The sequence below is a fragment of the Eutrema salsugineum genome, unplaced genomic scaffold (genome assembly GCF_000478725.1).
Source record: "Eutrema salsugineum unplaced genomic scaffold, Eutsalg1_0 scaffold_3, whole genome shotgun sequence".
Classification (NCBI taxonomy): Eukaryota; Viridiplantae; Streptophyta; class Magnoliopsida; order Brassicales; family Brassicaceae; genus Eutrema; species Eutrema salsugineum.
Genome location: NW_006256756.1, coordinates 12,378,938 through 12,451,026, shown reverse-complemented (window position 1 = coordinate 12,451,026; position 72,089 = coordinate 12,378,938). Strand labels below are relative to the sequence as shown.

At 40.1% G+C, this 72,089-nt stretch overlaps 1 protein-coding gene and 4 non-coding genes across 5 annotated transcripts; 2 read left to right on the top strand and 3 right to left on the bottom strand.

The window, feature by feature from the left end:
• Nucleotides 1-18,287: 18,287 nt before the first annotated feature.
• LOC112085768 lies at nt 18,288-18,394 on the bottom strand. Its single transcript, XR_002899066.1, has one exon. It is a non-coding gene; the product is annotated as a small nucleolar RNA R71 (small nucleolar RNA).
• A 24,434-nt stretch (nt 18,395-42,828) lies between these two features.
• LOC112085764 lies at nt 42,829-42,934 on the top strand. The gene has a single exon (XR_002899063.1). It is a non-coding gene; the product is annotated as a small nucleolar RNA R71 (small nucleolar RNA).
• Nucleotides 42,935-50,713: 7,779 nt separating this feature from the next.
• Nucleotides 50,714-50,820, bottom strand: LOC112085815. The gene has a single exon (XR_002899105.1). It is a non-coding gene; the product is annotated as a small nucleolar RNA R71 (small nucleolar RNA).
• An 11,743-nt stretch (nt 50,821-62,563) lies between these two features.
• On the bottom strand, nt 62,564-64,817 carry LOC112085427. The gene is made up of 3 exons (XM_024154640.1): nt 64,372-64,817; nt 63,686-63,822; nt 62,564-63,547 (listed from the first exon to the last, which is right to left on the bottom strand). Exons 1-3 carry the CDS (start codon nt 64,772-64,774, stop codon nt 62,564-62,566), a joined length of 1,524 nt encoding a protein of 507 aa, XP_024010408.1. The 5' UTR covers nt 64,775-64,817.
• Nucleotides 64,818-67,533: 2,716 nt separating this feature from the next.
• Nucleotides 67,534-67,640, top strand: LOC112085840. The gene has a single exon (XR_002899128.1). It is a non-coding gene; the product is annotated as a small nucleolar RNA R71 (small nucleolar RNA).
• The last annotated feature ends 4,449 nt before the right edge of the window (nt 67,641-72,089 follow it).

Genomic DNA, 72,089 nt, shown 5'->3' with positions numbered 1-72,089 from the left:
TCATGAACGAAAACAACTAGGTTTTTTTATTAAGGATTTGTTTTTTATATGATTCTCTCATTCATCCCAATCATAATGCATGTAAGCAGGATTGATCACCTAGCATCTGATCTAAGGTTTAATCAGAGCCATGACAGTAATGTATCAGATTTTCTGATCTAGATCTTATAGACGTAAATGTCTAAGGAGACGAAAGCTACCTACTGAAGCGGTGTGAGCCGAGATGAATTATGGTTAGTTAATGCATAATCTCTTACGCGACTAGAGAAGAAAACTACTAGTCAAATTTCAGTGATTAAATGGTTAGAGTGATGACAGTTAATCGGCTAATCATACCTTGTCTATACTAGTTCTAGAATCACAGAAAATTTTAATCTAAATTTCTAATGTTCTAGATCATGACCGTAAAGAAATGCAAACACTTTTTTAATTCCTTGCTTAAATTTATTTAATTTTTGTGACACACAAAACCCCTTTGAATATGATTAGGTTTAGAATTGTTTAAGTATCAGTTAGAAATCCTCAACACACAAATCCATGTGGTTTTAATGCATAATTACTACTGTGTTTGTTGTGCACTTGCAGCTTATTTCGGGTAAAAGTTGTAGTTTCCTACTGCACCCTCACACACACATATATATATATATATATATATATATATATATATATATATATATATAGCAGATTAGGAGACAACAAGAAACAATAAAAAAATCAATTAGCTTGCTTTGAGGAAGGCCATGGTTTAAAAAAAAAAAGCCAATAAAAAATAGTTAAAAGACGCTTACAAAAGAGAGTGAGGGGCAACAAGACTTCACCTTGGCACAGAGGAAGCAGCAACACATGATGAGGAGGAGAGCAGGAGGAGAAGGAATGAAATATCATCATCAGATTCCATGCACGGAGGAGCTCGTCGAAAGAGGAGGCAGCTGAGACATCACCGCAGTGGCTTTCAGGTGGAGACAGAGTCACGGCAAGGAGAGAGAGCGGCCGGAATGAGAGAAAGAGAGGAGAGAAAAATGTTTAAAATTTCTGGAAAAAGAATGACTGAGAGAATACACATGTACTAAGTGGGGATCCGCGCCAAGCGCGGACTTGTGAGATATTCAAAGTTAATTACAAAATTTATAGAGACGATTATTGATAAGTAAGAGATTTGTAAATTATATATACTCTCGATATGTTTTAATATTCTATTGTTTTAACAATACTAACTATCATGAATCATTTATTTAAGTATTTTTTATAATGGTGAAAAATTTCGATATTTGGATAATGGTATTGTGATAAGTATCGTTAATAAACTTATAAATTTCGATAGTTGGATAATGTACTTTTGGAAAAACTCATCACTTTATCAACCATGATCATTATCGTTATGTGCATTAATATTTGTTGGACAATTCTTGGATTCACCCCTAGAGGTGAATTAATTCATTCACCCCTCTCATTTTAGCCAATGAGAACCTGCCATATAATAAAATCAATTAAGGTAATTTACCAAAATAACATATTTTAAATATTGTTTTTTTGATGGCAAAAACTAAACCCTAATTTAGAAATAATGAACTGAAACATAATATTAAATTTTATATATAATTATTTTAATAAAAATATATTTTTACATAATTATTTGTTTTATTTTCAGAATTTTGAATAAAGAAAAACTAAACCATAAATTGGAAATAGTAAACCCAAACATACTATTAATTTTTTTTAAAGGAAAAAAATTAAAACCTAATTTGGAAATAGTGAACCCAAACATAATATTAAAGTTTATTTAGAATTATTTTTAATAAAAATATATTTTTACATAATTATTTAATTTTATTTTTGGAATTTTAAATGAAGAAAAACTAAACTAAAAATTGGAAATAGTGAACCCAAACATAAAATTAAAATTTATTTATATTTATTTTTAATATATATATATAATTTCACATAATTATTTTTTTTATTTTCAGAATTTTAAACCCTAATCCCTAAATTCTAATCTTTAAATCCTAAATTCTAATCTTTATACTCTAAATCATAATCTATAAACCTTTAAAAGAAATTAAAATTAAAACTAAACCCTAAATTATAATCTTTATATATATATATTATTTATTTATTGAATCAAAACATTTTTCATATAATAAAATCAATTAAAGTAATTTACTAAAATATTACATGGCAGATTCTCATTGGCTAAATTGAGAAGGGGTCCATAGTGGTGAACCCAAGAATTTTCCATATTTGTTGATGTACAACATTCCAATACTGCAGATTTTTAAGTTGCAGTTTGTTTTAGTGTGTATTTTTTAAACATCATTATGGTTTTGTATTCTATTTCCTTTATGTTGAATAAAAATATCGATTCTCGACAATCAAGAAAACCATTAGTAGAAAAAGAGAAAAAAATATTAATTCTGAAGCTTAAGTAAACCAAATTGTCATTAAAATAGACAATTTAATTAGTAAAAAACTAAACCAAAACAAATAAAATAAACTATCGTTTCCTTACATTTTGAAAGACGACCTTGTATACAACGTTCAAAGTATTGGTTTGTAGCTTACCTATAGTACCTGTTATCAGAATTTTCAAACCAGATCTCAAAGTAACATGTGATATAGCCACATAAAGTTGTCCATAGAAAAATACGGGTTTCGGTAAATACAGTCCAACCTTTTGGAAAGTATGTCATTGGCTTTTATAATAGTCATTGCAAAAGCGATGGCTACAGGGAATTGTATATGCCTCATTCTAAAAGGGAACCTTATCTCGGTGGGGAGAAACAAACATTCGTGGGATCAAGACTTTTTGACCAATATACTCACCAGCTATGTGGCTAGCTTGAATAACATGTTTGGCCAATTGTGTTACCAAAAGTCTTGTTCCATTGCGTAAACCACCTTTAGGGTCAATATTCCGAAGCAACATAAAAGGTGTTCTTATTTTTAATTTCAGTTTATGGTTTGACAATTCTGAGATCTTAATACTATTAAAATATTCTTGGGAGTAGACTTTTTCATCAGTATTGTCCTAAACCCTAAACCCCTTGCACGGGCATAGGGGTTTCAAAAACGTACAACAGAACTTGATGTTATAAACTTACGATTGAAGAGAATTAAAACAATCATTTAAAAAATAGATGATAAGATAAAACAAACCCAAAAGTAAACACCATCCAAAATTAAAAACCAAAATCACTAAATATGTGTATGAAACTCACAAACCAATTGAACTAAGACAAAAGCGAATTTTTTCGTCTTCACATAATTGTTTTTCATCTTCTTATTTTTCCCTCTTATTTATATGTTGGTTTTTCTTCTGTATCGTCTTTCTCTTTTCTTTCTTTATCGTTTTCCATCTTTATCTCTTTTTTTTTCCTCATGTCTACTTCTTAGTTTTCTTTTATTTTCTTTTATTTCTTCTTCCTTCTCCTCTTCATTCTATATGTATTTTCTTACTTCTTATTCTTTAGGATTTTTTTTGTCACGTCTTCTTCTTCTTCTTCGTGTTTTCCACATCTTTTTGTTATCTTCTTCCTCTTCTACTTCTTCTTCTTCATCATCGCCTTCGTCTTCTTTGTTTTCTCTGACTTTATATTCTTCTTGTTTTCATTTCTCTTTTATATTAAGCAAATACATGTACCTCAAACTTTAACTCTCTCTCTCTCTCTCTATCCCCCTCCATGCGTCCCTCCCTATCATTCTTTCTTTCTCCATCTCCCTTTTTCAATATTTCTATCTCACCTTTTCCATTCCTCTCTCGTCCTAGTTTGTATATATCATATGGTTTAGAAAACTACATTTAAATTAAAAGTGTTTCGTATATAAAAAAGGAACATAAAAAGACGAAGTAACATATATTTAATATCACGTACCTGAAAGGTTTAATTCTCTCCCGTTTCTCTTTCTCTCTATTTCTCTCACACACTCTCTCTCTCCATCTATATGCCCCTGAAAGCATCAACATGTCTCTGAAAACATTAACTCAATTTCTCTCTCCCCTTATTTCTTCAAATTCAACAGCCTCTTCCCCTTCTTATTCTTCAACATTTTTGTCTTGTCATAATTTTCTTAGTATGATTTTTTTTTGGTCTTCTTCTTCGTATTTTCCGTATTCTATATCATTGACTTCAATTGTTATTATTCATTATCTTTTCTTTTCTCTTCTTCATCGTCTTCAACATTTATTTAATTTCCCTCTTCGGATTTGTCTTTTTTTCCTTCTTCCTCTTCTGTTTTGTTCTACTCTTCTTCTTACTCTTAACCTTATGGTTTAGTTCTTCCTTGTATTTTCCTTATTCTCTAGCTTTTTCCGGTTTTTAGTCGTCTTCTTGTTCATTATCCAGTTTTAAGTCCTTTGTCTTCTTTTTCTGCCCCAAATTCTTCATCTTCTTCTTCCTCATATTTTACTTCTACTTCATTGTCTTTGACTTGTACTTTTTTTTTTCTTCTTCCTCTTATATATCTTTCGATTTTATTATTCCTCACCATTTTCTTTCATCTTCATCATTGTCTTTGATTTCTTTTTCCTCATCTTTGTATTATCTCAGTTCTTCTTCTTCTTCTTTTTCGGTTTGTGTTAACCTTCTTTATTCTCTACTTCTTGCCAAAGTTCATTATCATTTATATGTCGTAGGTTATTTTCTCTCTCATAAGCGTGGGCACGATGGTATCAGTGCATTGGTAGCTTTTATCTCTCCTTCTAGCCAGTTCTTACCTATACTTACATGTACCTAAAGACTTCAAATTTTTGTCAACCAAATTAATCAGATATCAAAAACACAGAAGGGACAAACTAACAATGATAAAATACTGATCAATTACATGTTCTTGAAGGCTTTAAATCTCTCTCAAATGGTGAGCTGATCAATTTACATCAAAGACAATACCATTCTTCTCTCTCTCTCTTCTATTTTGGATCTGTCTTGACCTTTGCTTCTGGTCTCGCTAGTACCAGCCTCAAACACAACAGGTTCATAGGCCAAACTGTAATGATTTCATCAAGAATTATAGCTCAAACTGTAAATTGACCTTTGATAACACTAATCAAACTATGTAGATAAAGAGATTGCACTCTGTTTTATCTTCTTATCTCAGACTTGAAAGCTTTTGTTTTTGTCCATTTGGATTCTATCAAATGTCTAAGATCATGGTGACACCAACGATTACCCGTGCAGAGTTTGTTCTCTTCAAAAAGAACCCATTTTTTTCCACAAAGGTCTTGCTAGTTTATTGTGATATTTCACCTGGTCAATTAAGAACTCTCATGACATGTTTTTTCGTTCTAACCCTGTTTTAGAGTTTGTTCTTTCACAGGTTGTGGCATTAGCAATAGTATCCCTAGGTGTGGCCATTGCAAGAGTAACCGATCTCGAACTCAATTTTTTTGGTGCATTGGTTGTTCTTGCTTGGATTATACAAGTGCCATCAATCAACTTCTCTGGTATAATCTTCAGCAATAATCTAATTGGACAGTCATAGCGTAAGAATCTCTCTCTTTTTCCTCTACCTGAGGCTTTAGCAATATAAGACTCTTAAGATAATACACTTTTTACTAAATGAAGATTAATGTGGAACATGAAATTTTGTGTAAAGAAGTGTTGGCTCCATGCCATGGCTTGACCCACAAAACCTTTCACCTGCAACACGATAATTAAACCCGCAAAAAAACATGGCAGATTAGACAAACTCCACGAACCTAACTAATTACCTTTCTTTTTACTCACTTAATCAACTCAACGACCCACACCAATAAAAAAAATAAAACATGTTAGTTCGAATTAGTTTCGAGCGAAAGAAAAAATACAAGAAAATTTGTTAATACAAATAAGTGAAACGAATCATTATAAAATATACAAGTCATAAACAAAAGATACAAACTGAGTACATAACAAAAGGAATTTATGTAGTAATTACGTTTCGACATAAAAAAAAAATAAACAAACGAACCACAACATGTCCAAATACACATTATATCGTTTGTTTATGAGCCACACACCTAGCGAGGTACAAAACATCCACATGATGAAGTGGTGTATCAATCAAACATTGAATGAAACAATAAACGAAGCGGACAAAACAAAATATACGAATTGTGACCAAAAAAACTTTAGAAACTAATCATATGCTGTTCAAAAAAAAAACAAAAGAGCATGACTTTTTTAGACGCTATAGATCGTCCAAACGACGTGATACAAAAGCGTCCACACGACGAAATAATGTATCAAATAAAGACAAAACAAAACGTACGAAAACAATCATATGCAAATTATTAATAGAATAATTAATTGATGAACAAAAAAAAAGAGAAAAAGCGCTAGACCTAAAAAAAACATCAGTGTTATATCTAACAAAATAAAGATCTATCTATCTATATATATATAAAGTAGATTGTTTCAAAGTTAGTAATTCGCGAGATCGTGACACATGTCAAGATAAACGATTAGATTTCGACACGTGTTTAATAAATTTTCAATTATATTCAGATATTCAATATTAACAATAAATGAAAAAAATTGTAATCGGTTCTTAATCCTAAAATCCAAAGTTATCAAATATATAAAGAAAATAGAAAATACACTTACAATAAAAGCCAAAGTTAATAAGGAAAAACTATAACATATTTATAATTTTAATCATACAAGATAATGTTACTAATTAAAAATAAAAAATAAAAAAACTTAAATTTTATTCTAAAATGTAAAATTAATAAGAAAATGAAAATAATTTTTATTTTAGTTTTCACATTTAGAAGAATAAAATTAAACAATGAATTACTAATTTAAAAAAAAGAAAGAAAAAGTGTTTTTTAGTTATTGTTTTTTCACCGGCTATAAAATAATGAACTATAAACCTCTATATATGTGAATCTTTATCTAGTATGTATATAGTCGGATGGATACATTAGGTTTTTAAATTAACACCGATTTAGGAAGGTTTTCGAAATTGCTGGCCCATAACAGATTATTCGGGCTTATGAGGCCCATTTAGAGCAAATAAATCCATGTCACAGATTTCAACATGTAGGATTAATGATTGACCAATGAAAACTAATTAAAACGACACATATTAATGACACGTAGGACGATCGCTCTGGAGACGACACCTAAGATTTTGGATTTCGCAAATAATAGTATAGATTTATAGAGAAACACAGTTTTGAAGAAAAAGAAAAAATTTAAAAAAATAAAATTTAAAATTATTGAAAATGAATAACAATTAAAAAAATATTTTTTCTCTAGATTATTCTGAGAGATAATTAAATCAAATTAAACAAAATATTTAGAAATGAAAATTTACCAATTCTGACCGCAAAAGTAGTAAAAGCTTACAAATAAAACCTTTCCGTAGATATTTTGTTTTTGATTCCATCTTTTTAGTACATCTATCGAGATTTTAACTATTTCAAAAAGATTTGGCAACCCATACAAACTTAAATTAAACGAGTTCCTTGTCTTATCTTTTTTTTTTCTGCTCCTCACCCATGAATCTTAGCTATCGATTTTCAAATCAGTACAACAACTCAAGACTTTCGGACAAGTTTGATGAGGGTGGATGATTTGGTCCGAAAACAAACATTGAAAACTATAAGGAAAACTGAATGAAAGTCAAGTATTTATTGCACAATCAGACAAATGGAGAATCCGAGTCTCGAGACATTGCGTCAATGTTTTTGGTTTTAAAATTTTCGCAAGAGATTGGATTTGGGAGAGAGAGAGAGAGAGAGAGAGAGAGAGAGAGAGAGAGAGAAAGAGAGAGAGAGAGAGAGAGAGAGAGAGAGAGAGAGTTGGGACAGTGAACGTTAAATCAGAAGCACATGGGAACAAAAGATGTCTGAATTTTGGGATCGAAGATGAGGTTTGGTGGGGACTCTGCTCATTTTCAGCCTTACATATGGATCTCGTCTTTCCTTAATCATGTCCTAATGCTCCAACAACATGCCGGGCCATGTGCCCCCCTTCGTTTCCCTACTGCCTTCACATTATGTACTCAAACCAATCTGTTTTCAAACTCCTCATTTCAGTGTCTCGTAACGCTTAATTTTGCGATTCCAAGGAAAAAGTTGGTCTCCTTAATTGTATATATGTGTTTCACGGTGTTTCATGGTGTCTATAATATATATTTGTGTGTGTAAATATATTTATGGAAGTTAGAAACAGAAAAATAGAAGGTGGAAAAGGACACGTCAGCATAGGGGCGATTCTGAAGGCGATCTAGGGTATCCTTTCTTTCTGGCCACGTTTCGGCCGGAATCTCTGACGGCGCCGGGACAGGAGGTCCCTCCCGTCGCGAAACCATGGCGGAGTTGATCAGGGGATCATCGCAGGTTATGTCGGTATCGAAGGGGGAAGGTGATGTGGAGTTGATGGGAGTTGATGATGAAGTTAGGGTTTTAACAGATGGAGTTTCGAGTCCTCAGGAGAGGAAGCACGTCGGTGCGTCAAGCGCTGATAAGGTGGAATTTCAAGCTTCTCAGAGGGTGAGCACTGAGAAGGAAAGGGCATCATCGGATCAAACTAAGGTTTTGTCTGAAGTTGCAAAAGCGGATGACAAAGGAAAGTCTTGGTCGTCGGTGGTTAAAGCTTCGCAAAGTCTGCAGAAGTTTGATGTTGAGGTGGAATCAGTGGATGGAGTTGACACAATCTCTGTTCCCGATTCGGTATTTGAAAATCCGCCACTCTGGACAGATTGTATCGTTGGCAAATTCATGTCAAAGGCACCACATGTGGGCTCGATTCACATGATCGTCAATAAGATCTGGAGTCTTGGAGATAAATCAGTGAATGTTGAGGTCTTTGTTGTGGATGACACAACAGTTAAATTTCGAATAAATGATGCTAGTACCAGAGCAAGGGTCCTAAACAGACGTATGTGGAATATAAAGAATGTTGCTATGATAGTCTCCAAATGGAGTCCAGTTGCAGAGGAGGCCCAACCTGAGCTTAGGACGATGCCACTTTGGGTTACCCTGAAGCATGTGCCACGGTCTCTCTACTCCTGGGTGGGGCTTAGCTTTTTAACAAGTCCGATTGGAGTCCCCAAGAAACTCCATCCGGATACGTTATGGGCGAAGAACTTCGAAGAGGCGAAGGTGTTTGTCGAAGTTGACTTGACAAAGAAGCTTCCTGACTCTTTTAGATTTAAGCTTAAGAATGGGAAAGAGGCTTGTGTGGAGTTTGAGTTTCCTTGGCTCCCACCAAGATGCACTTTATGTGAACGTGGGGACACCCAAACAAAGACTGCTTGTCAGAACCTGGCTCGCGAGAAATTCTAAGGCGTGAGTCTCCTCAGAAAGTGATAGTGAGCAAGGCTTCTGATTCAATTAGGAAGTTCCCTGTTTCGACGGACAGCAAGACCCCTGTTTCGAAGGAGAACAGTGATAAGGATGGGAAAATCTCGGAAGGATTGAGTGGAAAGGTAGAGAACGTGGCTTTGCAGCTTTCTGATGCAGAGGGTAGTAACAACAAAGAGAATCCGGTGGAATGGCAAAGTGTTTCACCAAGCAAAATCGGACGTCAGAAGAGTAAAGTCTCTGAAAACATTCAGATTGTGGCAAATTCTCGCTATTTATCTCTTTCGGACGAGGAAGAGGTGGAGTCTGCAAACTCTCAACTGGAGGAGAGTGAGTCAGGAGAGATAAAGGAGGATATTGCTTCTAAACAGCAAGAGGAGGATGATGAGGTGGATAAATCGCAGAGTTTAGACACCTGTACAGTTCCACCTCGAATTTCAAAAACTGCAACTAAGACATCTCAAGCAACTTATCTTTCTTCTTCTCCGCCGTCAGCCAAAAAGACGTCGGCGAAAAGGAGGACCCGTCGAACTCGTAATCATCATTAATGTCGATATTCTTCTGGAATATTAGGGGACTCAACAAAGTACAGAAGCATAATGTAGTTCGAAGTTGGTGTTTACAAAATAATTTCGAGTTTGGTGCTCTATTAGAAACTCGGGTGAAGGAATCAAGGTCTGCGCTGGTTCTATCGTTGATGTTTCGTTGATGGTCTTTCATGAACAACTATGAGCATCACCGATTAGGACGAATTGGGATAGTTTGGAAGGATTGGGTTAGAGTTACTCCGGTTTACAAAACTTCACAGCTGATATCTGTTCTAGTGAAGCTTCCGACTGAGGAGAATGAGTTCCTGTGTACATTTGTCTATGCTTCTAACTTTGAAGATGAGAGGAAAGTGCTCTGGGATGATCTGAGGAGTCATTCAAGTTCTCCAATCCTGCGAAAGTTGAAATGGGTTGTCATGGGAGATTTTAATGAGATTATGGAAACAGAGGAGCGATCAAACTCGGATACTTATACGGCTTCTGATTCTGGTATGTATGATTTTCAAAATATGGTACGGGACTGTAGCCTTACTGACATGGGTTATCATGGACCCTTGTATACTTGGGGCAACAAGAGGTTGAATGGTCTTATCTGCAAGAAGCTGGACAGGGTATTGGTAAATGATATTTGGTTGATGAATTCTCCCTCTTCGTATAGTGTTTTTGAACCAGGTGGTTGCTCTGATCATCTCCGTTGTCGAGTACATCTAACTCCAGGTATTATCACTGCAAGAAAGAAACCTTTCAAGTTTGCAAATGTGGTCACTTCTCTTCCGAGTTTCAAGACCAAGGTTGCGGAATACTGGGGTACTACCACACCTTTATATATCTCGACATCAGCTTTATATCTTTTCTCCAAGAAGTTAAAAGAACTTAAAGGGGCTATCCGTATTATATCGCGTGAAAACTTGAATAATCTGTCGATGAAGGTGAAAGACAGTTTTGAAACACTGTGTGATGCGCAAGAGTTGACCATGGTACTGCCGACTACTGCTAATCAGGAGAGCGAAAAAGCAGCTCTTAAGCATTGGGAACACATTTCGAAACTAGAGGAAGGCTACCTGAAACAGAAGTCTAAATTACACTGGCTTAATGTGGGAGATAGATGTACAAAGGCTTATCATTGTGCTATAAGAGTAAGGGCGGCCAAGAATGGAATCAGAGAGATCAGAACTCTGTCGGGGGTAATTGTTACAGGCCAAGAGGAGATAAAAGGAGAAGCAGTGAGATTTTTTGAAGGCTTTCTGAATACAGTTCCGCAGAATTTTCAACAAGTGGAAGAGGATTTCCTATCCGAGCTGCTGAATTTTAAGTGCTCGCCGATGGACAAAGATGTGTTAATCAGGGATGTGACAGAGAAGGAAGTTTATGATGTTTTATTTGCTATGCCTTGTGGTAAATCACCTGGACCAGATGGTTATACTGTTGAGTTCTATAAATCAGCTTGGCCGATTATTGGTAAGGACTTTGTGGTTAGCATTCAATCTTTCTTTGCTAAGGGTTTCCTGCCCAAGGGAGTGAACTCCACCATCCTTGCTCTCATACCGAAAAAAGAAGAAGCAACAGAAATGAAGGACTACAGACCCATCTCCTGCTGCAATGTCTTATAGAAGGTCATATCTAAGATTATAGCAAATCGATTAAAGCTAATCCTACCCCTGTTTATAGCTCCAAATCAATCTGCCTTTGTAAAAGATAGACTTCTTATTGAAAATCTTCTACTAGCATCTGAGCTTGTGAAGGTTTATCATAAGGAATCCATCTCTCCTCGCTGTACTATGAAGATAGATATCTTCAAAGCGTTTGATTCTGTACAATGGGATTTTCTGCTCACCATTCTCAGAGCTCTTGACTTCCCCCCACAGTTTATTCACTGGATCAGGCTGTGCATATCATCAGCGTCTTTCTCTGTTCAAGTTAATGGGGAACTAGCTGGTTACTTTGGGAGCAAGAGAGGCCTTAGGCAAGGATGCTCTTTGTCCCCATACATTTTTGTTCTGTGTATGAATGTTCTATCTAAGCTGATTGACAAGGCTGCAGTTGAACAAAGAATAGGTTACCACCCCAAATGCAAGGAGTTAGCTCTCACACATCTTTGTTTTGCTGATGATTTGATGGTCTTTTCAGATGGAAGTTTGGCTTCTATGGGAAATATCATCACGGTTTTTGAGGATTTTGCGAAGCTATCAGGGCTCCAAGTTAGCTTAGAAAAGTCGACTGTGTTTCTGGCAGGTGTTGCTGGGGATCTCCGTATAACAACACTTGCGAATGTGCCCTTTGTTGCTGGAACTCTCCCAGTCCGCTACTTAGGACTACCTCTCCTCACCAAAAAGATGACCAAAGTGGATTATGCTCCCCTCATAGATGGAATCAGACGAAGAATTCATTCTTGGACAGCTCGTTTTCTCTCTTTTGCAGGCCGTTTACAGTTATTAACCTCTGTAATTTGTGGACTAACAAATTTCTGGATCTCTGCTTATCGGTTACCTAAGGGTTGCATTGATGAAATCGAAAGTATCTGTTCAGCTTTCTTATGGTCTGGACCAGACTTGAACACCAAAAAGGCCAAAGTCGCTTGGCGTGATGTCTGTTCTCCGAAGAAAGAAGGAGGACTTGGTTTAAAAAACATAAGAGAAGCAAATGACCTCTGCGTTTTGAAGTTATTCTGGAGGATTCTTACTGTCAAAGACTCCTACTGGGCATGTTGGGTTCACTCTCGGTATATTCAGGGATCGTCAATTTGGGCCATTAAAGATCCTAAAAGCTCTTCACCAGGATCGTGGATGTGGAAACAGATACTGAAAATCAGAGACAAAGCGACGGAGTTTGTGCGAATGGAGATTCGAAATGGGAAGAATACTTATCTCTGGTTTGATCACTGGACCTCGATGGGGCGACTAGTGGAGTTAACTGGAGAAAGAGGGTTCATAGACCTTGGTCTGAGCTCAAAAGCAACAGTCGCCTCTGCCCTCTGTTCTCACCGGAGAAGGCGTCATCGATACCCCATTTTTAACAAAATAGAGGATGAAATCTCTGCAATCCGAACTCGCTACAAGCCAGATGAGGAGGATGTTATTCTCTGGAGATGGAAGCTTGATGAGTATAAGCTTCGATTCAGTACGAAACAAACTCGGGACCTATTACGACAATCACGCCCTCTAGTACCATGGAGAAGAGTGGTGTGGTTTACTCATAATACTCCCAAATTTGCTTTCAACACCTGGATCACTATTCTTAACAGACTCCCGACTGGAGACCGAATGTTGACATGGAATGCGCAGCTATACACTTCTTGCGTTTTTTGCCTTCATCCAATTCAATGCAGAGACCATTTATTCTTCGACTGTCCATACACTTCCCAGATTTGGAATGCTTTAGCAAGAGGAATACTTAAGGAAAACTTCACCTGCTCCTGGGAAGAATTACTGAGTTTCCTTACTCACCAGAACCATGGTCGCCTGAAACTTCATGACCAGGTATCTTTTCCAAATGACCATCTACCTTATTTGGGGAGAAAGAAATGGTCGCAGGCATGGAGAACACTACTCTGAACCACGGCATCTTATACAAAGAATAGACAAAGGAATGAAAAACAGATTCAACTCCATTCGCCTGCTTGGAGATCGGAAGTACGAAGAGGGATATCAGCTCTGGCTAACTTCATATCCACACTGAAGTCTAGATTCAAATTTTCATAGATAATGCTTTCTAAACTTGCAAACATCTGATGTAAAAACGTTTTTTTGGTTCGAATAAATTTAACATTCATTCAAAAAAAAAAAAAAGAAAATAAGTCTATTCACATGATATTAGGAGACACAAACGCAAATTAGAATTCCTTCATATTTACTAACATTTCAGAGATTTAAATTGCAAAACAATACCAATAATGAATACTATTGTGAAGTGTGAATAGAAATTACTAACTACTTAATATAAAGTATTGTCATTGTTAACCATCTGGTGATAGCGGAGTGGTTCCCTTATGGTGAGAGTCGTCACGTTGGTTATCGGGAGGCTTTCATTTAGTTTTTTCAGACCCCAGGATTAGTCGGTGTTGGGGGATGATAGCTGATCTACAGTTAGAATTAACAATCTCAAGCTGCACCGCCGGCGGTCCTCTAGCTCAGTCGTATCACCTGAGTTATATAAAAAAAAAATTGTCATTATTTTCAATGGAGTCTAAAAAGTATTGAAATTACCCGATCTATTGTCTCACTAAAATTTTTTATATTTGTCTTTTTGACTAAAATTACCTTTATTAGATGTGAAAAATCAAAATAATTAATTAAAAAAAAAGAATCTCAATTTTTAGAAAAATAAATATTTAAATAATTTTTTTTCATGTTCCACAAAATCCAAAATTCACATTCTACATTCTACCATCTTATATTATTGCCTTTTGATAACACCATATTTGTATCAATTTTTACAATAGATTTCAAATGCTTTTTAAAATATTTTAATAAGTTTTAGGAGTTTTTATTACAGTTTTTCTATATTCGTAGTTTTAAGACTATTTTTAGGAAACTTAGAGAAAAACATGATAAAATGAAAAATAACTACATTTAGCTCAAAGTTAAATTGTTACAAGTTCAGTCTCAAATGAAGATTTTCTCACTATCTAATTCAGCTCAAATTAAGAGACATTCAAGAGAACCCAGCTGATTTTCTACAGCACTTTACCTCAAGACAATTCAACAATGCAATCAAAAGATATGATCAAGATGTCCTGTCATCCATTTCGAATTTCAGTGGACCTGCGGCAAACTGCCTTCTGGTCGTGGCCCACACTTCTCACCCGTGGTAGACTACCATTTCACTGATCCCGGAGGACTCTCACCCTAGTGCATCATATTGATGTGGGTGCAGTGGGCACCTACAAATTATACCCTAAACAAAGCTGCAAGTGCGCAGCAAACGCAGTAGTACTTAGGGATCGAAACCACATGGATTTAGGGTGTTGAGGACTCCTAACTGATGCTAAAATCAATTGTAGACCTAATCAGATTAAAAGGGGGTTTTGGTTGTCACTGAATCTTAATAACTAAGCAGAAAATTAAAAAGCTTGAAATAAAATCGAATAAATACTATATGAAAAACGCTGCGGGGCTTAGGGTTCATCTTTAGGGTTCATGATCTATGACACAGAAAATCTAGGTAAGGATTTTCTATGATTCTGAAACTATGATAGACACTTATAAGATTAGCTAACTCTCGTCATCCTAATCATCTAATCATTTAATCTCAGCAATTAACTATCGCTATCATGCCAAAATAACATCATGCATTTTAGATCGAAATCCATGTCGGCTTACGTAACCTCCGTAGGTAGCTTTCGTCTCCTACGATGGAGACTTCCATAAGATTCAGTTCAAGTAACTCAGATACAACAATCTCGTGGCTTGGATTCAACCTTGGATCGGACTCGGGGTGATCAATCCAGAGAACCGCTTTGAGATTAGGATGAATAGGAGAATCATTTTAAAACTGAAACCCTTTAACCTAAAACCCTAGATGTCATTCGAACTAGGGATCCCCTTGGATGATACCTTCACCTAACAAGGTAACTATTCAGACATGGCTGAATCATTGGTTTAAGAATGAAACAGCAATAAAGTAAAGAGACAAAGGATAAAGAAAAGCTTCTCTCATGGAAGAAAGTATTGGAGATGAAAAGCTTCTACAATTGCATAAAAGTAAAACCTAAGACTAAAATAAAGTTCTCTCTCTAAGAGATGAAAGAGGCTTGGTTACAAAAGACCAAAAAATGAGTATTTATAATGTTTCCTCTCTTCTGGATCTAGGGCTTATAAAATGATTGCAGAGAGTGTCTTGGGCCTTAGTTGGGCTTCTGAGTCTTGGACAGAGGTCCACCGCGAGTGAAGAGGGCTGAGCCGCTGTGGAAAGATGTTTGGCAACGGGTGAGAACTCATATCCCTTCCCGAACTGTGTTGACTAGCTGATAACACCGGATTTTGAGCATTTTCATTGATCACTTTAATGTCTTTTACAGGTGTTTTTACTCCATTTTCAAAGGTTTTCAAAGGATTTCTATGTTTTCGGATTTTAAAAGACTTTTCAGGCAATTGGGGATAAATAGGCACAAATTGGAACAAAAAGACCCTTTTGAATAAATGCAGAGCGTCAGAACCCTCATGGAGAGACGAAGACCTTCTCACCATCCGATCACCCCCAAAATTGGACAACTTATAGAAGAATCAACCAGCTTTCAAATGCACTTGGTTTGGAGACATTCCAACGGTTGGATCTCAAGATATTCCATTTGCCCCGGAGACACTTGAAGATGGCCAGCAAGTCACGCGACTGCGGCTACCAATCCATCCACCGCGGTCACGAGCTGCCCGACCGCGGCCAAGCCTCCACTTCCCGCGGCCACATTACTCCTGACCGCGGCTGGCCAACTCTAATTAAAAACCCATATTTCTGAAGCCCAAAGTCATTTCTCTGCCTCGATTCCGGAACCCTAGAGACCATGGAGTATTGAAGACTATAAATACTTGTCATTTAGGTCGTTTTTAGACATCAACTTCATACTTTTACAAAAACCCTTTTCCTTTAGCCGTTTATGCGATTTTTAGAGAAGATTGTTTAACTCTGAGTTCTTCAATAGAAAAGCTTTCTTTCATCTCTTTTCTTTACTGTTTTTGATTGCTTTTATTAAAACCAATGATGACGTCGACCTCAGCCTTGTCTGAGTAGATCCCAAATTGGGCTTAGGGTTCCCGAAAGGGGCTCTCATAATCGATTAAGAAATCTAGGTTTATAGATCTGGGATTTTAACACTATTCTCTGTTTATTCTCGTTCTTATTGCATGTATGCTTGATTGATCACCTCGTATCTGATCTAGATAGTTAATGTTGCGAAAGTTTTCATTAAGTATCCGACCTAGAATTAAACAGGCGACTTTTCCGTAGGAGTGGAAACCTACCTGCGGCGAAATCGTGAGTACTGACGAGTCCTGTGCAGCTCTTGCGTTCTCTCCCTTCCAGGGCTAGAGTGGAAACCTACTGGTAAGGGTTGCGGGAAACAGTTGGTTATGATCACGACATTGACGTAGTCATACCGCCGTACCCTAGCTCTAGAAACCTATATTTTGATATCCGTCAATCCCAATCTATAATCCCTAGTGTTAAAACTGATTATGATCCCTGTAGAGTTCCCAAAAGCTCAGTGTTTTTAGCCATAGTTTACAAACCAATCGATTTTTACTTGCTCTTTTAGATCTGCATTTTATTTGCTTTAGTTCGATATTCTGCTTGCTTCATTTGCCTTTCATTCGATAATCTACTTGCTCTTTAGGATAGATTTATTTGCTTTCCTAGTTTCATTTAATCCGTGAAAAACAATCAACCTCTAAAACTAATCTAGTGTAGACATAAAGTTAGAAACCATAGAAGAATACCAGGCACAAAAATCTCTGTGGATTTGATCCCTAAATACTACAATTGATTAGCTGTGCATTTGCAGCTTTTATTATTTTTTTTATTAAGAGTAAAACTTGTTCCCTCACGCAGTAGACACATCAAGTTTTTGGCGCCGTTGCCGGGGATTTGTTTCGCTGCCTTTGTTATTTTTCTTTTTCTAACTTCTGTTATAGACATCTGATCTCTAGTTCTTTCTTAAAGTTTGCTGAACTATCTTTCCGTTCTTTTGTTTTTCTCTGAATTGCATGAATACCAGGCGCAGATCTGTAGAAAACATTCCAATTCTAGACGAGATAGACAGACACGAAAGAGAACTTCGAAGACTTAGACAAACGCAAGGAATGGCCGACGACGACCAGCCTGGAGATCCTGTTAACGGAACTTTAAACATGGACCAAGATGGGTCCGAACATGGTGAAAATGAAGAAAACAATCACAGAGAAGGTGATCAAGTTCGACAAGGTGGAGAAGAGAATGAGGTTCCTCCAAGAAACCATCAAAGCCGAGAGAGAGAAGAACGTGAAGACCTTGATGCACCTATCAATGCAGCCGGTGGTGACGACCAGGAGATGCAGCCGAATAGACGCGTTAACTGCCCTGTTCAGCAAGCAAATCAACACCGAAGACAAGCCAGGAACCATCACATAGCTGATTTAGATGCACCTATTCAGAATTTTCAGAACCGATCCGCAATCCTAGTACCATTTCCGAATCGGAATGAGTTTGAAGTCAAGCCTCAAATCATTTCTTTGGTGAAACAAAACCAATTCCATAGAGTTTCTTCTGAACATCAAATGGACCATATAGAGATTTTTGAAGAAATCTGCAGCATGATGAGGACAAACCAAGTTCCAGCAGACTATTTAAAGTGTAAGTTGTTCCCTTTTTCATTAGCAGATAAAGCTCACTGTTGGTTGAAATCTTTGCCTGCAGGATCAATTAGTAATTGGGAAGAATGTAAAAATGCTTTTCTAAACCACTTTTATACTAAGTCAAGGTCGAACTTGCTGAGAACCAAGATCTCAAGCTTTCAGCAAAGGCCGACTGAACCTTTCTATGAAGCCTGGGAACGTTTTAAGGAGTATGAACGTGACTGCCCTCACCATGGATTTCCTAGATCAAGTCTGCTGAGCATATTTTACCGAGGTTTGCAACCAAAATACAAACTTTCGCTTGATACAGCTAACAATGGAGATTTTGCACAAAAGACGATATCACAAGGAAGAGCCCTCATCGAAAATTTGGCTCAAGCCAATAGCAATGATTGTCCTGAATACGATCGCTTGATAAAGCAAACCGTAACAGACATCAAGGAGATAACCGAGTTGAAGAACATGATGAGGCAGCTTTTGAAAAGCAACAATCGTTCAATCCATGGTTGTGAGACCAACAATGGCGAAGAAGACGAAGGACCTAGTGATATCGATCACATTAATCCAGCCTTTCAAGAAGAAGAAGTGAACTATGTAGGAGCACAAGCACCATATCCAAATCATTTCAACAATGGCTTCAACAACAACTTCCGGAGTGCAAATTACAATAATCTCTCTTACCGCAATCCAAATGTGGAGAATCCTAAAGATCAGCACTATCCACCGCAGCAGAGTTCCTTCCAAAACAAGTTCCAAGGTAGAAATTTTGGAGGGACAGGAGATTTTCAGCCACGACAGCCATATAACTATCTAGGTACAGGTTTTAACAATCAATTTGTACAACAGTAAGGAGTCACAACGAATCAGCTAGCTTCGCAAATCGGAAGACTTGAACAGTCCATCCAACAGCTTGTTATGACAAACAAGAAAGCATCTAAAGACATGAACGTGAAGGTTGACTGCATGTACAATGACCTGAACGGGAAGTTTGAAGCTTTATCTTCGCACGTCAAAAGCTAGACGTACAAGTTGCCCAAACAGCCGACTTTATGAAGAGAAAAAATGGAGCTCTTCCTGGAAGAGTTGAAGATAACCCCAAAAGATTTTGCAATGCCATAATCACGCTGCCCGAAGAAGGAGCCAAAACCGATGGAAAGGAGGAAGAAACCCCAATCTTTGTACTACTTTAGAAGGATGTCAATGCCAAGCAGCCACCATTCAAGGCTTACAAAAGCCGACGACCCGGGACGTTTTGTTTTCCAATGTTTCATTTCAGGAATCAAGTTCACAGACTGTCTATGCTATTCCGGAGCCAATGTTAACATCATGTCAAAGACATTTGCCAAAAAATTGGGCATAAAGACCTTAAGGACATCGACGGTCAAGGTTATCTTTGGAGATTCATCTCAATTATATACTGAAGGGGTGATTCATGATCTGCAAGTTCTAGTAGAGGACAAGATTGTTCCAGCAGATTTACAAGTTCTGGAAATGGATCAAGACAAGGAAAGACCACTAATATTCGAGAGACCATTTCTAGCTACTGTAGGAGCAGTAATCGATTACGCAAACCGGCATGCTGTTTTCCTCAATGTAGATCGCATGAAGTTTTATCCGACTGTCCTAGACGATTTTCCAAGTAAAGGAAATCGGCGAAAAGAGAAAGAAAAGGAGAAGCCGAGAGCTTTTGCAAAGATCAAGATCATCATTCCACCAGATGCAACGGAGACTAGTGAGGACCAAATCCAAGAGCTGATCGAGAACACAAAAGAGTTTTAAACAACGTTAAAGTTTGAAAGAAGAGTAAAGGAAAGAAGATGGCTCCTCAAGGAGAAGAAGTTAAACCTCCAGCATTCGGAAATGATAAAGGCACATCAAGTGGAGTGCCATTTAAATCAGCCTGAGCTTTCATGCCTACATCGAGCAAAACGACTTAAAACAGAAGAGCTTAATGGGAGGCAACCCATTTAGGTACACTTTCTTTTAGTTTTCTTTTCCTTTTTACAATTTATGTTTCCTTTTACTTCTAAGTTTCAGGTACTTTTATAAAACATCACAAAAAAATAAGAAAATTTGAAAAACCAAAAAAGAAGGAGAGGTTTTTAGCTGCTCGGCCCGGCAGAAACCTGAAAGTTGGACGATGGCCGCAGGAAAATGGGCCGCGGTCGCGACCAACCGACCCACGGCCAAAGCACCTTCGACCGCGGCACCGTGAATGTGATCGGGCCGACGCTATCTTCACCGCGGTCGCGCGTCTCCTGACCGCTGACTGTGGCCGTTGGTCGTTGAGACGGGACCTCCGATTTCTGCTGCTTTTCAAAGGTTCCTGGTGATTTCCGATGATTCCCTGAACATTCCTGGAAAACCCGTTAAGATTTTCCGTAAGTTTAAAATCACCTGTTGCGTACAAGACAAGAAAGGTAAGTTCCCGTAAGCTTTTGAATTCCTGGAAATTTCCCGTTTTTGCTACAAAAACACTTTTTAAAGAAAGGAAACACACTTTTTGGATCAAAACTCATTTTTCTCTTCTTTTCTAAAAGACTTGGAGATTTAGGAGATAAAACATCTTTTTCAATTCTTAAGCTTTTTAAGAACTTCTTGGCCCAAACCTCACTCTTTTTCAAAGCTGATTTCGAATCTATCATCAAATCTCTCTTTCCAGCAAGGTATGAAGCTCAAACTCGCCATTTTTAATTGATTTTGAAATTTAAGGTTTTCTTAAAAAACTCAAATCTTGGTTTATTAGTGGTGGAAATAGCTTAAGAACAATAGATTATCCTTCTAGGTTATCTGAAAAATCAATTTTAACACTTAGCTTAAGAGGAATTGAGAATTTTGAAATTTGGATTCTACATGCTTTATAAAATCGAATTTAGAACAGCAAAATTGATGAATTTGATTTAGTCTTGTGTGATTAGTGACTAGTATTAGGTAACCTATAGATTTGACATGAAATTTGCTCAATAAAACCAATTCTTAGAAGATTTCTATGTTAAGAACATCAAAAATCCGAATCTGGTTATGAACTACTCGATTTCTTCGATTTAATATCAATTATGCTTGCTTGTGGTTTTAAGTAATCTCTTGATACTATGATTAGTATCACTGATCGTTAATGTGTTAAAATCAGCATTCATATTCACTCTTTTTCCAAGAATCATCTTGTCTTGTAGGAAAAATGGAACAAACCAAATCCCGAAGAAGCCGTCGCACTGGTGACAGCTTTGAGGAAACTCCCGATGATAGTACTCTTGGAGAGTACATGCTGAACCAAGCCAGACCGAGAAAAAGAAACTATGTGATGAGGCTGCTCCAGCAATCAAGAGAAACACGAGCGATTCCTGAGCCACCACAGATTCGATATATTGGGAAAGAGATCAACCCGAGAGTGGACTATGCAAAGCATTTCAAAAAGCTGAACATCAAACCAACGCCCTGCATCGATTATCATACACTCGAGATGCTTGGGATTAGAGAAGATGTAATCTGGTACATCGATGCACTTAGACTGAGACCCTACATGCAGCTGAACCTTCCAACTTATGCTGAGTTAGTCCGCAAGTTCTTAGCAACCATCACCCTCCACCACAACCCCAGAGCATCTGACGGCATTTTGCCGTTCTTTATCCGCGGACAGACCTACTCACTCACCATTTCTGCACTTTGTGAAGCTCTTAAGCTTCCATACACTGATGGCATTCACCTCAAAAAAGAACCTGATTTTGACTTATGGAGAGAGATGGGTCATGGCGTCTATGATAGCGCGAGATCCAACTCAGCCGTTCTTACTCATCCTGCAGTGAGAGTTGTGCATAAACTCCTAGCACACACGATTTTATCTAGAGCCAACATGGGATGTGTTTTGAAGACCGAGCTCATTACACTTCAGATGCCATTTAAGGACGACCCACGACTTGCCTGCTTTGCCTGGATCATAGCACAGAACATGGTGAAGGTGAAGCATGATTTACATGGTTGCGAGGACGCTACTCTAGCTTATGGGAGCGTTATTACAGCGATACTACAGGCTGTAGGATTTGATTTGTCATCTGATGATCCACTTCCCGACGTCTGGTATGACCTACTCTATCTCTCTCGCAATCACACTATCTCTCGTGCCACTTTCGATCCAGACAGGTTTGGTAACAAGTATTGCACTGGCACCGAAGAGCATCGAGTCTGTTTACCTTCAGCATCAGTCCCGATATTGTGTAACGGAGGACGTCCGCGATGGACTCTGGAACCTGATGAGTTTTTACCCTCTGTGCCTCGTCTACCATTCACCATCAGGCAATACGTAGTGGCCAAAGCAAAGCGCGACGCAGCTGCAGCACATGTTCACTTTCAGCCATTTGTTTCGACCGGCCACACTTTATCATCGACATCGTCACACACCCATTCTGATCAGGAGCGCAGAGTTGAGAGACAAGGACGACGCTTTGAGCGCGTTGTCACCTTCCTACAGGAGCAGCACCATTTCGAAGCAGACACATCGGAGGATGAGTGATTGATCAGCACTCATTGTCATTTGACAGCCATCACGATTTTATCATCATTTTCTTTTCTTTTATCTTATTTTATTTTCGCTTTTATTCACCATCTTCTCACCAACTTTTATTCCTTTGCTTTCAAAATTTCAAGTACTTTAAAAAAAAAAAAATTAATATGTAACATATTCGACCTTAAGTATTTTTTAGGAATGTTTGACACAAAACTATGATGATTTAGACCTGCACGCTTCTACACTACGCATGATAGCTCATTTGTGGTTAGCACTAGACTAGGCGGTAACTAGAGTACTTGCACTACGAACTCCCATAGAGGACTTCTATTCATGGAGATTCTTTCTGACAGGATATACTAGCTAATTTTATATGACCTTAATACAGATATCTAATTTTCTCATCATTGATTTTAGGCAGGCATCGAGATATACATCTAGGACGTCTTTTACCCTCATTTCTACCACTCGTTAGTTTATATCAGCAGATATGTGGAAAAACGTCGGAGAGAGGAGGAGCGACGCAGTTTTCAGTCACTCACGAGTAAGACTGAATGGAATAGGGAAGGAAGAGTATCAGAAACCTTATTAAGCTTTACAAGACTGATTCCGGAAGCACATTTGTCTGTACCGGTTGGACCTATGACGCGATCCAGAGCTAAGAAGCTGGCAGGAACGGTCCAGGCTGTACTTAATGGGATCAGGATTGGACCAGGCGACCCAGCATCACCCAAGATCGTGACCGTGCTCATGAACGCCGGCTGTAACTAATCTGGTCCGGGTGATGGTTTAATACTCTTTTTCCTTACACCCGGGTTTGTCCCAATGGGTTTACCGGGTGGGGTTTTAACGAGGTTAAGTCCATTGCCCATCTCTCGACCTAGGATTGGTTTACGGTCTGGTTCATGGGTCGGAATAGCAAGAGTCATTTTCGGCTTGGCAACTCAAGAGTCAGTCAAAGGCCAGCCGAAGAGTCAGTCTTTAGTTCATTTATTTCGGTCAAGACTTTATTAATTTTTCTGTCATTTTCGAGTTTGTCTCTTGAGCTACTTCGCCTGCTATATAAAGGCTTGCTCCCCTTCTCATTTTGATTCATTCACTTATCAAATAAAATCTGAGTTTTCTCCTTTGTTCTTTTAGAACTTTTTCGATTCCTTAGGTGGTTAGCCTCTTGAATCTTTTCGGTTTATCAAGTTCAATCCATAGAACTTGACGCAGCCTTCACCCAGTTGTCTTGTTGGGACGTTCAAGTAGTTAAAGGGGCTTAGGGATTTTCGGGAACCTAGTTCTCACGCCTTAACATCCTTTTTCCGCGGATCCAATCAGCCAGCTTAGTCACCCCCTTGTTTCAAGCTTTTCACCGTGAGTTTGGGCCTAAGGATCTTCGGGTTCCAACCCACCCCTTAGCATCTTCTCCGTGAATCTGTTTGGAGTCAAGGATCTATCCATCCGATACCGACCAAGTGTGTGCCGTTCTTTGGGATTTCGTATCAAGTGGTATCAGAGCCACGCACTTGAAGAAAGCGGTACTACCTATCTTTTTTGTCTTTTCAAATTCCGTCTTATCCTTTCTTTCTTTTGTAATTCCAGATCTATTTAAAAAAAAAAAAAAAAGAACAACCAATGTTAAAAAAAAAAAAAAAAAAAAAAAAAAAAGGGATCTGTGGAAATCAAAAATCTTTTCTCTCTATCTTCTCTTTTCTTCATAATCGCTTGATATTCTGAATTGGTTTAGAGTTCTACATCAAGTTTTGATTTAGTTCTCTTAGAACCGAGGAGATTCTCTTGAGTGTTTGTGAGATCATTAAGAGGGTTGAGTGAAACACCGAGTGAAACACTTAGTGAGAATTTTTTTTTACTAACTTGTTTGTTTGTTTTGCGAGGTACTATATGTCTTCTAGCGAAGATCCATCCTCTATTCGGTCAAAGGAAGTAAGAAAAGTCACTATGAACCATAGGCTGGACCAGATTACTCAGTTGCTGGATCACATGAACCAGCGTATGGAACGATTGGAAGTGGATCAACCGAGACGGGACAGAGGAGCTGATCGCAGTAACCAGGAGGACCCAACCCGGAGAGAGAGAAATCATAACTGAAATGAGTATGTCGGAGACAACCCATTCTACGCTGACGGTCATACCTCGGGTGGTAGTCGGGTACGACCCAGGCGCGGCCGAGAAGATAGACGTGGTCAAAATCCTGTACCGAACCACGGTCGTGAGCGATACAACCCAGATCCAAACTGCGGCCATAACCGGGAGGAGGTTCGACAAGACCGTAACAATCAAGGGCGGGAACAATACGAACCTGAACCAGTCCAAGCCCGAAACGACAATGACCTTGGAGGCATGAAGCTGAGGGTTCCATCGTTCTATGGAACAACTGATCCAGATGCGTTCCTTGAGTGGGAAAAGAAGATCGACATTTTGTTTGGTTGTCAGAACTTCTCAGAACGAAAGAAGATCAACCTGGCTGCCACCGAGTTCCATGGGTACGCGGTAGACTGGTGGGACCAAGTTGTTACCAACCGGAGAAGGAACGGCGACCGACCGGTCGAAACTTGGGACGAGATGGCACGGATGATGAGACGCAGATTCGTACCGAGCCACTACCATCGGGAGTTGCACACTCGACTCAGACGTTTGACCCAGGGATCCAAGAATGTTGAGGAGTATTACCAAGAAATGGATCGGCTAATGCTGAAAGCTGATACGGTAGAACCGGAGGATGCGACCATGGCCCGGTTCTTGAGTGGCCTCAACCGTGATATACAAGACCGTATGGAGCTGCAGGACTATCGGGACATTGGAGAGATGTACCACAAGGCGGTCCTAGTGGAACAACAGCTGAAACGCAAAGGCACCAACCGACCCGCCTATGGTTCCAGTTCGCGACCTACAGATAAGCCGAGCTACCCATCTCGATCCGACGCTAAGCCCAGGACGGATTCCAAACCCAGCTCTTCTGCACCCGACTTCAAAGGAAAAGCCGAGGCTACACCGGCTAGACACCGCGACATTGAATGTTTTAAGTGTCGAGGTAAAGGTCATTATGCTAATAAATGTCCGAACCAACGAACCATGTTGCTTCTTGACTCAGGTGAAATCGTGTCCGACAGAGAGGATACTGGACCGATTTATGATGATGAGGGAGATGAGGAACGAGCAGCAGAAGGTGAATTGCTCGTTGCCCGGAGAGTCCTACTAGCTCAGGAACCCGTAAAAGAAGAAGATCAGCGCGAGAACCTATTTCATACCCGGTGCCTGGTAAAGGGTAAGGTCTGCAGCCTGATCATCGATGGAGGCAGCTGTACGAACGTGGCAAGCACTACAATGGTGGAAAAACTTGGCCTGGAGACGCACAAGCACCCGCAGCCTTATAGTCTCAGGTGGCTAAACAACCAAAGGCAGCTAAAGGTCACCAAGCAGGTCTCGGTTCCATTATCTATCGGACGGTACGAGGATGAGATCATGTGTGATGTATTGCCGATGGAAACCGGTCATATCCTTTTGGGCCGACTTTGGCAGTATGATCGCAAGGCCATTCACGATGGCTTCTCCAACAAGCACATGTTCGAGCACCAAGGCCGCAAGATCACCCTAGCGCCTTTGTCTCCGCAAGAAGTCTATCTAGACCAGATCAAACTCGAGCAAAGTCACAAAGGAAAAAGCATTGTGAGTGACCCTCTAAACACTTCCACTAAATCTGAGAGTCTGAGAAAAACCCCAGAAACGGCCTTAGAGAGTTTACCCGTGAGGAAAGAAACTCTTTTCGTGAGGCCAAGTGAACTTAAGCACGCCGTGCTTACGAGACAATCCTTTGTCTTGTTAATGTTTAAAAATGCTTTGGCTAGTCTTACTGACCGTGAGCCGGATCTTCCGAGCAGTGTTTTGCCTCTTTTGCAGGAATACAAGGACGTCTTTCCAGAAGAAAGCCCAAGTGGATTACCTCCCATCCGCGGAATAGAACATCAGATCGATTTTGTTCCTGATGCGTCCTTACCAAACCGACCCGCGTATCGAACCAACCCTGTTGAAACAATGGAACTACAAAGGCAGGTCGGCGAGCTGATGAAGAAAGGACATATACGAGAGAGTATGAGTCCTTGCGCGGTCCCGGTCTTACTAGTGCCAAAGAAGGATGGCACTTGGCGTATGTGCGTTGACTGTCGTGCAATCAACAATATTACGGTAAAATACAGACACCCCATTCCTCGTTTGGATGATATGCTTGATGAACTTCACGGATCTTGTCTTTTTTCTAAGATAGATTTGAAAAGTGGCTATCACCAAATACGGATGAAAGAGGGGGACGAATGGAAAACAGCCTTTAAGACTAAGCATGGGCTGTATGAATGGTTGGTAATGCCGTTTGGCTTAACCAACGCCCCTAGCACTTTTATGAGACTTATGAACCATGTCTTGCGGTCGTTCATAGGTGTTTTTGTCGTTGTGTACTTTGATGACATCTTAGTCTACAGCAAGAATGTGGTCGAACACTTAGAGCATTTGCGGTTAGTCCTAGAGGTGCTTAGGAAGGAACAATTATTTGGGAACTTGAAAAAGTGCACTTTTTGCGCGGATAGTGTTGTGTTCCTAGGCTTTGTTGTAGGTGTCAATGGGATCCAGGTCGACGAAGAGAAGATCAAGGCGATCAAAGACTGGCCCAGTCCCAAGACGGTTGGAGAGGTTCGAAGCTTCCACGGCCTGGCCGGTTTCTACCGACGGTTTGTAAAAGACTTCAGTACCATAGCAGCGCCTCTCACCGAAGTAATCAAAAAGGACGTTGGCTTTAAATGGGGCACGGCACAAGAAGAGGCGTTCCAACTCCTTAAAAACAGGCTAACTCATGCACCTCTCCTTTCTTTGCCTGATTTTATGAAAACCTTTGAAATTGAGTGCGATGCCTCCGGTGTAGGTATTGGTGCTGTCCTAATGCAGGAGAAACGACCTATTGCCTACTTCAGTGAGAAGCTTGGTGGCGCGACCTTGAACTATCCCACCTACGACAAGGAGCTTTACGCCTTGGTCCGTGCGCTCCAAACCTGGCAACATTACCTCTGGCCAAAGGAGTTTGTGATTCATACGGATCATCAATCTCTTAAACACCTCAAGGGCCAGCAGAAATTGAATAAGAGGCATGCCAGATGGGTGGAGTTTATTGAAACGTTTCCGTACGTGATCCCGTACAAACAGGGAAAGGAAAACGTTGTGGCCGACGCCTTGTCCCGAAGATACACCCTGATCTCGACCTTAGACGCCAAGGTCCTCGGTTTTGAAATGATTAAAGAAGCCTACACCTCCGATCCAGATTTCCAGGAAGTTTATCAATCCTGTTCTAAATTTGCCACTGGAAAATATTTTCGGAGTGATGACTTCTTGTTTTATGAAAACCGCCTTTGTATACCTAATGTTTCCCTTCGTGATCTGCTTGTTAGGGAAGCTCATGGCGGCGGTTTGATGGGACACTTTGGAGTGACCAAGACTCTTAGTGTGGTCCAGGATCATTTCTTCTGGCCGCACATGAAAAGAGATGTGGAAAGAATTTGCGGCCGATGCATTACCTGTAAGTATGCTAAATCCAAAAGCCAGTCCCCAGGTATGTACACTCCGTTACCCATTCCTAGCTCTCCTTGGACGGACATTTCTATGGATTTCGTGTTAGGATTGCCAAGAACTAGGACGGGTCGTGATTCTGTCTTTGTTGTGGTCGATAGGTTCTCAAAAATGGCGCACTTTATACCTTGTCATAAGACTGATGATGCGTCTAATGTGGCTAATTTGTTCTTTAGAGAAGTGGTTAGGTTGCACGGAATGCCTAGGACTATAGTTTCTGACCGCGATGTTAAATTCCTTAGTTATTTTTGGAAAACGCTTTGGTCAAAACTAGGTACTAAGTTATGCTTTTCCACCACTTGCCACCCACAGACCGACGGTCAAACCGAGGTCGTTAATAGAACCTTGTCCGCACTGCTTCGTTCTGTTATTAAAAAGAACCTTAGGACGTGGGAAGATTGTCTACCACATGTAGAGTTTGCTTATAACCATGCAGTTCATTCTACTACATTGTTTTCCCCGTTTCAAATGGTTTATGGTTTTAATCCACTTACTCCTCTTGATCTTACGCCTTTACCTTTGTCTGAGCGTGTAAGTATGGATGGAAAGAAAAAGGCCGAGCTTGTCAAGCAGATTCATGAGAAGGCCAAGCAGAACATTGAAAGGAAGACCGAGCTATACAAGAAGCACGCTAACAAGGGCCGGCGCCAAAAGGTGTTTGAACCAGGCGATCTAGTATGGGTCGATTTGAGGAAGGACAGGTTTCCGGAGGAAAGAAAGTCCAAATTATTGCCTCGTGTGGATGGTCCCTTTACGGTCCTTGAGCGGATCAATGACAACGCCTATAAGCTTGATTTACAAGGTAAGTACTTAGTCAGTACCAGCTTCAACATTTCTGACCTCATTCCCTTTGTCGCAGACGGACCAGACTTGAGGACAAGTCCTTTTTAAGAGGGGGAGGATGATACGATCATCGACCCAAAGGATGACCCAAACAATGGAATCGAGGTTCCGGAAGCACATTTGTCTGTACCGGTTGGACCTATGACGCGATCCAGAGCTAAGAAGCTGGCAGGAACGGTCCAGGCTGTACTTAATGGGATCAGGAGTGGACCAGGCGACCCAGCATCACCCAAGATCGTGACCGTGCTCATGAACGCCGGCTGTAACTAATCTGGTCCGGGTGATGGTTTAATACTCTTTTTCCTTACACCCGGGTTTGTCCCAATGGGTTTACCGGGTGGGGTTTTAACGAGGTTAAGTCCATTGCCCATCTCTCGACCTAGGATTGGTTTACGGTCTGGTTCATGGGTCGGAATAGCAAGAGTCATTTTCGGCTTGGCAACTCAAGAGTCAGTCAAAGGCCAGCCGAAGAGTCAGTCTTTAGTTCATTTATTTCGGTCAAGACTTTATTAATTTTTCTGTCATTTTCGAGTTTGTCTCTTGAGCTACTTCGCCTGCTATATAAAGGCTTGCTCCCCTTCTCATTTTGATTCATTCACTTATCAAATAAAATCTGAGTTTTCTCCTTTGTTCTTTTAGAACTTTTTCGATTCCTTAGGTGGTTAGCCTCTTGAATCTTTTCGGTTTATCAAGTTCAATCCATAGAACTTGACGCAGCCTTCACCCAGTTGTCTCGTTGGGACGTTCAAGTAGTTAAAGGGGCGCGGCTTAGGGATTTTCGTGAACCTAGTTCTCACGCCTTAACATCCTTTTTCCGCGGATCCAATCAGCCAGCTTAGTCACCCCCTTGTTTCAAGCTTTTCACCATGAGTTTGGGCCTAAGGATCTTCGGGTTCCAACCCACCCCTTAGCATCTTCTCCGTGAATCCGTTTGGAGTCAAGGATCTATCCATCCGATACCGACCAAGTGTGTGCCGTTCTTTGGGATTTCGTATCAGGACTTCTATTCATGGAGATTCTTTCTGACAGGATATACTAGCTAATTTTATATGACCTTAATACAGATATCTAATTTTCTCATCATTGATTTTAGGCAGGCATCGAGATATACATCTAGGACGTCTTTTACCCTCATTTCTACCACTCGTTAGTTTATATCAGCAGATATGTGGAAAAACGTCGGAGAGAGGAGGAGCGACGCAGTTTTCAGTCACTCACGAGTAAGACTGAATGGAATAGGGAAGGAAGAGTATCAGAAACCTTATTAAGCTTTACAAGACTGATTTTTATTGGTAATTTTGTGCTCTCTCTATGACTCTATATCTAAAGGTGTTTTCCTCTTTTTAAAAAAAAAATGAATGAAAGAGAGGGAAACAAAAAGCCTAATGAGTCTTAGATTGTCAAAATTTTTGGAGCAAAAAGCAACCACTATTTGTTTGAAGAGCTATGGTTTTGAAAGATTTACAAAAATCTAAGTCTGGGGAGTTAGGAGAGAACCTGAGGAAGAAGACCAGAAATCTATGGCAAGAAGAAAGTGACTGAAAACTGTGGATATCAACAGATTCACTCTCTCTTGCGGTTTTGCATAATATCTTGCATCCTCCAGATCTTTAGGTAACCCATAAACACTTTAAGCCTTACCCCTAGAATAACCCTTTTTACTCCTAGCCTAGATTGCCTTGCTTATACTTTCTTTGATGAGAACCACATAAATTTTTAATGAATGTTAAGAGTTAGTTGACAGGAAGTTAGATCTTAGTGCAATAGATTTCCGCATGACGGATTAACGGACTAGTTATGCCTGTATTTCTAGTGAGAATTTTCTAGGCTATTCCCGATTGATGCATAATGATTGATATTGGTCTAGAAGCTTGCTCTCTGAGATTTTGTTTGGTTCCTGCATTTTCAAACCTCTCACCGAGATTTGGCCTTCGTTTTGTTTGAGGACAAACAAAAGACTAAGTCTGAGGGAGTTGATAACACCGGATTTTGACCATTTTTATGGATCACTTTAATGTCTTTTACAGGTGTTTTTACTCCATTTTCAAAGGTTTTCAAAGGATTTCTATGTTTTCGGATTTTAAAAGACTTTTCAGGTAATTTGGGATTAAGAGGCACCAATTGGAACAAAAAAACCATTTTGGATAAATGCAGATTGTTAGAACACTCATGGAGAGACGAAGACCTTCTCACCCTCTGATCACCCCCAAAATTGGACAACATATAGAAGAATCAACCAGCTTTCAAATGCACTTGGTTTGTAGACATTCCAACGGTTGGATCTCAAGATGTTCCATTTGTCCTGGAGACGCTCGAAGACGGCTAGCAATTCATGCGATCACGGCCACCAACCCATCCACCGCGGTCACGAGCTGCCTGACCGCGGCCAAGCTTCCATTTCCCGCGGCCATGTTACTCCCGACCGCGGCCGGCCAACTCCGATTAAAAGCTTATATTTTTGAAGCCCAAAGTCATTTCTCTACCTCAATTCTGGAACCCTAGAGACCATGGAGTATTGAAGACTATAAATACTTGTCATTTATGTCGTTTTTAGACATCACCTTCATTCTTTTACAAAAACCCTTTTCCTTTAGCCGTTTTATGCGATTTTTGGAGAAGATTGTTCAACTCTGAGTTCTTCAATAGAAAAGCTTTCTTTCATCTCTTTTCTTTACTGTTTTTGATTGCTTTAATTAAAACCAATGATAATGTTGACCTCAACCATGTCTGAGTGGATACCGAGTTGGGCTTAGGGTTCCCGAAAGGGGCTCTCATAATCAATTAAGACATCAAGGTTTATAGAACTGGGATTTTAACTATGTTCTCTGTTTATTCTCGTTCTTATTGCATGTATGCTTGAATGATCCCCTCGTATCTGATCTAGAAAGTTAGTGTTGCGAAAGTTTTCATTAAGTATCCAACCTAGAATGAAACAGGCGATTTTTCCGTAGGAGTGGAAACCTACCTGCGGCGAAATCATGAGTACTGACGAGTCCTGTGCAGCTCTTGTGTTCTCTCCCTTCCAAGGCCAGAGTGGAAACCTACTGGTCAGGGTTGCGAGAAAAAGTTGGTTATGATCACGACAGTGACGTAGTCATACCGCCGTACTCCAGCGCTAGAACCCTATATTTTGATATATGTCAATCCCAATCTATAATCTATAGTGTTAAAACCGATTATGATCCCTGTAGAGTTCTCAAAAGCTCAGCGTTTTTAGCCATAGTTTACAAACCATCAATTTTTACTTGCTCCTTTAGATCTGCATTTTATTTGCTTTAGTTCGATATTCTGCTTGCTTCATTTGCCTTTCATTTGATTTTCTACTTGCTCTTTAGGATATATTTATTTGCTTTCTTAGTTTCATTTAATCCGTGACAAACAACCAACCTCTAAAACCAATCTAGTCTAGACATAAAGTTAGAAACCGTAGAAGAATACCAGGCACACAAATCTATGTGGATTCGATCCCTAAATACTACAATTGATTAGCTGTGCACTTGCGGCTTTCATTTGTGTTTATTAAGGGTAAAACTTGCTCCCTCACGCAGTAGACAAATCACTAGCCTTCAGTGCATTAATGATATCTGGGGATCTAACCGTTGTATTGCATTGATTCCAAGTGTGTTGGAAAGCTGGTTGTATCCTCTCTAATGTCTCCAAAGTTAAGGATGATCAGACGGTGAAAATGTCTTCTTTGGTTGCCAAACTTCTGATGGCCTGAATTTATCAAAAAATGTACTTTTGTTCCAAAATGCATTGCAAGACTCCAAGTTTCCTAAAAAGCCTTTTTAAAACTTCAAAACATGGAAAACACTTAAAAAAACTATAAAACTGAGTGAAAACACCTGCATAAGATATTGAAACTGATCCATAAAAGTTGTCAAAATCATGTGTTATCAACTCCCCCAGACTTAAACCTTTGTTTGTCCTTCAACAAAACAAAAGATCTAAATCTAGAAAAGAGGTTTGAAAATCGCAGGAATTAACAAAATCTCATAGATCACGCTTCTAAACTAAAGTCAATCATTATGCTCAGATCAGGTATAGTCTAGAAAATTCTCACCAAAATACAGGTATATATAGTCCGTTGATCTGTCATACGAAAGTCTAGACACTTAAACCTATCTTCTATTCAACTAGCTCTTAACATTCATTAAAAGTTCAAGTGGTTTTCATCAAAGGGAATTTAGCAAGGCAAACAAGGTTAGGTATTCAAAATGGCTTGTTAGGGATGACGTTTCATCGTTTAGGGTTACCTTTTTCTGGAGACATAAGATATTATGCAAAACAGCAAAAAAGGATGAAACTCTTGAATGTCCACAGTTTCCAGTCACATTCTTCTTGCCTTAAGATTTCAGATCTCTTTTCTTCAAGTTCTCCTCATGACGCCCCCAGACTTAGATTCTTGTCTATGTGGTAAAACCATAACTCTATATATGAATACTTGTACCCTTTGCTCCAAATAATTTCGGCTATCTTAGAATCTTTTAGGCTTTTGGTTTCCTTTCCTTTCATTTTTCTTATTTTTATTTTCTCTCTTTTTTTTTGAAAGGGGAAACCGCCTTTAGATGTAGAGTCTTAAGGAGCACAAAATTTACCTTTATGATTGAGCTTTTTTAGGTACCATTAAGCTTTGATAAGATTCCTGATACTCCTCTTTCCCAATCTTCTTCAGTCTTTCTCTTGAAAGACTGAAAACTATGTTGGTCCTCCTTCTTGCATGTATCTGTCGATACAAACTTAAGAGAGAATGCATGAGGTTCGAACATAAAGGTTTGGATTAAGGGTATGGTACAAGCTAAGATGAACTGGCCATCTAGGACAACAAAGAGTTGTAACAATAAGGTAAAGGTGTCCTAGATGTATCTCATGATGCCTTCCTAAAACCAATGATGAGAAAATTGGATGTCAATCTTAAGTTCAAGTAGAAGGAGCTAGTATATCCTGTCAGAAAGAATCTCCATGGATAGATCCTCTTGTGGGAGTTCGTAGTGCAAGTACTCTAGCTACCACCTAGTCTAGTACTAACCACAAAAAGAAACTATCATGTAGAGTCTAGAAGCACATGGGTCTTACTCATCATAGTTTTGTGTCAACCATTCCTGAAAAACACTAATGGTCTTTTAATAAGCATAGAAAATTCTAAAAATTACAAGAAAAAAAATACGAAACAAAGAAAATAAATCAGTACGGATAGATATCCTCCCCCAGACTTAAATCACACTGTCCTTAGTGTGTGAAATTCGGTGAGAAGATGGTAAATAAAAGCAAAAGAGTATAATAAAAGAAAAGAAAATGATGATAGAACCGTGGGTATAGCGAGGTGATGGATAAGAGCCAATGTCTCCCTGCTGCTGTCTGTCTCTGTGCCAGAGGAATCATTATCAAACCTGTGGTTCTTCTTGAGAAAGTTCTTCATGCGCCTAATTATCCTCTCCTGCTGGTCAAGCTTCTTCTTCAATGCTGCAAAGTCTGCATCGCTCCTAATGGATGCTCTGGTGTGAGAGGAGCTGGCTCAGGATGATGATGGTGCAGGCTGAAGTCACCTGCTGTTTGCATCTGTCTCTCTCTCTTGGATTTTGAGCCACAAATTGCTTCACAGTCAAAGGGAGAAGTGGAACAGATGGCAAGAGAGTCTGTGGTCTCCATCTTGGGTCTGCTCCATCTCAGATTCGGTGCATTGAATCTGATGGTAGGAGAACTTTTTACGCAGATGTACTGGTACAGAACCTGTAAGCAAATCCAATGGGATCCATCTTGGCTCTACAAATTGTCCTATCTCTACAAAAGTGGGATAAATCGAACCAATCTTCTCTAAGAGGGGTCTCAGCTGAAAAGTACACTCCTGATGCAATCATAAGCGATGTAATGATGTTCCCAAAGGCAGGTGAGAAGTCTTGGCACTAGGAAGTAAGCATATCATGCTTAACCTTCACTAAGTTCTTGCCAATGATGAAAGCAAATCAGGGGAACCGTGGATGATCTGTGAAATGGAGCTGAAGTGTCACCAGCTCGGGTTTGAGCACATTCCCCTTGTTGCTTCTGGAAAACATAGTGTGTGCCAACAACTTATGCACATATCAAACTGAGGGGTGAGAGAAGTGAAGCTTTGGATTTCCCTTTGTCATATACTCCATGACCCATCAATTTCTATAGATCCTCTTCTGGATCTTTCTCCAAAGCAATCTCATCACAGTATGGTAACTTCAAGGCTTCACATATCTCTAAAATGGTAATAGAATAGAGATGTCCTCCAATAGAGAAAAAAGTGTACCATCTATAGCTCTAGGAGTAGCTCTCTTCTTGTAGCACAATGTCACTGATGCTAGGAACTCTTTGGTGTGGCTCTGATAAGTCGGAAAGCTCTGCTCCATGAATGATCTGATCCCAAGCTAATCAAGGTACCATATCACATCTTCTCTGATTCCAAGCATCTCTAGAGAAGAGTAATAGATTGCTGCAGCTGGTTTGATCTTCAGCTTCTCAAGGTTCTCCAAATTGTTGTTGTCTGGATTAATGGCCTGACTGACTGATGTGGGGTCAGTGGGTATCACAAGTTTTACCCTAAACAAGTTGCAAGTGCACAGCAAACGCATTAATACTTAGGAATCGAATCCACAGGGATTTGTGTGTTGAGGACTTCTAACTGATGATAAAAATAATCGTAGATCTAATCGAATAAAAGGGGGTTTTGGTTTGTCACTAAATCTAACTAAGCAGAGGATTAAAAAGCTTGTAATAAAATTTGTTGAAAACTATATGAAAAACGAAGATGGGATTAGGGTTCATCTTTAGGGTTCATGTTCTCTGATACAGGGAATTTAGGTAAGGATTTTTTTTGACTCTGAAACTAGGATAAACACTTATAAGATTAGCTAACTCTCGTCACCCTAATCATCTAATCACTTCTTCATTGCAATTAACTCTCGCTATCACACCAAAACAAGATCATCCATTTCAGATCGGAATCCATCTCGGCTTACGTATCCTACGTAGGTAGCTTTCGTCTCCTACAGCGGTGACGTCCATAAGATCCAGTTCAGACAACCCATATACAACACTCTCGTGGCTTGAATTTAACCTAGGATCGGACTCTGGGTAATCAATCCAGAGTTACCGCTTTAAGATTTGGATAAATGGGAGAATCATTTAAATTTGAAATATTTTAACCTAAAAAACTAGATGTTATTCGAACATGGGATCCCCTTCGATTTTCCCTTTACCCAACTCAGTGACTACTCAGACATGGCTGAGTTTGACATAATCATCGGTTTTAGAACTCGAAAGCAGTAGAGTAAAGAAACAAAAATTGCATAAAAACTTATCTTATCGAAGACAGTGTACGGTGATGAAAAGCTTCTACAGATGCATAAAAAATAAAACCTAAAGCTACAAATGAATTCTCTCTCAAAGAGATGAAAGAGGCTCTCATACAAAAGACCTAAAAATGAATATTTATAGTGTTTCTTCAATCTGGACGTCTAGGGCTTGTAAAATGATTGCAGGAAGTCCCTTGGGTCTTAGTTGGGCTTCTGAGGTTCGAACGTAGGTCCACCGGGGGTGAAAGAGGCTGAGCCGCGGTGGAGAGAAGTTTGTGAAAGCTTCTGTCCATGACTGAACTGTGTTGATAGGACTTCAGTACATTGATGATATCTGGAGATCTAACCATTGGATTGCATTTATTCCAAGTGTGTTAGAAAGCTGGTTGTATCCGCTATAAATTCTCCAAATTTGAGGATGATCAGACGGTGAAAACGTATTATTTGGTTGTCAAACTTCTGATGGCCTGAATTTATCAAAAATGTACTTTTGCTCCAAAATGAACTCCAAAACTCCTAAGTTTCCTAAAAAGCCTTTTTAAATCTCCAAAACATGGAAAATACTTATAAAAAATTTAAAAATTAGTGAAAACACCTGCATAAGATATTGAAACTGATCCATAACAGTTGTCAAAATCAGGTGTTATCAACTCCCCTAGACTTAAACCTTTATTTGTTTTTTTTTTGAATGAATGTTAAACCTTTATTTGTCCTCAAACAAAACAAAAGATCTAAATCTAGAAAAGAGATTTTAAAATCGTAGGAATTAACAAAATCTCATAGACCATGTTTCTAAACTAAAGTCAATCCTCATGGTCAGATCAGGTATAGTCTAAAAAATTCTCATCAAAATACAAGCATAAATAATCCGTTGATCCGTCATGCGAAAGTCTAGACACTTCAACCTATCTTCTAGTCAACTAGCTCTTAACATTCATTAAAAGTTCAAGTGGTTCTGAATAAAGGGAATTTAGTAAGGCAATCAAGGCTAGGTATTCAAAATGGCTCTTTTAGGGGTGAGGTTCTTACTGTTTAGGGTTGCTTTTTTCTGGAGAGACAGGATATTATGCAAAACAGCAAGAGAGGATGGAGATGTTGTTGTCCACAGTTTCTAGTCACATTCTTCTTGCCTTACGATTTATGATCTCCTTCCTTCAGGTTCTCTCTATAACTCCCTCAGACTTAAACTTTTGTTTAGGTTTTAAAACCATTACTCCACAGATGAATACTTGTAGCCTTTGCTCCAAATAATTTCGGCCATCCTAGACTCTTTTAGGCTTTTTGGTTTCCTCATTTTGTTTTTCGTTTTTTTTTTCAAAGGGGAAACCGCTTTTAGGTGTAGAGTCTTCGGAGGCACGACATTTACCTTTAAGTTCAAGCTTTTTGAGGCACTATTAACCTTTGATAGATTCTTGATGCTTCACTTTCCCAAATTTCTTTTGTCCTTCTCTTGAGTGACTGAAAAATATGTTGTTCCTCCCTCTCTAGCGTTTTTACACATATCTTTCGATACAAACTAAAGAGAGAATGCATGAGGTTTGGATAAAGGGTGTGGTACCACCTAAAGATGAACTAGCTATCTAGGACAACAAAGAGTGGTAACAATAAGGTGAAGATGTCCTAGATGTATATCATGATGCCTGCTAAAACCAAGGATGAGAAAATTAGATTCAAGATTAAGTTCAAGTAAAATGAGCTAGTATATCCTGGCAGAAAAGATCTCCAAGAATAGAAATCTTCTAGTGGGAGTTCGTAGTGCAAGTACTCTAGCTACCGCCTTGTCTAGTACTAACCACAAAAAGAATTATCATGCAAAGTCTAGAAGCACATGGGTCTTATTCATCATAGTTTTGTGTCAAACATTCCTGAAAAACACTCAAGGTTTTTTAATAAGCATAGAAAATTTTTAAAATTGCAGAAAAAGATAAGAAACAAAGAGAATAGATTAGTACGGATAAACATTCTTGCCCAAACTTAAATCACACTCTACCGGGTGTGAAAAAGTTGGTGAGAAGATGGTAAATAAAAGCAAAATAGTCTAAAATAAAGAAATGAAAATGATGATAGAATCGTGGGTATGGTGAGGTGATTGATAGGCGCCTATGTCTCATGGCTGCCGTCTGTCTCTGTGGCAGAGAAGTCATCATCAAACCTGTGGTTCTTTTTCAGGAACTTCTTCATGCGCATGTTGATCCTCTCCTGCTGATCAAGATTCTTTTCAAAGCTGCAAAATCTGCATCACATCTAGTGGATGCTCTGGTGTGGGAGGAACTGGCTCGGGATGATGATGGTGCAGGTTGAAGTCTCCTGCTATTTGCAGCTACCTCTCTCTTGGCTTTTGCAGCCAGAAATTGCTTCATGGTCAAAGGCATGAGTAGAACGGATGGTAAGAAATAGCGAGTCTCTGGTCTCTATCATGGGTCTGCTCCATCTCAGATTCGGGGCACTGAATCTGATGGTAGGAGAACCCTGTACTCGGTAGTACTAGTGCAGAACTTGTAAGCAAATCAAATGGGATCCATCTTGGCCTTGGAAATAGTCATATTTCTGGAGAAATGGTACAGATCGAACAATTATTCCCTAAGAGATGTCTCGGCTGAAAAATCAACTCCTGCTGCTACTATAAGCGAAGTAATGATGCTTGCAAAGGCTGGTGAGAAGTCCAGACACTCAGAGGTATGCATCTCACGCATAACCTTCACTAGGTTCTTGCCAATGATGCAAGCAAAGCAAAGGAACATTGGATGATCGGTGAAAGGTAGCTGAACTGTCACTAGCTCGGGTTTAAGCACATTCGCCTGGTTGGCTCTGGAAAATATGGTGTGTGCCGACAACTTATGCACATATCTAAATGGAGGGTGAGAGAGAAATGAGGCTTTGGACCTTCCTTTGTCTTAAACTCTATGACCCATCAATCTTCATAGATCCTCATCTGTATCTTTCTCCAAAGCAATCTCATCACAATAAGGCAGCTTCAAAGCATCACACATCTCTGAAATGGTAAGAGAGTAGAGATGTCCTCCAATAGAGAAGGAAATTGTGTCATCTAGAGCTCTAGGAACAGCTCTATTCTTGTAGGAAAAAGTCATCGATGCAAGGAACTCTCTGGTGTGGCTCTCAGAGGTTGGAAAACTCTGCTCAATGAATGATCTCATTCCAAGCCTATCAAGATACCATATCGCATACTCTCTAATTCCAAGCATCTCAAGAGTAGAGTAATCGATTGCTGGAGCTGGCTTGATCTTCAGCTTCTCAAGCTGCTCCAGGTAGTTGATGTCTGGATCAATGGCCTTACCATCAAACTTCACCTTTGGTCTAGAGGAAGACTTAGCTCTCCGATGTACAGATTTTAGAGTGGGGGCTCTCTCAATCTCTCCTGAAAAGATTTTTCTCTGTGCAGATATGAAGGTGTAGAAATTTTCATCATCACTCAGCTATGTCTCATTCAGTGCATCATATGTCTCTTGGGAATGTGGATTCTTCGCATGAGGGCTCTTCTTAGTTCGAATAAGGCGAGTTTAGGAAAGTTCCATGGCTGCAAAACAAAATTCTTGAGACCGAGAATAAGTGAAGCTGATTTTGAATCGATTTTTATGAGCAACATGTTCATACAGCTATCACAAATATATTAACATGACAAACAAACTTTAATTGCATCAAACATTGCAAAATCTAGGAGTTCCTGGTCGAATTCGATATAGTGATGTTCCACATATGAGATTTCCAAAGCAAGATGATGTTAATGCTCTTTCATATGTTATCTAATAATATTATCTATCAACAGTAATCCATAATCCAGATTTGCTAAGATAAATCAAACAGTTCTTCAAATTTTGATTTTCTCTAGTGTTATAATCTCAGATTTTGAAAATTTAAAATCTATATGGTCCAGGTGTTAAATTGTTCAATGGGACTACCCAGAACTCTAGTCTTGAGCTCAAAGACAATTTACAATCATCGTAAGGTGAATTTCTATTAATTCTAAGAAAACCCTAATTCTGAGTTCATAAGAAAAAGTTAGGAATTTGGATCCATACCTTGATGAGAGTGTGATGTGATCATAGATTTGGAATCTGTTTTGAAAAAGAGTGAGACAGGTTCGAAATTTTGAAACAGATTTGTCAAGTTTTAAATTTGATATTTTCTCAAAATCTCCAAGCTTGTTGAAGAAGATGATAAAAAAGAGTCTTTTGATCTTTGAAATCCTCTTTTTTCTTTTAAAATTAATTTAAAAGTTTTTAGGGACTTACCTTGGCGTGTTTAACACGGAAATGATATTTCGGGAACTTCCAGTTTGATTCCGAAATAAATTGGGATTTTGAAGTTCCAGTTCGCGGGAAATTGGGAAAAAGCGACGGGAAGCAGAACGGAGGCTGGCTGCGGGTCGAATGTGCGCAGCAGCGGCAAACCTGTGTTTTTCCGCGGGTGAGGGACCTGGGCCACGGTGAATCAAGCTCCGGCTGTGGCTGAGATGATCGCGGCTGCGGCAAAGTGGTTCCGGCTTCACCTACTTCTTTCTAATTCCCGGTTTCTTCCTCCTATCTTTTTGTATTTTTCTGGTTTTTTGAATGTTTTTGGTTTATCTGGGTTTTATGGAAGCCTAAAATGCATAAAAAAATAAAAAAGATAAAATGGGAAAGGAAATCATACCAAATGGGTTGCCTTCCATCAAACGCTTTTGTTTAAAGTCTTTTAGCTAGACTCTTGGTAGGATCAGGGTTGAGAAGAAGAAGCAGGATCTCTTGAAATAAGAATCCTTGAAATTCTCTTGAGTTTGAACTTTAATTCTCCTTCATCTTGAATCACAATTTCCTTTCCCTTCTTAAGGATCTTTGTATCCTTTGAAGACATGTTTTGTCCTCTCAACAATTCATTTAAGGTTTTCTTCCTTGTCCTTGCTGATGTATGGTGGTACCACTATCTTGATCTTTGCAAAATGCTTAGATGTAAGTGCTTATAGTTCCTTTTTGTTTTCCGACCTCTTCTCCTTGCTCTTGTCCTTGCGGTTTGGAGCTTGATCCGGTGTGGTTTTATAGAACTTTTTCTTGTCCACATTTAAGAAAACTAAACAGCAATTGCATGGTCAATGATAGAACCTACAGTTGCTAAGAATGGGTGACCAAATATCAAGGTTCTTTCTTTGTCTTTGTCCATCTATAAGACTTAAAAATCGGCTGGGATGATTTTGTTTCCAATGACCGATGGCAGGTCTTGAATCCTTCCTTCTGTTTTCTTCAGAGATGAATCACTAAAGATAGATTATCCTTACCAGAGATGGGACAAATGTTCCTATACCAAGATTCTCAGTATCATATTTTGACATAACATTCACATTAGCACTAGAATCACATAAACAATCCGAAAGGTCAATTCCAGAAATAGAGCAAGTGAAAGAAAAACGCCATGGATCCTTAGACTTTTTGAGTCTTTGGTCAGGTAAGCGTTTTGGTACCTTAACTGGAATGATCTGGCGACTCTCATACTCGGTTTTTGTATCCTTCATAAAAGGTTCAGGTTTTGATTTTCCTCAGAGTTTGCGACTGGTCCTTCTTTCGGAACTGCTGTCATGGCAATCAGAACTTCTTTGGATTATCTTCCACTCTTCCTGGCAAGACTCCTGGTTGCCTCTTCGTCGAATGTGCAGTCTTGACATAGGTTGCAAGAGATTCAAACTTCCCATTCAAGTCATTGTACATACAATCGATCCTCACTCCCATTTTCCTGATCAAATTCTCATTGCCTTGAGATGTTTGCATCATGCTTTGTTCAAGCAATTTCACCTAGTTGCTTAGCTGGGAAAGGATTGCTTCTAATGAGCTGGTTTGTGCCTTTGTAGGGTTTAAAGGTGGTCTTTGTTGGAAATTTCCTCCTCCATGGTTCCCATCTGGGAACTTGTTTGGAAAATTCCTCTGCTGCTGCGGATAAGGCTAGTTCTAGGGGTTCGTGGCTCCCTGGCTCCCGTATGAGAGATTGTTGAAGTTGGCATGCATTCCGGAAGTTGTGGCTCAAAGCTGGACTGAATCGGCTCTAGTGTTCTTGAGCTCCCATGGAATTAATTTCTTCTTCATACATGCCATCATCTTCATATCTTCCACCGTCTTCATTTCCTGCAGCAGTATCATAAGCATGTATATTCTTATTTTGAGATTTAAGAAGTTGACTTACCATGCTCTTTAGCTCAGCAATCTCCCTTGACTCATGACTAATGATAATCTTCTTTGATCTGTCATACTCAGGGTTGTTGTTGCTGTTGGCCAACGCTAAGTTTTCGATGAGTGCTCTCCCTTGTGTTACAGTTTTTGAAAGGAAATCTCTATTGCTGGCAGTATCAAGAGAAAGTTGATACTTTTTCTGAAGTCTTCTGTAGAAGGTGCTAAGCAGATTTGCTCCAGAGAAACCATGATGTGGGCAGTCTCTCTCATACTCTTTAAATCGTTCCCAAGCTTCATAGAATGATTCTATTGGGCCTTGTGGGAAACTTTGTATCTTGTTTCTCAGCTGGTTCGATCTTGACTTGGTGTAGAAGTGGTTCAGGAAAGCTGACTTGCATTCTTCCCATGAAAAAATAGAACCAGATGGCATAGATTTTAACCATCTAAAAGCTCTATTACTTAGAGAGAAAGGGAAAATCTTACACTTCACATAGTCTGCAGTGTCAGAAGTGGTTCTCACCATTCCACAGATTTCTTCAAAAAGATCTATGTGATCCATTGGATGCTCAGTAGAGATATCACGGAATTGATTTTGCTTCACCAGAGAGACAATTTGAGGTTTTATCTCGAAATCTCCTCTGGCTGGGGCAAGAACTTGAATAGCTGATCTATTTTGAAAGTGTTGGTGAGGTGCATCAAAATAAGCAATAAGTCTATTGCAGGGCTGTCTTCTCGCAGGATTGCCAAGCTGTATGGGTCGATTGGCCTCTCTACCATTAGGTGGAACAATATTTTCATCATTCCTTTGTTCTCTGGGATCATATCGAGTATGCCTCCTTTGATCAACAGCGGCTTGAGCAGCATTTCTAGGGATTTGGTTTCCCTCTCCATCGAGTTGTGGCTCGCCATTTGCTTCATGAGCAGCCTCTCGGTCATCTTCGTGAATGGAATCCCAGTCATCATCTCCAATGTGATCATCTTGATCACGGTTTAAATGATCTTCTCGATGGGTTCGGATTAACCATCTTGAGCTTTCTTCGTCTGAGCTCTTTTGTGTTTGTCGATCTCGTCTAGGGGCGGTACAATGTTGGCAGGATTTTTCCTAGTTTTCATGACCTGAGAGCAAAGAAAGTAAAGATAAAAAAGAGAAGTTAGAAAATCTCCAGAAGAACTCGAAAATCTTGTGGTCTAAAATTGATATTAGATGAAGAAATCAAATCAACAGCGACAAATCCCCGGCAACGGCACCGAAAACTTGATGTGGATGCAGTGTGCAACACAAATTTTACCCTAAATAAGCTGTAAGTGCACAGTAAACACAGTAGTGCTTAGGGATCGAATCCATAGGGATTTGTGTGTTGAAGACTTTTAACTGATGCTAAAAACAATCGTAGACCTAATCGAATAAAAGGGGGTTTTGGTTTGTCACTGATATGTTCATAAAATGACTCATTTAGTATGCATTTTTAGTCTAAAACTCGAGTCTCACGCATGCATTTTAGATAGATTCATTATGTTTCATCTTTGTTTTAGAGTTTTAGGATTTTGCATTAGGTCCAAGTGACTCTTGCATTGTTTGGAGTGTCAAACAGCTATTTTGGAGGTTACTTGAAGTGGAAGAGATGAAACCTGGTCAAGAAATGGTGAAAGAAGGATCAAAAATGGTTAAGATGGTGTTTTGGAGTTTATCGGCTTTTCCATGTCTAGAGCTTTAAGTTCCATCTTATTCATATCACTGGATCATTTGTTATCTTGTTACTGTTTAGTTTAAGTCTTTAATGATTGTTAATCCTGTTTTAGCTTTGTTTGTTTGCATTTGTTACTTGTGAAAACCAAAACTCTTGTTCTGTTTGAATTTACATGAACTAGTGTCTATCTTCACACTTATGGATTGATTACCTTTTTATGCTGCAACTGCTTAATGGGATTGATACCCTAAGAGTAAATAAACTCTTGTCTATCAATTGGCGTCGTTGTCATCTGTGTGATTGTTTAGCATTAGTTGCTGAATTCATCTTGAGATCAAGTTTTTTGTTTTACTGAGTAAACCTATAAGTGCTGAAGTTTCAGGTTTATGTCATATAGACCAAGGACCAGAAACAGAAGTTGTGAAACCGCTGAACCCTTCATTGACAATATCCATTTGCTTGATAGAAGAGGCAGAAGAGCAAGAGAGAGAGCAGATCATCTTCAGCAGCTGGGTATGGATCAGCCAGGAGATCAAGCTGAGCACCAGGCTCAAGTGAACCAAGCTCAAGCGGCCAGAAATGATGCATAGGGCTTTGTGAACTAGAATATGGCAGCCAGAAATGAGCACCAAACTCAGATGATTCAGAATCAGGCAGCCAAAAATGAGCATCAAGCTCAAGTAAACCAACAAGGGCATCAGGTCAGTCAGCCCTACCCACAACCTCCCAGGCGTCAAGAGCCACCACCTGTCTTTGTTGGAGAGAATGACAGGGCTAATGCCCATCTATACCGAGCAGGAATCCAAACTCCACCAGTCTAAACAATAATTTTGAGGTAAAGGCATCACTTCTCAATATGGTGCGGAATTCAAAATTCCATTGACTGCCTATGGAGGATCAACTTGAGCACCTAGATCAATTTGATAGATTCTGTGATCTGACAAATATTAATGGGGTTTCAGAGGATAGCTTCAAGTTAAGACTATTCACTTTCAGCTTGGGAGACAAAGCTCATCAGTGGGAGAAGAACTTTTTTTGTTGAAAATATGTTAAATTATATTAAAAAAAACTGTTTCCTTTACATCTGTTTAAATGAGAATGAAAGGAATAGGGAAATTTGCTAAGAAGAGAGTAAAGCTTTTAGTACGATACATAGTAAATGACATGCTTTCATAATCTGGAGCCAAACCAGAGTTGAAGACCATCTTTGAGATTGCGATCCCCGATCAGTCGTAAAGAACTCAAACGGTTTTGCATCGTTTTGTCAAACTTATGAATCAGTTGCGCCGGTGGATTTGGCACATCACCGTGACGTCGTCTGTTACAATCTTTCCAGAGCTGTGAGATTGAGGCTTGGAAGATAAATCGCAGAATAAAGAGTTTGGTTGCACTGTAGTTATTTGATATCAGGAGAGTGATGATCGCATCCCAGTTACTGGTGTAGCTGTTTCCTAGCAATCCTCCGCTTAAATCATGCTACACCTGTTGGGAATAGCTGCATTCGTAAAAGAGGTGAGATCTCGTTTCATAAGGGTCATTGCAGAAGACACAAGCAGTAGAAACCCCACTCCTCCATTGCTGCATCCTATCGCCTGTAGTTAGTCGATTTAAAATCGCCAACCAAGTGATAAAACCATACTTTGGCGTTACGTTCTTGAACCAAACGATGGAATTCCAAGGTTTCCGAGCTTGGACCTGTCTGGTGTTGTGCCACATTTGTCTTGACCTGAATTTCGTGTGGAAGTGATTGTTTCCTGAGTGCCACATCGGCTGATCATCAGCTTGTGTCCGTTGTCGCAGAGCTGTTGAATTTCGTCTTCAATGGAATCGTAAACCTCGTTTCTGTGTCATCTTCTCCTATGGGTACGCCACACAGATGCTAAAGTAGCATGAGCTGGGACACCAAAGGTAATGAATCTACTAGCATCAGTTCCATCTATCAGCCGCCCCATTGAACACCAATCATCGTACCAGAACGACGTTTCTTCCCCATTCCTTACTTTGATGCGATGGAAGCTTTTTGCTACAGTTCTCACTTTTAGAAGTTGTCGCCACACCCATGAACTGCACATCTGCTTCTCATTCACAACCCAAAAAGACTTCCCACGAAGCAGATTCTGGCTTACCCATTTTACCCAAAGCGATGTTTTATTCGTCAGTGCGAGGTTTACAATCGTTGTGTAGTGAGAAAATCCCCAAACCTCCCTCTGATCGCGGTTTACAAACATCCAGCCATGATACTTTGGATTTCTTCGAACTGAGAGTGGGGCCTGACCATAAGAATGCACTGCACAACGATTCAACCTCTGATACAGTTTCGCGGGAGAGGAAAAGCTGAAATCCAAAAGTTTGTAAGCCCTGCAATGACAGAAACCAAAAGCTGAAGATGACCCGCATATGATAAGTGCCTCACTGTCCAACTACCAATACGCTTCCTGATCTCTGCCACTAGTCGTGCATAGTCATCTTTCATCATCCTCTTCGTCATCAGTGGAAGCCCTAGGTACTGAACCGGTAGCTCACCAATTGCAAAGGGAAAATTTTCTATTATAGAAGCTCGATTTCATCTGAGAAACCCGCTATGAATATGGTTGATTTCTCTAGACTAATCTTCAATCCCGCGTAGTAGCAAAATCATCAAAAATCCCAATGATGCTCTATCGATTGTTTTTTCCCATCGCAAAAAACATAATGTCATCTGTAAAGCTTAAGTGTGTGAGCTTTGTCTTTGCACAATCTTTATGATAACAAAATCCCTTTGTCACCGGTGCTCTATCTAGCATGCAGGATAATACATTCATGCAGAGGACAAATAAATACGGCGAAAGTGCACAGCCTTGTCTCAAACCCCGACGGCTCTGAAAGTAACCTCCAACTCGCCATTTACTTGAACAGAAAATGAGTCTGTGGAGATACAAGTTTCGATCCACCTTATGAATTTTTGAGGTATTCCCAGAGCTTCCAAGACAGTTAGAAGCAAACTTCATTGCACAGTATCAAATGCTTTCGCAATATCTATCATCATCGCACATCTAGGAGTACCCCTCTCCTTGTGATAATCCTGTACAAGCTCAGAAGCTAATAAGACGTTTTCAACAAGAAGACGATCACTTACGAAAGCAGTTTGGTTTGGCGATATAATGCCTGGAAGGATACATTGTAATCTATTCGCTAAAATCTTTGAAATGACCTTATACAGCACATTGCAATAGGATATCGGACGATAATCTTTCATTGTTTTAGCATCACTCTTCTTTGGGATTAGGGCAAGTATGGTGGATTTCACTCCCTTTGGTAGGAAACCTAACCGAAAAAAGACTGAACAGCAACAACATCTCGCCCAACAACTGACCAGGCCCCTTTAAAAAACTCCATCGTAAAACCATCTGGACCTGGAGACTTATCATTCAGGATTGAAAAGAATACTGTTCTTACCTCCTCATCAGTGGCATCTCGAGTTAACATCTCATTCTCCTCACTCGAAACACTGCGTCTCAAAAAATCTTCCACAACTTCCACATCTACTCCCTGAAAATCCGACGGAATATGAGTCATAAAGTCGCAAAAATGGTTTTCGGCTTCTCTTTTAGTTTCTGTGTGATCGCGCAACACATTCCCCTGCGAGTCTACTATCTCCCTGATTGTGTTACGAGCTTCTCGTACAGGCAGCTCTGAATAAGACCTTGTTGCACTTATCACCCACATTCAACCAGTGCAACTTTGATCGCTGCTTTAGAAACCCCTCCTCCAAAGTAGTAAGATGTTCCCATCGCTCAAGAAACTGCGTCTCAACTTCCTGTTGCTTACAAAGATCGTCAAAAGCTTCTTTTGCCCGCTTAGAAATATCCCCAAATCTGTTTTTAGATAGCTCACGTAGCTTAGGCTTCAGGTCCTTCATCTTCTTTGACAGCCTATGCATTGCTGATGTCGAATGAAAAAGTTCTGGAGTTTTTTCCCATTATTCCTTTACCGCTGGGATGAACTCTGGCATATTCGCCATCTGGTTTATAAACTTGAATGGCCGCTTAGTGCTATGTGAACCAATGTCCAAATAGATGCGCCCCCTCAAATGATCTGAGCAGCCACCCGCCTCAAAAGTGCAGTATGATCGCGGGTGTTGTGTGAGCCATTCTTCGTTTATAAGAACTCTATCCAATTTTCTTGTGAATCAATCTCTCCTTTCTCTTATTGCTCCAAGTGAACCAAGGTCCATGAGCTCCTATATCATCCAGCGAACAGGTTTGAGTTACTGCTTGGAAATCAAGTGAAACCTGTGTTGAAACCATTGATCCTGGACTTGAATTATCATCTGTAAACAGAATCTCATTATAATCACCACAAATTCTCCTGTCTTTACAAACCCCCGAATCATACAATTGCTTTATCTCTGCCCATAAAGCTTGACCCTCCGACACGAAATTAGCCGCATAAATAAAAGAACAAATGAACTCCTCATCTTGTCCTTCCTGTGATATCAAGCAAGTAACCATCTGGATGATCTTTTGAATCACCACTAAATTCACTCCTGTATTCCATAATACCCAAATCCGACCAAGTCGATTATGTTCATAATTTGATACCAAAGACCATCCTGGAAAACCCGAAGCAGCTATAGAAGCACTTCTAGTCTCTTTTACTCTTGTTTCCAACATACATCCAAACTAAAAAACATTTCCCCGCACCCAGTCCTTTACTACCAAGTGTTTACATCTTTTGTTAAAACCATGAATATTCCAAAAGAAACCCGTCATTTATGATGATTTCTTTTGTTATTCGCTCTCTTCTTTGCCGGTGATCCACGAAACCTCCACCCTCTCTTCCTCCAACTCCTCTACTTTCTCGTCAATCTCGCCCTTCTCCTTCTATTTCTCTATCTCATCCACATTCTCTCCACTCTCCTCACTTTCCCCTCCTCATAAACCATAAGGTCAGAAAATCGAGATGCAGTGGAAATCTCAACTTCCTGCACATCATCCTTTTTTGTTTTTCATGAGATCTTTGTTGGTGATATCCATTCCATTTTTTTCCCGTTTGTTTCCTTTCGCATCTACCTCTCATAAAAAACCAGTACTTTAGAATTAAGCGAGTCAGCTCTCTACCTCACCAGAAGACTCTGCTCTGTCAACTGCTTCTCCTTCTGTTTTGTCACTGATGCTAGTAAATTGGTCATTGCTTTCCCGACAAGCAGAGTGGTCTCTGCATTTTTCGACGCCTCCACCTTTTTGCTTCGCGATCGACTACCATCTGCAGTAGGTGTAGCTTGTTTCGCCGGAGTGGATAACTCCTCTCCACATTTCAAGATTCTCACAAGCACCTTCTCCCTTTTACAGTCCACAACAGCTTGACCCCAGCCATCACAACCTGAGCAGTGTGGAGGTAGTCAGGGAAACTCCTATTGAATCTCCACCGCCTTGCCCTCTAATTCGAAACAATGCACCTTGGCAGAGTTTGTGTTAAATCAACCTCCACTGAAAATCTGGCAGTATCAAAGTGTTTCACCCAAACTGTGTCCAGGTGAATCTGCTTGGGAGTACCCAACGGACTAGCAAGAAAGCTCAATCCCTTCCAATTGTATAGCTTGCGAGGAACGTTTTTCAACACTACCCACAAAGGAACCAATTTCAAAACTGGCCGAGCCTCTTCGTCATTCGGACTCCATTTCGAGACAAGCATGGGAATGTCCTTGATGTTCCACATCTTTCTCCTGAGTACTCTGTCCCTTATTCCTCTGTCCGCGATTCTGAATTTCACCGTCGTATCATTAATGATGAAGACGTCTATTTTGGCCGATTTGTTTCCTACCGTCCAAATCCGATTCACTGTCATGTGGATAGATTCCACATGAGGAGCTTTTTTGAGGAATTTCCCCAGCACACAGTCATCCCACATAGGTGGTTCACTTAAGATTGATTATGGAACACGGAAAACCTTAATACCGTCAACCTCCTCCATCTCCATATCAAACTTTTCCAAATGCTCTTTCTTTCTCACCACTTCTGTCCACTTCTGCGTTGGTCCTTTCTTCGAGACCAGATCATCCTCTGCCATTACCCCCAACTCCTTTACAGCATCTGAGCGCGCCTCCAACGCCAACTCCTTCGCAGATGCCTCCTCTTCCAACACCACGATCAGAGGTAAATTTCATCCCCTTCATCGCTTTGCTTCTTTGCCATCTCCATCATGTTTTGCCGTCTCCTGCCCTCCGTTTTCCAGTAGCGGAGGAGCCTTCTGCTCCGGCGCCGCCATGCCGGAAAGCCTTACTTGCTCGAGAAACCTTAAGCCCTAGATCGCCTCCAAATCGCCCTAGTGCTGACCTGTTCTTTTTGTTCAAGGTTATTTTTTGTTTGTCCAATCTTCATCTCCAAGGGGTTCAATCCAAACATGGGAAAAATGTAAGCTGACCTTTCTCTCTAAATTCTTCTCCACACCAAGAACAGTCAAGTTGATGAATTAAATCTCAAGCTTTAGCCAATACAACAATGAGAGCTTTGGGGAAACATGGGAAAAATTTAGAAGCTATACAAACTAGTGCCCTCACCATGGGTTCTCTGAAGCTTCTGTACTCAGCACTTTATACAGAGGAACTCTCCCCAAGTTCAGGGATCAGTTGGATATAGCTTCTGATGGCAACTTCCTTGCCAAAGAAATCAATGCAGCAATGGAGCTGGTAGAGAACTTGGCTATGAGTAATAACATATATGGAGGGAATTATGACAGAGACAATTGAGGAGAAGGCTCAAGTTAGGAACAAAGGATGATGAAAGACATTAAGGAGCTGCAGAGCAAGCTTGACAAGGTCTTAGTGGCTACACAGAAGCCACTCCACTTTGTTGGCGAGTTTGATGACCAAGCCACATGTTTTGAAAATGTCAATGAAGATGGCTTAGCTCAGGAGGAACTCCACTACATTAGAAACTAGAACAAGTTCAACATGTTTAACAACTACAATCAGAACCTGAGCTATAGAAACCCCAATGTAGCCAACCCTGGAGACCAAATGTATCCTCCTCAGCAAGTTCAGAATCAGAGCTTTTTTCCAAAGAATCAGTTTCAGGGGAACTTTCAGAGCAAGAAGCAATGTGTTCAGCAGCCCTATCAGTTTGTTCAGCAACCTCAGCAAAACCAGGGGAGTAACTTCACTAGTCAGCCGCCTGTAAGCAAGTTTCCACCAGGTTTTGGACAACAGAAAATGGGACAGCATCAACTGGTTCATCAGCAGATGGGTTCAGACTTGTGTGGGGTTCTACAACATCTACTTCAGGGTCAACAAAGGGTTGAGCAACAAGAAATCAAAGAGATAAAAAGAATCAAGCTTCTTCTTCTAGACAGCAAGGAACACTCCCTGGGAAGCCTGAACCAAACCCAAAAGAGTATTTCCATGCCATTACTCTAAGAAGTGGCAAGGAGCTACCTGAAAGAGAACAAAGACATGTGCTGATTGAGGACAATGAGCAACTTGGTGGGGAGGTGCATCAAGGGAGTGATCTAGTTGATGAAGCTGTATAGAATGACAAGGGTAAAAGTGTGGCAAAGGAGATGGTGCCTGAGAAACCATATGTGCCACCACCACCTTATCAGCCCAAATTTCCATTTCCAGGAAGGTTCAAGAGGCAGCTCTTAGACAAGGCTAGAGCTTTTTTTGAAAAGCAATTGGAGAAGACTCAGTTCACCATGCCTATCATAGAAGCATTCCTTATGGTTCCTCAGCTTAGGAAATTCTTAAAGGATGCTATTTCAAACAAGCCAAAACAACTACAAGGAATGATGGTCTTAAGTCAAGATTGTAGTGCAATAATTCAGAGGAGGACAATCCCTAGGAAGCTATCTGATCCAGGGAGTATTGGCATGCACTATTGGTACATTGAAGTTTGCAAGCTGCTTGTGTGACTTAGGAATTTCAGTGAGCTTAATGCCTTTCTCTATTGCAAAGAAGTTGGGGTTCACAACCTACAAGCCTGCAAGGATATCTTTGGTTATTGCTGATAGATCAGTTAGGCTTCCCATTGGATATATCAGTTAGGCTTCCCATTGGACTTCTTGAGGATCTTCCTGTGAAGATAGGTGAATTTGAAGTCCCAACAGACTTCACTGTGCTTGAAATGGATGAAGAGCATGTTGATCCTCTCATTTTGGGTAGGGAAGATTGATGTGAGAGGAGGCAAGATTGAGTTGCACTTTGGATCAGAATCTCTTACATTTGACATGAATGAAATGATGAAGAAATCTACCATTGAGGGCCAGGTATTCAATATAGAATCCATAGAAGAGCTTGCTGATGAGCTTCTTAAAAGTTTAACACTGAAGATCATCTTCAAGTTGCCTTAACTAAAGAACATGGTGGGTATGGGTACTTGGAAGAGATACCCTTGAGTTTATGAAGCTTCTTGATTCTCACAAACCACTAGGATCAGAAGCTCAGATTTTGGAGCTGGAGACAAGCGGCCAAGAGGATCAGAGCATCATGAGTGGGATCAGTACAAGTCAAGGGCCGGTTCAATAGTGTATGGTCGTGGGTGGTGGCACCGGTAACTTGTCAAGCCCAGAACGGGTGGTGGCAGAGAATGAGTACCAGTGACGAAGGTTCTTTGGGAATGTGTTATACAATCTATAGGGCGATTGCTACGATTGAGTGATTATCTGATTAGAAAATATTAGAATTATATTATATAATAAAATTAGTTATTATATTCTAGGTCGAATGTTGTATGGGTTCAATGTCTATATTAAGAATACTCGTATTACTATATGATATAATGTGTTTATGAATCTTGTGTGCTCCATAAGGACACATTCACTTTGTATTTTTCCCTGAATACTTACCCCTCTCTTCTTTTCCAAGCGAGACCAAAGAGTAAAATTTGTGGCAGTCGTTGTGGTGTAATGTCCTTGAGCCCTAGGTGTATTTTGTTATTTTTATTTAAATTTTAATAAATATTTTAATAATCTTATAATGGTATTTTATTTCCCAAGGTTTAAAGATGAATTTATTTGTTAAAATGTTCCCTCTTTTCAGTTAATGTAAATAGATGAATATTTTTCTCTATATACTAAGTCAGTTCGTGACTATTTAAAAAGTTCTTAAATGAGTGTGATTCAAGTTAGGTTATATTTACGAGATTAGGGTGTCTCGATTTGGTATCAGAGCGTAAGATTAGCCAAACCGGTCAGGCGTTTTGGGACTTGTTTAAATTTGAATCAATTTTTTTTTTCAAAAAAAAAATAATAGACTTCTTTTATGATTTTGAATTTCTAAATTAAAAAGGGGGTTTTAAATTTTGGATTTAAAAAAAAAATATGTTTTCTTCGATTTTCAAATGTTGTCAAATTTTTTTTCTTCATCACCTTCAAAATTATTTTTAAGGGATAAAAGGTAGGACATAACGACCTTGACCCGAGTCAGTCTTATTTGATTCTCTAGGTTGAAGATCTGATCCGAGTGTTTTTCCAAGATGTCAAGACCTTATTGAAACCGGAAAGAAAACTAGGGAAAGTCAAATTATTAGAGTCTGTGCAATATATCCGTTGCGATGTCACAGTGAAATGATTCTGAAGGACGCGAACATGGGGTCGTGATAACACCTTGATTTTGACCACTTTTCACCATTGATTTCAAATACTTTTTCAAAGGTTTTACTTAGTTTTAGGAACTTTTATTATGATTTCCATGTATTTGTAGTTTCAAGACTTTTTTCAGGAAACATAGGGAAAATGATGCAAAATAGAAGAAATCCACATTTTTAGCTCAGAGTCAGACCGTCTGAATTTCAGCCTCAAATAAAGACTTTCTCACCGTCCGATCCATCTCATATTTGGAGACAATCAAGAGGAGACAACCAGCTTTACATAGCACTTTACATCACAAAGATCCAACGGTGCAATCAAAAGATACATGGAGAACAAGTTGACCCAGTTCACCAGTCCCGGAAGACTCTCACCCGCGGTAAACACATGTTTTACCTGCCCTGGAAGACTCTCACCCCCGGTGGACCTTAAGCAGAGCCACAAGGCCCAACATCAAAAACCAATTTGCCATTTATCTTCAGAGAAGCCCTAAATGAAACTTGGAAGACCTTAGGACCTATAAATAATTTGTTTAGCAGCCCTAAACAGGTGTGTGCTCCTATAATGAGATTTTGAGCCACCAAACTCTGTTTTTCTAGGGTTAGGCGATGGAGATGGGGATTCTTCCCCAGATCCATTGTTCTTTCTCCTTTTTATCTTATTAACTTTTCTGTTTCATTCTTTTGCATTCTTCTATGTCTTTTATCATTCATTGCATCATGTAGATTAGTCCCAGAGAATCAAATTGTTTGAAGATATCGACAAGCATATATATCGATTAGGATTTCTATAGTTCTTAGCCATATTCTAGATCTCATCTCTTCTAAGTTGTTCATAAAGCAATAAAGTAGATTCATGACCTATTCTCTGAGCCTAGGATCGATCAGAGCCACGAGAGTGCTGTATCAGATCATATTGTACCTAGCTTCAGAAGAACATAGTTGCTATAGGAGTCGAGAGCTACCTATAGAGAAGATGTGGGCAGACGAATTTAATATCTAATGCATGATCTTAAGTTTACCATGAGAGCGAGAGTTAATTGCTAGATCTAAGAGATTAGTTGATGAAGGTGATGACAGTTGGTTAATCATACATATGTCTATTCTAGTTCAATGCAGATTCCCAGAAACAGATGAAGATAAATCGCCCGGAAGCTAATTGGAAATGCCATCATACATCGATTAGAGTAACCCGAAGAAGTCTAAATCGCCACCTATGAGTTTAAGAGTCTTTAGTTTGAGTCGATATGCTTTAGATGTTCTTTTAACAATTCATCCTGCGTTGCATTTCTTGTGAATGTTAGATTAGGTTTAGTTTAGGATCTTAACCAAGAACCCCAAAACCTTTTATTGGTTTATGACTTTGATTACTTCCCAGTTTGTTGTTTCTCGCAGATTAGACATCATCCCTGTGGATTGACACTCTAAGTCCTACAACATACATCTGTGCACTTGCAGACACTAGGGTTTTATAAATTTAAAACTTTTGGAGGACCAACGAACTTGTTAAAAAACAACCCTAGGCCCGCAAGCCTATCAATCTCATTCATTCACTTTTTCCTTAATAAAATTTCTTAGAGAATTCTTTCTTTTGTTCTTCGTGAACTTTTTCTGATTACTTGGTGGTTAGCCATTTGATCATTTCGGTTTATCAAGTGTCGTCCATTACACTTAACGCACCCTTCACCCAGTTGTCTCGTTGGGACGTTCAAGTAGTTAAAGGGGCTCAAGGATTTTTTGGGAACTTAGTTCTCACTCCTTAACATCCTTTTTCCGCGGGTCCAATCAGCCAGCTTAGTCACCCCCTTGTTTCAAGCCTTTCACCGCGAGCTTGGGCCTAAGGATCTTCGGGTTTCAACCCACCCCTTAGCATCTTCTCCGTGAATCCATTTGGAGTCAAGGATCTATCAGCCAAATCTGATCAAGAGTGTGATTTCCTTGGGAAGGTCGTATCATTAAGACTAATCCACTCTTATGGTACTAATTACTTTGTTAATAACCTAACCAAGAACAAATTCTCAATTGTAAAAAGAGTAATAAACAAACATTACTAACAAGATTATACAACCAAAATATTTTTTTAACCATCTACTCTCATAGGTTAAATAAGCAAACCCTCTATTTAGCTTTTTGGAGAATTTCATCAAACACCTTCTGTGTGTGAAATTTACAAAGATCTAAATCAACTTTCTCAAGCTAATCAAACATTAATAACTCTAAATAGAGAAGGGAAACAAGCATCTATTACCTAAATGTAATAGATAAAACTTAAAAGCACTCTAATCTACCTCACCTATAGATTCAAAAGAGACTACTCACTAAACATGCTCAAAACCATAAAATTTATGAAGATAAGAGTGAGAGACATGTTTAATGATAATAAAAAAGGTAAATTCAGGATAAAAGGATCCTAGATTGCATTCAAAATAAAAGAAATCTGTTTACAAGCTCTTGTTTCCCAAAAGGATGTGTGTTTTAAAGAGAAAATAAGATGTCTTGGAAAATTAGGTCTAGAGACATCAATACTAAAGGTCTACTAACCGGGTTAACCCGAGACAAGCCGGATCTTGACCCGATGGGTTTGGGTTGAAGGCTTTGACAGGCAAACCTCCTGGTCGATGGTTATGGGTCTTGGGATCCTTGGGCCCGTTCCAACTGTCCATTCAATTGACCAGCAAGGCCGTTGGTTTCCCAGGCTTCAATAGACCTCTTGGTCAATGGTTTTGAGTCTTGGGATCCTCGGGTCGATTCCAACGGTCAATTCAATCGACCAGCAAGGCCGTTGGAACCTCCCCTTTCTCGGCCAGCCTCTTCGCTTGACCTCCGTGCTCTCCAAAGCAATCCTAATGACTCCAAATACATTTTCACTGGTTCAAGTCCATCCTCCAAGCTCCCATGAGTCTCCGTATAGACCAAAGACACCTAAAAGAAGAAGAAAAAAAAACACACAAAGAATCTCTACGACCAAATGTAAACACTCTAAATTCTAAATGAGGATGAAAACTCAGTACCATAAATATGCATGCAAAGTACACAACATGCTAAGTAAATGCATGTTTAAATAGGCTAAAATATGAGTACATCAGTAACTAATGACTAAGATAAAGACTTATAAAAGCAAGACAAAAAAAAAAGCAATTAACTAAAGCAATACTTAAGCAAAGACTATGTAATTGAAAACAGAGTAAAAACAGAGTAAGACAAAGTAATTGACTAAACAAGATTAATAATGATGAAAGATGAATCCTTGGGTAAGATCCTTGACTTTGAGTGAATCCATATATGATCTATGATGTTAAAACAATCAAAATTCTTGGGTTCACCTCTAGAGGTGAACCACTTCATTCACCCCCTCTTATTTTAACTAATTAAAAAAAGTGATATTTAATATTATATTTAAATAGAAAATAAAATCTAAAAATTAAATTAAACAAATAAAAAAATGTAAAATATACAATCATTAAGAATAAAAAAGTTGAAACCGTACCCTAAACCTTAAATAAAACAAAAAGCTTAATGATTATATATTCTTGTTTTATTTATTTATTTTAAAATTTTAATTGATGAATATGCTAAAATAACATAATTTTTTTTTTCAAACTGCAAACTAGAGTAAACCTTAAAATTATTATGCATCTATATTAATATAAGATCGAGGTATGATCTAAAGTGATGTGTCGGATCCTTGTTGCTGGCCTAAAGGCCCTCTCTACGAGGACAAGAGATAGTCGAAGGGAACAGAAGTGTGGAGATCAAGCAACTGGCCTATAGGCTTTCTTTGCTTAACCTAGTGGATAAGATGGATCAAAATAGTAACTGGGAGATTGAAGTGACGCCACAAAGCTTTTGGTCTAGCTTTGACAAGTCCATGAACACAAGAGGCAAGGGGCAGCTGCACAAGTCTCTGTTGTTTTAGGGTTTTCAAGAAGAAGAAAGTTCTCACTTTATTGATAATAGGTAAAAACATTACTAAAAGGGATGCATTTGGGATTTTACAAATAGTCCTTCAGCCTGACCTTCAAGGGTTGACACAAAGAAGAAAAAGGAAAGTACTAAACGACATACTCCAAAATTAAACGAAAAGAACACTTATAAAAGTCATTAGTTTAAATTCAAATTTGATTTCTTATTCTATGACAATTCTAAAAGAAAATTAATTAAAAGGACTAAAGACTAAACCTGCAAAACAAGGAAATGAAAGTCAATAGTTTAAATTCGAATTTCAATTCTTACCTCGCTGATCGAGCTCTCTAAGATAGTGTCATTTTGGACTTAAGAAATCACGAGCAATGATGGGCAGAGATTAGTCTTCAGGAATGACTTATTGACTCCTGCTTGGGCTTGTTGTCTTCATGTCTATGTTGCCCTCTTGATTGCGGCTTGATATGTTTAGAGGCTTCATTGTCTTGATAAGATCTTCATGCTTTTCTTGCATCATCAAAGTCTGCATAGCTTTTTTTATATCCTTCTCGCATATTTCTTGTGCCTGATCAGGTCCTTGGGGGCTCATACATCATGGGTATCTCCAAGTCTTAAGGTTGTTCTGATCTTGTTTTCTCATCAATCCATTCCTTTTAAGAAGGTTCTAACCTCAGAACTTGTTCATCAGCGTGAAAAGGAGCCAAGTCAGAGATGTTGAAGCTAGATGATATATTAAACTCACCTGACAGCTCAAGGTGGTAGGCATTGTCATTTATGCGCTTGATCATTTTAAAGGGTCCATCTCTTCTTGGTGCTAGATTAGACTTCCATTGGTTTGGGAACCTCTACGGCCTCATCTGTAACCAGATCCAATCTGCTGGTTTGAAGGTGAGTTCCTTCCTTCCTTTACCAGCTTGCTTTTATATTGATCTATCTTTTTCTCAATGTTTTCCTGGACCTTTTGGTGTAGCTTTCAAACCAATAAGCTTTGCTCTCTCTGTCTTAATTTGGATACTCTAATGGGAGTAATGGTGAAAGATCTAAAGGTGTGAGAGGCGTAACCCCGTAGCTAACTTTAAAAGGACAAAACTTGGTGGCGGAGTGAGTAACACAGTTATAAGAAAAATCAATAAAGGGAAGACAGTCTGACCAATTCTTTAAAATTTTACCAACCGTTGCCCTTAAAAGGGTGGAGAGTGGCTCAAGAATTTTGCATCCTCCAAGTTTCATCAAAAGTGTCCTCCAGAAGTGGTTTAAGAAATTTGTATCTCAGTCGGATATACTTCCTTCAAGAACCCATCAGCAATTTGAGTGGCATCATTTGTCTTTGAACAAGAGATGAAATGAGCCATCTTATTAACCACCACGAATATGGAGTCTTTGTTCATGATCTTGGGAAAGCCTAAAACAAAATCCATAGACAGATCTACCCATGGCAGGTTAGGAATTGGTAAAGGAGTATAAAGACTATATGGATGTGACCTGGAATTTTATATTAGACAAGTAACACATTTGGAGCAAAGCTGTTCTACATCTCTCTTGAGAATTTGGAGCAAATGCTCCACCACCATGGAGACTCGCGACCTCCACACCACCGAGATGAGCCCTATTTGCCGCACCTGGTGAACTGTCGACCATCTCATCCTCTTCCTCATCAGATTCTGCACCAAAACGCTGAGGCTGATCGATTGAGGCTCCAATTGAATCGATTAGGAGCTATGCTGAATCAATATCTTGATTTCCAAGTTGTTACGGAAGCTACCCTGTACAAGAAGATCGATGACCTCACTCACCATGTGAAATCGCTGGAAGATCTGCACTCTCAAGATATTGCGGCTTTAAAAAGGAAGATAGATGCTTTCGAGGAAGAACAGCCAAGACAGAAGTATGATATCCTTCAAGGATCCATCGATGCCAAGGCTGCCAAACTAGAGATAAAGGAGGCTAATGAAATCGCTTCATGGTACAGAGGAAGGACAGATGGTGAACTTCAAGAGATTGAATTTTGCCTAAACAAGCTTGGGCACAAGAGCATGGAAACCAGTTCTGACATCAAGCATCTCTCTAAGTGCCAAGGAGACACAAACCTTGTTGTGAGGAAGATCTTTGAGAATCATAAGAAGGATTCTCTTGTTCATGGTCAGAAAAAAGAAAGAGGATCAACCAATTTGATCTGCTCAAGTTAAATCCCTAAGCTACTCTGCAAGAGCACAGATGTGCAGTTGTAGTATGTAGGGGTCGAACCACAGAGACAAGAAATCACTCAATAAACCTTATGTAGATAGAGTTACGCTAAGTCGAAATATGCAGAACAAAAAAACAATGCAACAGAAATAAATAAAGCAGCGATGAAGACAGTTGTAAATTCGATGTGATAAAGGATAGGCCTAGGGTGATTTTCAGGAGATCAATGAATGCAAATCAACTTAACAAGTCAGGGTTCAGTTTAAGCACAGTTCTTGAACTCGAAACACGGAACTATAATTAACCAACTTCCGTTGTGAGAATTATCTAAGTTAAAATCCTAGAATTCCAAATTCCTTTGTAAATCCTACAGATTTAAACCAGCCTTAATTGCACAAGTTCAATATGTTCACAAAGCTCCTAAACCAAATTCCTTTGCGAATAGTTACTTTGCTCAACTCAGGTTCTTTCCAGTTATTCAATTACACTTCCGTGTCAATTAAGCAACCTAAGATCTAAGTTCTAGGTGATCAGTCCAGAATTAGCTTTAAGAACAACCTAAGATGAAGAACAAATAGATATGAACCCTAACTAGCAAGTTAATTGATCATTCAGAGAAAACCCTAATTAACCCTAAACCTAACAGGTGATCTACTCAGACATGGTTATTGAAACAACAAACATGATGAATAGAAAGCAATAGATTGAATCGAAATAGATAAAGGGGGTTCGAAATCTTCTCTCTAAACGAACAGAGTACAGACTTGTCTCCCCAAGCTCAGAAATCGCAAAAGCCGAAAAACTCAGAGTATCTCTCTCTCAAAAATCTAAGGTCCTCGTAAAAAGGGAATAAAAATCCTATATATATCTCTAAGACACGTTTTGGGCTTCCTTGAAAACGTTTGGGCCCAACTCCTTCTTCAAATAGGAAACAAAGTCGCCTTTTCCTTATTTCTCTGACAAGTGTCGCGCGTCACTCTCCATGGTGTCGAGCGTCACTAAAGCACAAAATCCATACTTGACGAATTTGATCCTGATTAAGCTCAAAAGTGCTCCAAAGTCTCCAGTTAAGCTCCAAACGTACCTATGACCTGAAAAGACTCCAAAAGACTCGAAAGACACTAAAAAGACTCTATAAATAGGACTTATACCATGGTTAAAAACCATAAAAACCATGATATATCAACTCCCCCAGACTTAGCATTTGCTTGCCCTCAAGCAAACAGAACACCAAACAAGAGAAAGAAGTTTGAAAACACAGAGACTCAACCTTTCATTGGAACATCGCTTTTGACCGATCACCCTGCAACTCAACTACTGCTTCATCATTCCAAATCGAACCACCATGTACTTCTCCGTAGACATTCACAGCTTTCCAGATTAAGTCCAAAATTCCACAACATGGTCCATAAACCTTCATCGCTGGATCTCACTGATGATTCAGATGCCAACAACCTTCTAGACTCTTTCCCGTACTATACTCAAACAAATCAGCCATACAAACTTTGGTATTTTTTTTCTCTCCCCCAGACTTATTCTTTTCGCACATTCATCATCTTTTTCTTTTTCTTTTTTATGGCATATACTCGATAAGAGTAAAGCTGCGAGTACTGATGGTGTTTACCATCGAGTCCCCGAGTTGTCCCCTTACCTTGTATCAAAGGTTTTCAGCGAATAGTGGGGTCATGGGAAACATTCCTACCCCTCACTTCCTTCCTTTGTGTGATCATTCCAACTTAGAAGTGAAATAATGGGATCATTGGAAACATTCCTAGCCCTTCACTCCTAAGCGAAAATCATCTCAATCTTTTTGCCCTTTTTCTTTCTTTCTTCTTTTCTTAGTTCATCACAAGGGAGAGAAATACCAACATTAAATTTCACACAGGCTTTCATTGATCAAGTACGAACGAGGAATCAAGCTCTAAGGCATTAGTCACATCAACGAGTTAAAAGTGAAGTTCAGAACTTAGCTCAGGTTAGTGGACTCTGTTGGAAACATGGACGCCTCTAGTCAGCTGGTCAGCCTTTGGATTTTTCATTAGTCGGATCTAGACTGAATCTGCAGCATTGGTCACTTAGATAAAAGGTCAGCACAATAATTCCAAGAAAAGCATCATAATCTCCAACAAGTTTTGACTCAAAAACGTTTTGACACGACAGACTCTAAGAAAAACAAACACAATGTCAGCAACTACCTCCCCCAGACTTGAATAACACTGTCCCCAGTGTTATCGAGTCCGAAGTTGGTGAAACAAAAGAAAAGAAACAGAGAAACGCAGGAAAAACGAAGAACTTACCTGGCTGCAATGATGGTGTCGCGCGACACTGATGATAGTGTCGTGCGACACTTGTTCTCCTCGTACCGAATTGCAGCAGATCCATCCGAATTTCTGGTTCGACTCCGGTTATCTGATTTCCTAATTTTTTTTTTTTTCAATAAAGGTAGAAAATCAAGTGACAGGCGACACCAAGTATGGTGTCGCTCGACACCAGCCCTGTTTCCCCTAAAACACGAAAAAGAAAAACGAAAATCAACTGAAACAAATGACTTATTTACAGACTCACCAGTGGATTGCCTTCCACCAAGCGCTTGTTTTAAGTCATTAGCTTGACTTGATGGCGATTCAAGCAGGAGGTGCACCATCCAGAGGCACGATATGTCCATCCGGAATCTCAGCTTTGGCCCAGTAGTGCTTCACCCTTTGTCCATTGACTGTGAACTCTCTGCTACCATCTGGTGTGAGGAGGACGATAGCACCATAGGGGCGAACCTCTTTGACTATGAAAGGACCTGACCATCGAGAACGAAGTTTACCAGGAAACAATTGCAAACGAGAATTATACAGAAGTACCTGATCATTCGGTTCGAATTGCCTGGAGAGTATTTTTGAATCATGATACGCCTTGGTCCTCTCTTTGTACAACTTCGAATTCTCATAGGCATGGTGCCTGATTTCGTCCAACTCATTCAGCTGTATCAGTCTCCTCTCTGCAGCAGACTTGATGTCGAAATTCATCAGCTTTATCGCCCAGGCTGCCTTGTGTTCGATCTCCACTGGAAGGTGACAGGGCTTTCCATAGAGCAGGTGGAAAGGTGTGGTGCCTAGAGGTGTTTTGAACGCTGTCCTGTACGCCCAGAGTGCATCGTCCAACTTCGCAGCCCAATCCTTTCGAGTTTTACCCACTGTCTTTTCCAGGATCTCCTTAATCTGACGATTCGAGACTTCGACCTGTCCACTCGTCTGAGGGTGATAAGGAGTGGCAACTCGATGATGAACTCCATGCTTCCTTAGGAGTTTTTCGAAAATCTTGTTAATAAAGTGAGTACCACCATCACTTATAACAATTCGAGGCACTCCAAATCGAGGAAAGATGATGGTTTTGAACATCTTAAGGACCACTGAAGAATCGTTGGTGGGACTGGCAATGGCTTCGACCCACTTTGAGACATAATCAACAGCAACCAGGATGTACTTGTTCCCATAAGAAGAGGGAAAAGGACCCATGAAATCGATACCCCAGTAGTCGAATACCTCAACCTCAAGGATGAAATTCTGTGGCATCTCATGTCTTTTGCTGATCTTTCCTCTCCTCTGACAAGCATCACACTGCGAGATGAAAGCATGCGCGTCGCGAAACATGGTAGGCCACCAGAAGCCTGCTTGAAGAACCTTAGACACTGTTTTGAATGTTGCAAAGTGTCCAACATATTCGGATCCATGACAATGAAACAGCACCTCTGGAACTTCTGACTCTGCAATGCATCTTCTGTAAATCCCATCAGAACAGTGCTTGTACAGATATGGCTCATCCCAGTGGTATCTTCGCAGCTCTCTCAGGAACTTCTTCTTTGCATAGCCCTTAAAGTTCTCAGGCTCAGCCTCTGCAGCGAGATAATTGGCAATATCAGCATACCAAGGGCGTTGGGTAGCGGATACAGCAGCTGAACTGGTCTCAGGAAGTCTGTTTCGAATTTGGGAGGTCGCTGTGTTCGCCTGAGAAAGGTGACGCGCGACACTAGTGGTGGTGTCGCTCGTCACTAACGCTCCTCCAATTCGAAAAACCTGCAATTCTTCGTCAAAACTGCTCTGGGACTTGGTTTCCACATAATACACATTCTCTTCTGGCAGGAAATCGTCTATGGGTACGTCGTCTTCAACCCTGATGCGTGAGAGATGATCTGCCACACCATTCTCAACCCCCTTCTTGTCTTTGACCTCAATATCGAATTCCTGAAGGAGTAGCACCCATCGCAGTAACCTAGGCTTCGCATCCTTCTTCTGCATCAAGTATTTGAGTGCAGAATGGTCTGTGTGCACAATCACCTTCGATCCCACAAGGTATGGTCGAAATTTCTCAAAAGCAAAGACCACAGCCAACAGCTCTTTCTCAGTAGTAGCATAATTCCTTTGAGCATCATCCAGAGTTCGACTGGCATAGTAGATGGCATGAAGCTTTTTATCCTTCTTCTGTCCTAGAACAGCACCAACAGCAAAATCACTAGCATCACACATCACCTCAAAAGGCAAATTCCAGTCAGGAGGCTGCACAATGGGGGCGCTTATCAGAGCATGCTTGATCTGTTCGAACGCAGCAAGGCACTCATCTGTAAACTCAAACTTAGCATCTTTGCAGAGCAGAGCAGTAAGAGGGCGTGCAATCTTGCTGAAATCTTTGATGAAGCGACGATAGAAGCCTGCATGACCCAGAAAACTTCTAACCGATTTCGCAGAATCGGGTGGTGGCAAGCTCGTCATGACGTCAATCTTCGCGCAATCCACTTCGATGCCAGCTGCAGAAACCTTGTGCCCAAGCACAATCCCATCTCTGACCATAAAGTGACACTTTTCCCAGTTAAGGACCAAGTGTTTCTCTTCACAGCGAGCCAGAACCTTGCAGAGATTATCCAGACAGTCCTTAAAAGATGATCCGTAGACTGAGAAATCATCCATAAAGACCTCCATGAAATCCTCAATCATGTCAGTGAAGATGGACATCATACATCTCTGAAACGTCGCAGGAGCATTACAGAGTCCAAAGGGCATCCGGCGATATACGAAAGTGCCGTATGGACAGGTAAAGGTGGTCTTCTCCTGATCGTCTGGGTGGATAGGGATCTGGAAAAATCCTGAGTACCCATCGAGGAAGCAGTAGTAGGGATGGCTTGCAAGTCTCTCCAGCATCTGATCAATAAAGGGCAATGGAAAGTGATCTTTCCTAGTCGCTGCATTCAACTTCCTGTAATCGATGCACATCCTGTGTCCAGTCACTGTGCGCGTCGGAATCAACTCATCCTTGTCATTCTTCACAACAGTAACCCCTCTTTTCTTAGGAACCACGTGCACAGGACTCACCCAAGCACTATCTGAAATTGGATAGATGATTCCAGCTTCCAGTAGCTTCATGATCTCCTTTTTGACGACGTCTTTCAGGTTAGGGTTCAGCCTGCGCTGGTGCTCGATCGACGACTTCGACTCATCCTCCAGGTGGATTCGGTGCATGCACAAGTCGGGTGAGATACCTGAAATATCATCAAGAGAATAGCCAAAAGCTTTGCGATGCTTGCGCAGCTTGCTCAGTAGTAAGGTAACCTCAGCATTGTTCAGAGAAGAGTCGATAATGACTGGATAAGTAGAATTAGAGCCCAGGAATGCGTACCTTAGTCCTGCAGGGAGTTGTTTGAACTCAATCTTAGGAGCTTTCTCCTCACTCCAGTCGGATAACTGCTTCACCTTCGCAGGAGTCTCAAGCTGTTCCACCTGCGATGCCAGCTGCATCACATGCTCGCTGGAGTCCAACATCTTTGAGTAAGATGCTGAAATTTCGTCCAAGTGTTCGGCCTCAGAGGCAGACGTGGTCAGAGCTCTCTCAAGTGGGTCTGTAGGCAGCATCTCATGGAGAAACTCCTCAGCAAAATCTGTGAGAGTATCGACATAGAAGGTCTGACCATCGATTGTGGGCTTCTTCATCAGCTTGTCCATGTCAAAGTTCATCACCAGATCTCCAACATTCAGAGCAATCCTGCCTTTCCTGACATCGATGATAGCACCTGCTGTAGCTAGAAAAGGTCTCCCAAGGATAAGAGGATCCTTAGGCTCCTCTCCATACTCCAAAACCACAAAGTCAGTTGGTATCATGCAGTCTCCAACCTTGATTGGAACATCTTCTAGCACCCCTTCAGGTATCCTTGTCGAGCGATCAGCTAGGATGAGGGAGATCCGTGTTGGCTTGAAATCAGTCATGCCGAGATTGACAGCTACCGAATAAGGCATGAGGTTAACACTTGAACCCAGATCACACAGCGATCTCTTGAATCTCTCTGTGAAGATAGAGCAATCCAAAACAAAGCTTCCTGGATCAGACAACTTCTCTGGAATTCGGTTCTGAATCACTGCACTGACTTGCTCAGATATCATCATCTCCTCTTGTTCATGGCTGAGATTATTGGTTACCATTCGCTTCACATAACGTCTGATGACAGGAGTGATCTTTACAGCATCAACCAAAGGAATCTCAATCACAAGCTTTTCCATCAGGGCCTTGCATCATGCATCATCAAGCTCTTGCTTGGACTTCCTAGGGCTCCTTGGGTAAGGAACTTTAGGTTTGTAGACTTTCTCCTCTGCAGATTTCGGATTCGGAGCATCAACAGCTTCGCTCTGCAATTGGTGACGCGCGACACTAGTGGTGGTGTCGCTCGTCACCGGCTCTGCAATCTTAGGAATTTCTTCAGAATCTTCTAAGTCCACGACTTCAGGTGCAGGAGGCATCTTCTTGGGCTCAGAACTCAGATTTTTACCACTCCTCTGATAGCACTGCAGTGATGCCTTGGATTGGTGTCAGTCTTCCCAGGAAGAAAACCCTCTTGCCTTTTAACAGAACCTGCAGTTTGGGCTACCTGTGTATCGAGCTGCTTGACATGGGTGTTCAGAGCTTCGATTTTTCCATTCAGATCGAGGTAGAGAGCATCCATCTTCCCATTAAAGTCCACGGTGAGCTTCTGCTGACCTTCCAGAATCTGTTCCAACATAGACTTCATCTCATTGTCAGGATTTTGAGGTTGAGATGAAGGGTGCTGTAGTTTCTGGAAAAACTGTTGCTCGAAAAAGGTTTCTGGTACTGAGGCTTAGGCGTGTAACCAGAGAAGTTCTGATTACTGTTGAAGGTATTCCTCTGATTATTTCCACTGTAATTTCCACTGTAGCTTCTGTTACCTTGCTGATTACCAAACCTCTGACCCTGAAATCCTGATCCACTGACAAAGTTGACATCCTCTTCCTCAGCTGCATCCTCAGGTTCGAAACTCTCCACCTCCTGTGCGAATCTGACAGATTTCTTACCCACTAAAAGGCTGTGCACAGAATCAAGTTTAGCTTTCACCTCAGCGATCTGCGATCTATCCATGTTCCCTGCTTGCTTCTTTCGCTCAAGATCAGCATTCTTGGTGCTGTTGCTGGATGCCAAGTTTTCGATGAGCTCAACAGCTTCTTCTGGGTATCGAGTGTTGAAGTTACCATTGCTTGCTGCATCAAGTGCCATCTGATACCTCCAGTCGATACCTCTGAAAAAGATACCCAGCAAGTGCACATCGCTGAAGCCATGGTGAGGGCAGTCTCGCTGGTACGATTTGAATCGCACCCAAGAAGCCTTGAACGCTTCAGTAGGTTCCTGAGAGAAAGTCGAAATCTTAGTTCTCAACTCCTCAGACCTAGCATCGTCGAAGAAGTTGTGCAGGAAGGCATTCCTGGTCTCTTCCCAAGTGGTGAGTGATCCTGGCTCCAACTGCTTCAACCAGTTAGCTGCTTCTCCAGCAAGAGAGTAAGGAAACAGCTTGCAGAGGAGGAAATCATTGGACACTCCATTGTATTTATGCTGGTGACCAAATCCTCAAACCTCTCGATGTGATCCATAGGGTGCTCACGAGAGTGGCCATGGAAAGGATGCTGACCCACAAGAGTGTAGTACACAGGTTTCAGCTCAAAATCGTTTCTTTGAAACGCAGGAGCGCGAATCGCAGAACGATTTGCATAGAACTGCTCAGGCCTGTTGTAGTCTCCAAGTGTTCGTCCACGTCCAGCTGCAGGTGCAGGTTCTCTCGCATTCCGATCCTCTGGAACGTTCCTCTGTTGTGGAACGATCACAGCATTCCCACGCGGTGCAGGTGGTGGATTCTGGTCAACAACATCCACTGGTAAAGGAGCTGGTGGAATGATGTTACCATCTCCATCAATCCTTTGGCCTCTCGCATTGCACAGATGACCCTCTCGGTCTCTCCAGGTTCCATCATCATCACGAACAAGTCCATTGGCGTTTTCCATCATTGCCGGATCTCTTGCTTTCCGCCTCGTTCGCTCTAACTCAGCTAGCTGTTCGTTGCTCAAATTCACTAGTGGGATGTCCTTGTTGCTTCTGGTTCCACGAGTATGCATAAACCTGAAACACCAAGAACAAAGAGAGAAAACGAAATAAGTAAACTAGGTTATAAAAAGAAAGGTGTCGCGCGACACCACAAGCTCGACACTAAGTCGAAAAACTTAGTCAAAACTCAAAAACTAGGTTTAATGGCGAAATCGAGTCCCCGGCAACGGCGCCAAAACTTGATCTGCTCAAAGTTAAATCCCTAAGCTACTCTGCAAGAGCACAGATGTGCAGTTGTAGTATGTAGGGGTCGAACCACAGAGACAAGAAATCACTCAATAAACCTTATGTAGATAGAGTTACGCTAAGTCGAAATATGCAGAACAAAATAACAATGCAACAGAAATAAATAAAGCAGCGATGAAGACAGTTGTAAATTCGATGTGATAAAGGATAGGCCTAGGGTGATTTTCAGGAGATCAATGAATGCAAATCAACTTAACAAGTCAGGGTTCAGTTTAAGCACAGTTCTTGAACTCGAAACACGGAACTATAATTAACCAACTTCCGTTGTGAGAATTATCTAAGTTAAAATCCTAGAATTCCAAATTCCTTTGTAAATCCTACAGATTTAAACCAGCCTTAATTGCACAAGTTCGATATGTTCACAAAGCTCCTAAACCAAATTCCTTTGCGAATAGTTACTTTGCTCAACTCAGGTTCTTTCCAGTTATTCAATTACACTTCCGTGTCAATTAAGCAACCTAAGATCTAAGTTCTAGGTGATCAGTCCAGAATTAGCTTTAAGAACAACCTAAGGTGAAGAACAAATAGATATGAACCCTAACTAGCAAGTTAATTGATCATTCAGAGAAAACCCTAATTAACCCTAAACCTAACAGGTGATCTACTCAGACATGGTTATTGAAACAACAAACATGATGAATAGAAAGCAATAGATTGAATCAAAATAGATAAAGGGGGTTCGAAATCTTCTCTCTAAACGAACAGAGTACAGACTTGTCTCCCCAAGCTCAGAAATCGCAAAAGCCGAAAAACTCAGAGTATCTCTCTCTCAAAAATCTAAGGTCCTCGTAAAAAGGGAATAAAAATTCTATATATATCTCTAAGACACGTTTTGGGCTTCCTTGAAAACGTTTGGGCCCAACTCCTTCTTCAAATAGGAAACAAAGTCGCCTTTTCCTTATTTCTCTGACAAGTGTCGCGCGTCACTCTCCATGGTGTCGAGCGTCACTAAAGCACAAAATCCATACTTGACGAATTTGATCCTGATTAAGCTCAAAAGTGCTCCAAAGTCTCCAGTTAAGCTCCAAACGTACCTATGACCTGAAAAGACTCCAAAAGACTCGAAAGACACTAAAAAGACTCTATAAATAGGACTTATACCATGGTTAAAAACCATAAAAACCATGATATATCACAATTCTGAAGAAGGAGATCCCACAATGGACACCCAGAATAACCCTGAAGACATCCTGGAAGAGCAAGAAGGAGAAGCAACTGAGCAACCTCTGGAATTTCCCACCATGGCCGTGAGGAATTCAGCCGCGGCCAGGCCCATCCTCACCGCGGCCGCGAGAGCTTCAACTGTGGCAGGAGGAGACTTCGCCACGGGTGCGACTTCCCCATCCGAAGAAAACCCCCCTCTTTCCCAGAATACACATCACCGAGACTCTTCAAACCTAGAAGAGCATGAATCTTACATCCCATGCATGAAGATCACAGAAGAAGAACCGGATGTCATAGATGTGGAGGATGAATCACCTAACAGGATTGACATGCCATACATAGATTCAATCATCGAGTTCGATGCAGCAAAGTTCTATTGTGATTTTATTCTGCATTTGAGGCACCAGATCATCCACAGGAAAGACCAGTTCGAACTCTGCACAAAGTTCAAGACAAAGGTCAATTTGTTATCTCTTGTGACATTAGAGGTGAAAGATTCCTCAATATTCTTTGTGATTCTGGAGCTTGCATTAACATGATGTCCAAAGCAACAGCTTTGAGACTTGGCATTAAGCACATCACAAGCACCAGGACAAAGATTAGCTTAGCAGATTATTCAAGTGCAACACCAAGAGGGATAGCCCGAGACATTCCTCTAAGGATTGGAGATTGCATTGCACCTGTCAATCTATACATAGTGAAGACCAAAGATGACTCTTATCCAGTTATTCTTGGATGGCCTTTCTTAGCAACTGCTGGAGCCATCATGGATTGGCCCAACAGGAGAGTTTCTTTTGCCAATACCGACAAGGACATCTTCTATGAAGCTACACCACTTAAGAGCAAAAGGGGAGAACATAAAGCCCAGGAATTTGAACCAGAAGAACTCTGGAGTGATGAAGAACCTGCAAGACAGAACAGGAGGATCTCGAAAAGGACTTGTCTTAGGACAAGATCTTATTTGAACTAAGTCTTTTTCTTTACAAAATTTAGCTAAAGACTATAAACAAAAGCGTTTGATGGGAGGCAACCCATTTTAGGTACTTATTTGTTTTTGTTTAACTTTCTTTTCCTATTAAAGTTTTGTTACTTTCATTTTAGACAGGCCTTAGTATGCCACAAAAAAAAGAGAAGAAAAGAAGCTAACCGCGACCAAAGAAGATCTGGCCCGCGGCCAAGAATCTCATTAAGAAATTTTAACTTTCGGCCATCAGACATAGGGTTTTCTCTTCCACTCTATAAAAAGATGGAGAACGTGGCAGAGAGGAAACAAAGATATCAAAGTGGCGAAGCCTTGCTGGAATGACGCTTGACCAGCCACCATCAAAACACCTTGAAGAAGAAGCTATTGCAGAAACCTAGAAGGCTGATCCGATGTGTTCTGGCGTGAGAGATAATCCGGTTGTCAATCCAGATCAGATCCGCACGAAACTTGGTAAGGTGATTCTAGACCCTCATATATAGCTGTAGCCGCAAATGGATCATTATTTTTAGTTTCCTAAAAGTTATGAGTGTTTTCCCGAGCCATATTTACAAAAATATCTAATCCGCGAGCAGCCAATTTGCGATGCGTTTAGCCAGCGATCCAGGGAGTTCCAAAAGACGACCTACATACTGGTGTGAAGATATTCAATCCAGATTTCCATATCAAGCTTCTGATATTCATTCCGAGCTGTGACCAGAAAGTTATGATCAAGTGACAAAGGTGAGGACTAGTTAGTATAGATATTGAATGATAAGTGTATGCTTGGTATAGGTATTGAATTTGAATGATAATTGATGATTGACAATTGATGATTGATGAGTGATTGCAATTTATAAAAACTAATTATTAAGACACATGATTTATTTATGAAGTATAACATTTTAGGATATTAAATTTTATTGTGTAACGGCCAACAACGAAAAACTGAATATTGTGAAGTTGTAGTGATCGATAAATTATTTGACGGCTACAGTGAAGGAATGCATATTGTGAAGCTGGTATGATCGAGAAATGGCTGACAAGCCATAGTCAAGCCCTCTTGAGGGTGGTGACACCGGTAACTTGTCAAGCCCAGAATGGGTGGTGGCAGAGAATGAGTGCCATTGACGGAGGTTCTTTAGGAATGTTTTATAGAATCTATAGAGCGATTGCTACGATTGAGTGATTATCTGATTAGAAAATATTAGAATTGTATAATAAAATTAGTTATTATATTCTAGGATGAATGTTGTATGGGTTCTATGTCTATATTATGAATACTCATATTACTATATCATATAATGTGTTTATGAATCTTGTGTGCTCCATAAGCAAACATTCTCTTAGTATTTTTCCCT

Excerpts from the sequence above, each read along its gene's own strand:
- LOC112085427 (XM_024154640.1), bottom strand. The coding sequence starts at position 64,774 with ATGGTCAGAGATGGGATTGTGCTTGGGCACAAGGTTTCTGCAGCTGGC. Across the intron at positions 63,823-64,371 it reads TCATGCCATCTACTATGCCA|AGGCTGAGCCTGAGAACTTT; the intron begins GTCGAACTCTGG and ends ATCTCGCTGCAG. Across the intron at positions 63,548-63,685 it reads GATGCATTGCAGAGTCAGAA|TGTGATGCTTGTCAGAGGAG; the intron begins GTTCCAGAGGTG and ends TTCATCTCGCAG.